General features: G+C 35.1%; 3 protein-coding genes and 1 long non-coding RNA gene across 6 annotated transcripts; 2 read left to right on the top strand and 2 right to left on the bottom strand.

The window, feature by feature from the left end:
- Positions 1-8,657: 8,657 nt before the first annotated feature.
- On the bottom strand, positions 8,658-10,777 carry LOC124458204 (methyltransferase-like protein 27). Its single transcript, XM_047008259.1, has 2 exons — positions 10,535-10,777; positions 8,658-9,724 (listed from the first exon to the last, which is right to left on the bottom strand). The coding sequence occupies exons 1-2, from the start codon at positions 10,658-10,660 to the stop codon at positions 9,176-9,178; spliced, it is 675 nt and encodes a 224-aa protein (XP_046864215.1). The 5' UTR covers positions 10,661-10,777; the 3' UTR covers positions 8,658-9,175.
- Positions 10,778-44,332: 33,555 nt separating this feature from the next.
- Positions 44,333-71,398, bottom strand: LOC124457703 (SMC5-SMC6 complex localization factor protein 2-like). Its single transcript, XM_047007902.1, has 15 exons — positions 71,024-71,398; positions 69,224-69,261; positions 66,018-66,983; positions 64,411-64,560; positions 63,775-63,939; positions 62,074-62,118; positions 59,754-59,881; positions 58,425-58,688; positions 57,916-58,064; positions 57,407-57,641; positions 55,788-56,009; positions 54,260-54,391; positions 53,423-53,509; positions 45,544-45,618; positions 44,333-44,765 (listed from the first exon to the last, which is right to left on the bottom strand). The coding sequence occupies exons 1-15, from the start codon at positions 71,059-71,061 to the stop codon at positions 44,574-44,576; spliced, it is 2,886 nt and encodes a 961-aa protein (XP_046863858.1). The 5' UTR covers positions 71,062-71,398; the 3' UTR covers positions 44,333-44,573.
- On the top strand, positions 48,636-50,300 carry LOC124457705. Of its 3 annotated transcripts, none has more exons than XR_006952741.1 (4): positions 48,636-48,938; positions 49,031-49,453; positions 49,733-49,866; positions 50,201-50,242. XR_006952741.1 is itself a non-coding variant. In XM_047007904.1 (2 exons), the coding sequence occupies exons 1-2, from the start codon at positions 48,718-48,720 to the stop codon at positions 49,446-49,448; spliced, it is 639 nt and encodes a 212-aa protein (XP_046863860.1). In that variant the 5' UTR covers positions 48,636-48,717; the 3' UTR covers positions 49,449-49,680. The 3 variants fall into 3 exon arrangements, 1 of the variants encoding a protein (XP_046863860.1); XR_006952742.1 differs by lacking the exons at positions 48,636-48,938; positions 50,201-50,242 and adding exons at positions 50,076-50,175; positions 50,252-50,300 and having other exon boundaries at positions 49,426-49,453; XM_047007904.1 differs by lacking the exons at positions 49,733-49,866; positions 50,201-50,242 and having other exon boundaries at positions 49,031-49,680.
- LOC124457706 lies at positions 51,052-51,564 on the top strand. Its single transcript, XR_006952743.1, has 2 exons — positions 51,052-51,098; positions 51,249-51,564. It is a non-coding gene; the product is annotated as an uncharacterized LOC124457706 (long non-coding RNA).
- Positions 71,399-72,089: the final 691 nt, after the last annotated feature.

The raw sequence follows: 72,089 nt of genomic DNA, 5'->3' as shown, positions 1-72,089 counted from the left end.
TATGTACATGTCCAGACCAGGTAAAGATCATTGGCAAGCAGTGAAAAGAGTGTTTTCTAATATCAAAGGAATGATAGACAATGGTATTTTGTTTATTGTAATTGGAAAAGATTCTAATTTGTATGGTTTTTCAGACGCCGATGATGTAGAGGCAAAACGTTCTACATCAGGGTATTTTTTCATATTCAAAACAACACAATAAGCTGGTGCAGTCAAAGACAAACATCTGTATCGTGATCTACAACAGAAGCCGAATATATTGCTTTGGATTCAGCTTCACAAGAATCCGTCTGGCTAAGAAGACTTCTGAATGATATTGAATTGTTGAAACCTGTCCCTGCAATTATTTATGAAGATAATCACAGCGCTATTCAACTGTGCAAGGATTCTAAATTTCATAATTGCAGAAAACACGTCGACAATAACTATTACTTTAGTAGAGAGCAAGTTAACAGGAACACAATATGCGTAAAGTCTTTTTCTACAGAATCAATGATTGCTGGCATTATGACTAACCCATTAAGAAAACCTGCTTATGAACGTTTTAGAGATCTCTTTGGTGTAAAAAAATTTAACTGTAATTTAAGGCTCTTTTACACTCATCGCAAAACGTACTCGCAAGCTCGCTGCGAGTACCTACGACGTACTCCCAACTGGTTTACCATGACTTGCAGCATAGTTAAACTAATTGAACAAAATTTTTTAATCGCGCGAACAGACTCGCAAGCTCTCAGCGAGAAGCATTGTGCGATGATTGGAAAAGAGCTTTTAGTCGATCGTTAAGCGGGTGTTATATCACATATTGTATAACTCTCAACTACACTATTAATCACGTGACATTGTACTTATGATTATTCTGCTTGTTAAAGAGCACATGTTATGTTAAAATGTATTCTTGATTATTATGGGTTAAATTGTTTCATTATTTTTTTTCTATGTTCGATGAAACCTCTAAATCTAACATTTTCAACTTTGCGTGTTTGGGGTCATTATCATGTAGGAACACCCACAATCCATTACATCGTGCACACTTTCATTTCTCAAGATTGTGCGCGGACTAAGCTATAACAAAACAGTTTCTTTATCACCCTTCATCAAGTAATCTTATGATATCGTTAAGTAAAGATACTTTTTCTTTCCACCTATTGTAAGTGAGTAAGTCAGTCAACAACAGATATAAAATGTACAATATATTCAAACGTTAAAATTCATACTTGCATCCTTGCATGGCTTTCTTGGATCAACTGCTGCCTCCCATTGAAGATCGATTTCAGCTAAAAATCGGTCATACTTATTAAATTTATCAGACTTTCATAATCTGTTTCTTTGAAAATTACTCACATGCCTTACAGTTTACGTACCGTAAATATGCGAAGAGTAAACTAAAACTTGAATTATACAGAACGTTGACAATGACATAATCGATGAGTATCTTGCTTTGGGAGCTGTGTTTTTTCATTCACTTTTTCGAATTTTAAAAAGTCTAAAGAACGAGTCAGAAATTGTTTAAGAAAATTTTTTTTCTCATATAGATAGGATTTGTTTCAATAAACTGTCAAAAATCTAAAACTTGACAATATTTTTCAAAAAGGCCTTAAGTTTGTATTTGAGTGGTAAGCTTCCACTTGTTTCTGCTTTCGGATAGGAATTTTCCCAATGTATGACAAAAAATGTTTGTTAAAAATGTTTCAGCGCACATGTTTTAGCATTCAGTTGTGTTTGGTTACACATGTAATAAATTACACAGCTCTTTATTAGTGACGAAGTGAAATAAATTGCATGGGCCATGGAATAAATTGCAAAGAAAAGTGGTCTGTCTATTTTGTAAAAAAATGACTACACAATAGTTTTATAATTCTGACCACTGATTCTGACTCGTTGACGATCTTCATAAATGTATCTCACGAGTAAATTTTTGTATTGGAATTGGCAAACTTTTAATGATCTGAAACAATCACTTTGTATTTTATGCCACAATTGTGCAAAGAAACAAAGATTCATGTTTGTTGGTGTTAGTATATGCATATTGAAAGGTCATCATCCGCATTCCAGCGATTACTGCGAATATAGTAAATATAACGTAGCAATCGTGGTCTTCACTTTTGTGCTACTTAGGCCTTTGTTTCAAACGTTGAACTCAAAATGCACCAAACGCATTAAAAACAAAAGAAAATGAGATGAACTTCCTCGTTATCTTTTGTTTTGAATGTGTACGACTCATGTTAAAGTTTTTACAATTTCAGTTTTGAAATGTTATGATGCCGAAGTCCAATCAAAGGTCATTTTTTTATTATTTTCATTTCATGTTTATCATGTTTCATTAACAGACCAGAATTAATATCACATGTTTTTTCACTGAAAAGGTCGTTTTAGAAAACCCTATGCTTTTGTATTGAGCTTATAATAGAAGCCAACCTTGTGCTAAAATAGGCAGCATAACAAAGTTAATATTTTTAGCGAAAGCAAGCTTTTAATCATATATTGTTCTGGAAATTCGTGCTGATTTCATGCATGCATGTCTACAGCCAAATCATTTCAATGCTACACTTTTCAATTATTCAAAATTCTTCAGTGGAACCAACATCTACTATATGTTTAAGAAAAAATATTTTGGCAGCAATATAAAATATAGTATATTAAGTAGACTACTACAGACTATAAATTTTGAATGTAAGAGCAAATATATAATAGCCCACATTTTTGCGTCTTATAGTCTCTTGTTATAAAGAGCTTTCACCACCAATACTCCATAGTAGAAAACATAAACCTGTTTGTCTAAGTTCGCTTGGCAATATGATTGCTTTAAACAAACTTTTACTCCTAGCAATGCTCTCTTACACATAAAATATTTAGTCAAATCCATGCATTTATTTAAATATTCCTAACACTTTGATCAACAAACTTAAATTTTTGGGAAATTTATTAACTTCACTTGACTTTATTAATTCATTTTAAATGCAATATTATTTAACATTTGATTAATTGACCAACGTTCTTGATGCAATTTTTTAGCATTTTGTATATTATTTAACAATTAATTGATTGCAAATGCAATAATATTTAACTATTCGACGACAGGTTTTACAAGCATGGTGCAAAATCTGCCTTCCCCCGAGGTCAAAATGCTTTGTAAAACAAAACACTATCGTTTATGTTTCGATTTGATTAACGTACCACAAAAGTACTTATACATTTGATGATATGTTAGGGCATTCGGCTAATTTTTGAAAAACATTATGTTTTACAAGACTTGATGAAAAAGCAATAGAAACGTCTCACATAAGAAAATTAAAAGTCATTACTAGGGTATGTGTTAATTCGGAGAAATTATGAGCTGTGCACAACTAAAACGAAAAATACTTACCTGAAATATCCTTAGATTCAAAGCCAGGAAATTGAAGGGTTGCAGATCTTTCTAATATTTTTTTGTAATTTTTTTCTTTTTATGATCAATTTATATCGTAGTTCAACGAACACTAGTTATACGTGTTAACACTTTAATATCGTTGTCGTATAGTTAAATACGTTTAGAAAGTACGTCATTCTATTTTACAAATTTCCTTAAAAAAAGAAAGATAATAGCTTGTGCATATTTGCACATAAAGAAGTTCTGTTTTGATAAGAAGTTTGCTGGCATAAGAACGGAAAAATGCTTCGTAACAGGAATATATATATCAAATGTTTATCACTTTAATATTGTTGTCGTATAGTAAAATACGTTTAGAAAGTACGTCATTCTATTTTACAAATTTCATTAAAAAAAGAAAGATAATAGCTTGTGCATATTTGCACATAAAGAAGTTTTGTTTTGATTAGAAGTTTGTTGGCATAAGAGCGAAAAAATGCTTCGTAACAGGAATATATATATCAAATGTTTATCACTTTAATATTGTTGTCGTATAGTAAAATACGTTTAGAAAGTACGTCATTCTATTTTACAAATTTCATTAAAAATGAAAGATAATAGCTTGTGCATATTTGCACATAAAGAAGTTTTGTTTTGATTAGAAGTTTGTTGGCATAAGAGCGAAAAAATGCTTCGTAACAGGAATATATATATCAAATGTTTATCACTTTAATATTGTTGTCGTATAGTAAAATACGTTTAGAAAGTACGTCATTCTATTTTACAAATTTCATTAAAAAAAGAAAGATAATAGCTTGTGCATATTTGCACATAAAGAAGTTTTGTTTTGATAAGAAGTTTGTTGGCATAAGAGCGAAAAAATGCTTCGTAACAGGAATATTTATATCAAATGTTTATCTATTAAACAGAGACCATTTTTCGGGGCGACAAGTTTAAAAATTGTTTTAAAAAGAACAAATACCATGGTGAATGATCTAAACAATATTGTAACAGTCGTTAAAAGAATTCTTTTTAAACAGAATGCTAAACGAAATATAAATGAACTGTTTTGTCGTCATAAAAGAACAGTTAGATGGAACAGCTCCTGATAGAAGCTGGTATATTTAAACCAAAAGCACGACGACAATTAAAACGTGATTGTAGTAGTGACAATTTGATGTCATATGACTCAGCGATTGGGAAACATCTTTAAGAAACACTCATTGGGCCAATTCACATTCTGACAATAATTTTAAAGTTATTAAAAAGTTTCACTCTTATTTCCGTTAAGACCTAATTCCACAGGGAAAATATTTCAGCGAAATGCGAAATTTTCCGCGTAAAATAAATGTACGCATGCGTGAGGACGGCAAATGCCAATTCGCGAGAAAAAATACTCTTCGCCAGTGAAGAACCGTTTCCCCTTAAGAAAATTTTCCTTGGAAAGTAAAGTTTCCGTAAGCAACGAAGCCCATTTCCGATATCTTTTTTCAGCAATGAGTTAGATTTTCCAGTCATGCTAGCGTAGAAATAAATATGACGGGCCTTAAATAGACGCATATTGCTTCTTATACTAATACAAACGATAAATACAAGAAAAGAATATGGGCTAGAAAAATACTTTCTGAAAGAACGACAATAGGTGAATTTTCCACTCTTATTGCTGAAATGCTACTTGTGGACCATGAATATTTTTTTAAACAATTTTCCATGACGCCTACTCTATTTCTACTGTGGGACCAGCCATTACCAAATACTCTTTGTGCCGTGAAACAATATCACCTTCTGAGAGATTATGCCTGACAATAAAATACCTTGTGACGGGTGATGCACAGATTTCTTGGGTCAGTAGTTACAGAACTAGACCACGTTCTCTATACACAATTGTTGCTAAAACCTGCAAGCATTGTGGAGAACACTTTGTAAAAATGGTTATTTTAATTGCCCATCAAACTTGGAGCAGTAGGAAAGTGTAGAAATTGGATTTGAGCACTTATGTTGAAGCCATATCCTAAAGATCAGCCTGATAAACAAAACGAATCTTTAACTACAGACGATCTCCAGCAAGAAGAGTTATTGAGAACTGTTTTGGGATTTGTGCATCGACATTCAGTTTATTTTGGAGACCAATTGTTCGTAAAGTAAATACATTGATAGAAATAACCAAGGCAGTAGTTGCACTACATAATTACCTGATGACAGGGGGCGGATTTAGGGGTAGTCAGATTCGTCACGCGACTAACATTTAAAGAGTCTACATCAAAATATATGCTGTTAAAGTTTTAAATTATTTGAGCGGTTGAATTACAATGATGTATTCATTAGGAATGCAATTGATTCACGCTCCAGTCGCTGACTCAAACGTCAATCAGATATTGCACATAGCGCCCGAGATGAAATAGTCAAAAAGCAGTGGTTTTCCCCATTTTCCCTAATTTAAGGCTTATAAGAAGGTCTCTCATTGGTCAATGAATATTTTGACTAATTCTAAGCTTATAAAAAGCTCTCTTGTTGGTCAATTAATATTTTTACTAACGGTTGTGGGTTTTTTTACTAATATTCGTTAAATTTCGTAAAATTCAAGACTTTGACGAAGTTTTGTAATAGGTTCCTTGACGGAGAAGTTTAAAGAGCGGACTCATTGATTTGCTGTATGTAAACACAACACAATATCTAAATTTCTCTAAAAGATAAACGTTAACACTAACACGATTTCTTTGCGCTGTTAGTAAAGCTATAATGCATTTACTCAGAGGCAACAATTGGCTATGATATAATATTTTCATTCCAAATGAATGATTTTAGTGAAGTTCGTTCTTTATTACGAAATGACGGTCGCGAGGAGATATTGTCTTGAAATATGGTGTAGGACTACGGTAGGATGCTTGATGTGGCCAAAGTTTTGACTCTGAAGATGACTACCGCTTAGGTTGTCGAAACGTCAGTCAACAACGAGAAAAACAGTCCTTCTCAGGACTATACCAACCTGCACGATCTACATTTACAAACAAGTAGTCAAAAATCGTGGGTACAGCGTCTTTATTAAGGCGAAGCCGTCATGCTGTCAATCCAACTGATTGCATCGCCTCAAAACTTTGCACGAAGCACGAACTATCGAAATGTTGCCAGCACAACTTTGAGCTCTTTGTCGGCTTCTGTTTTTTCGTCGATTTTTTAAATCCAAATATCCCGCATGCGCTTATTTACGGGAAACGAAAACAGAAACCTTTTGCCTCGTTGGGTGGTTCTTAGAAGAAAAGTTTTTACAATAAATGCGGCATAATAAACCATATTTTCTACTCTAAATTGTCGTGTTGTTAATGCATGCAAAGGAGTTACTAATATATTTTAAAGGAAGCGCATGGTTTACCGTATTCTGCTAATAGTGAGCTTTAGCAAAGACTACGAGTACGACCATAGAGATTATAAATAAAATTAGAGGTGGCATCGTAATTTTATCTATAGTTCAAAATATGATACGCGTTTTTTTTTTGGGGGGGGGGCAAAATTCATTCCCGGATGTTAAGCTATAGTTCAAAACTATGATTTTTTTACTTTTTTCTACATACTATGCGTAAATACGATATTGAAAACTAATAAAATCTAATTCTTGAACAATTCTTGCCTTTTTATTGTAATTTTAGATGGTTTAATTGCAAAACATGTTTGTGCTACTTTTTGTACTTGCTAAAAACAATTAATAACACTTTAAAACGTTGAAGGACAACATAGAGTGTAACCATAAAAAACTTGTTCTTCTTATAAATATAGCTTGCTTATAAATAGCAAATTATCGCATGTTCTACCTAATCTCTTTTATTAACATAAAATACATGGGCAACTCTTAACATTTAAGTATGGTGCAGGTATTAACAGTCAAATATAAAATATAACTGAAAATCATTGTCACGGCTTCATCGTAATTGTCATCTCCTAGTAGTAGTTTCGTAAGGTAGTCCCACCTCCATGTGTGTCTCATCAAGCCAGCTTGTGTCTTATGAAGCCAGCAGAGTTTGGAGGTGTGGCTCCGAGAGTTTGACATCTAGGTTCGGAGACCGGGTTTGGATCATTCTTAGTTTTCCTTCAGTGAAGTACTTAAGCCCCTGCACGACTACAACGTGATGATCCAGGCGCAGGGATGTCATCTCCTAACACTGCATTATGGCAATTACAAGAGAAAGACAAATAGGTGCAATTGAATTCAGCCTTTTTGCATGATCCAGCATTTAGTCTTACACTTACAATGGAGATACAGATTCACTGATGGAAGAGCGGATGTGGAAATGTCATCTAAATTAATAGCAGTCATCCATCAGCAAATTTCCATCCATGACCAGTCGGTGAGAAAACATTTATTCGTTCATATCAAGAAAATGCCTTATGTACATGTTGGACTAGCCTATCGCATGTTGGAGGCAATACATCATCCAAATATTGTTCGATATAAAAAGGGCATACCTTGAGTCATTGTTTCTTTGAATTTGGGTGTTGTGTGCAAGTGTAGGACTAGATGCCCAACCTTGCGTTGCTCTTGCAAAAAGGTTGACTGAAAATGTACCTATTAAATAATGCAGTGCTTATAGATAACAATGTGACGGGCTGCAGAAACTTGATGATGATAATGATAATGAACTTCGTGGATTAGATCAGCATCTTGGAAAGGACAAAGACTATAATTGTTAAGCTTATTGTTACATAGAATGGATTGACGCCATCGCTAATCACGAAAGCTAAGTTCAATATTCTATATTTCACAGATTATATCTTCTCTAAGTGGCATGCTGGCAGGGAGGCAGGTGGCCATAGCGTCCTACTTGTTGTACTTTAGGGGTTAATAAAACTTATTTCAAATGACACAGTTAGTTCTAGTATTATTTCATTTGCCAAAGTGAACGAAATGACATTTTACTTTTTCTTAATTGTAATTTTTTCTGGCAAGTATTCTTTAAGACCACCCTATTACGACTCGAGCCTACCATGTTTTGCTCAAACGCTTGGCCCTCATTACTAAACTGTTATGTTTGTGGGGTAGTGGAATTTTCAGTGGAAAGTGCTTCCCCAAGAGAAACATTTCTTCTCAGAACGCTACTGCCTACACAATGAAGTCATCGATTGTATAAATCATTCAACTCATTCCACTATTGTGGTTATTGCAAGGTTCAAAGGTTATGTTATCTAGTAAAGTTTGCTTGAATTTACTTTAGTGTTTCAATTTTATTGTATAGCTAAGTTGCATAAAACGAGCAGATATAAATCTACTTAATCATCCTATCATGGAATAAAATTCATATTAGCATACAGTAGATCAGAATACTTTACTAAAAATATATTTCCATTTTTAAAGAGCTTATCGTATTTGGAGTATTTTAACCTTAAATTTACTTTAAAAATTTCCAACCAGCAGTACTGTGATTAAAGTATTTTGAATTAATAACAATTGGAACACACCATTGAAGTGAAATGAAACGTACTAATTTCAATTGTTCTCTAGTAGGACTTGATCACATATACTGTATTTGAATGATCTAGCGAAACATTTTTATCCATGGATAAACTAGTTGAAGACTTCTATGAGGATCAAGAGGAAAACTTGGAAATGACTTAAGATAAATTAGCCAATCTTTGTAAAGATAATTAAGAGTTTATAATTGTAATATTTCACATAGGGTATCATTCAAATCAGAACTTCATTTTTCTTCAATATTTATTTCTTCTCATTTTTTGTTCAAAACTATTGTCTCTGTTTTTAATACTGTCAGTGACACAAAATTTCGCTTTGAATATTTCCTAGTAACATCAAAAAATCAATGTCAGATGAAATCAATTACTTCATAGTATTTGACAGACAAAATACCAGGCACCATCTCCTTCCAAATAGTTTTCTTGGTGATGCTTGTCAATCAATTTCCACTTTCCGTCCTTACAATTTTGCTCTATGCTTTCAGGAAAATTACATTTCTTGGTGTTGTAATGCATATCTCTTATACTGAAACATACCAGACCACCAGGTTTAACCACATGAATAAGATCATTTAAGCCTTCACTCTCCACATGTGCAAGCGCTAACACTCCAGTACATATAGCAGCATCATACTCATTTGGATTGATTCCCAAATCTTTGCAATTTGGAGATCCCATTGCTCCTGTCTGCAATGATTTGTAGATGCCCTTTTTTCTTGCAAGCTCTAGCATTTGAAAATTTAGATCAACTCCATCGAGGTTTGTGTAGCCATGTTTGCTCAGCTGCTCGCCAGCCATACCTGTACCACAACCCATGTCAATTATGCGAACATTGTTAGTAAATTCAAACTCTTTCAATTTTTGTGTCAATTTACTAACAGCCACAATATGTCCAGAATAATCATTGTTCTTCATTCCCTAAAAAAAGAAGTGTGTGTTTGAAAAGTTGTTTTTACATAAATTAGTGAGATATAGCAAACACGACGTATCGCCTAAGACGCCGTTAAAATGGCGTAGATATGGCGTAGACCAAATCATATATAGGAATATCACGTCATTTTAACGCCATTTTCACAACGTCTTACACGATACGTCGTGTTTTCTAAATCTCTCGAATATTTATGTATGGTTCTGTTATGCAACTATGTCAGTATTTTGTAGGTTTATTGACCATTCCAATAAAAAACGATTTTATCGGTGAGCAAAAACAAGCACAAAATTGGCAATTACAAAACAAGTGGTTGTCGAAAAATAGATTTTGTCATGCATCGTGGACTTTGGCCGCAAAGGGATGGAGGGGTTAGCTCAGAATCTACAATTATAGACAAAATGGAACGAAAACTGATTTAATAAACATCATTATTGAGAAAAATTAGGAAAATTTCACAATATTTTATACTCATAACAACATTATAGCAAAAGAAACAAGTATCTCATGTCGGTTTGAGCAGTACCTATCCACAATTACAAAATGCTTTTTTGTGATCTATAAATACATTTTTTCCGTTGAGGGTTCACACAGTCGCGGACAAAGTCTGCGACACACGACGAAATTTATTTGTCAACAACTTCTAAGTAAAGAACCGATTTCGATCTTATTTACATTTTAATTGAATATATTTTTTGAATTTGCAATTTTGTACAGTCAACCTAATTTGCATAAACTGCACGGAAGTGAAATTGCTTAAAATGGGTTAGCTTTTTCAGTCAGACTTGAACACAACCTACCGTCTCGTATATTGCGCTGTGAGTCGCATATGCATCATTGATATCGTCTAAAGTGACATCTGCGGTTTTTGCCTTTTTCATTAATTTGTCAACAGCGAAATACCCTTTGTTCTTGTCTTCTGTCATAATGAATAGAATTTTTGATGAAAATTCTGCAGATGATTACTGTTTTGTAACTTCTCTTTGCACGCCCTCGCTGCAGTACACTTGTACTTTGGTAAGATATACGTGTTTTTACACGTATACATTTCAACAAAGTAACTTGAGCATTTTCATGTGACGGTGATTAGGAGGATTCCCACTGAGCGAACAAAATATCACCTCGCCTTCATATGAGAAACTCGATGCGAAAATATTGATAAATAATTAAACATTGATAGTCACTATTGATACTAATTTTGTAGCAAAGGTGCCAAAGCAAGTTCATAAACAGGTAGGCGAGATTTCTCGCTAAACCGCGATCACATGAACAGCCCCTTATCCGGCTTGTTTGAACTGGTCTTGTTTATCAGGTATTCATGCCAGTCATGTGCCAGTGATCACTAATCAGAATCATATGATTAGGATCGTGGCCAGCATTGGTTAGCGCACTGGGTTAGCGTTGTTTCTCTTCCTGCCTAGCAGAACTAAAAATTCCGTCTAAACAAGCATTTTAAATCTAATAATTTCAAGTATACATCTATTTAAGTTGCTTCGCACAAGCTGGTTGAGTCTACAACACAATTGCACATTACATTCATTTTAAAATATAATTACCAAAAATTTTCTCCTCATGTATTTAAAGCACTTCTTTCCTTGCACGAGTGTTTCACGGAAAAGTTCTTTTATTGTTTTCTATAGAAACCCTAAATTTTTATTATAAAACCAACCTACGATGGATTCAAATCCCTCTACTACTTTGGCCCACAATTACGAAAATAAATAGAATTACACGAATACAAATATAAGTATACGAACCAAATAGAAGTTCACGAACACAAGTAGAAGTACACGAACACAAACCGAAGCACACGAACACAAACAGAAATACACGATAACAAATAGAAGCACATGACGAACACAAATAGAAGTTCACGAACACAAATAGAAGTATACTAATGCCAGTCTATATTCTGCTTACTTTAATAATAAAGAAATAACAAGTATAAAGTTTACATCACAATTGCTAGCAGTTTAATACTCATAGCTTACATTCTCAAGATCGAAGAAGCAATACGATATAACTTAAGTACGAATTATCAAACAACACAAGTTGCAATACTGTCAAGGAAGTGATGAGAAAATCCTACATGGTTGTTGCCAAAAAAACCCTAACTAAATGCTAACTACAACTGGTATTTATAGTTTTTACATAATACAATTAATAAATCAATCAGCTGGTGAAATAATTCTTTCAACTGTATATTATGGATTTCGTCACAAACAAAAATACAATAGTAGAATGTCGTATATTATTTAGATGTGAAGATATGACTTTACCGTCCCCACTACACAACATATCGAACGTCCATGAACTTTCTCGCGAAGAATGGATGAAAACTCTTCAACTAATTTATTGTGGCACAGATAGGTGCTTGGAACTGCAAGTTAAGGACCACAAGTATGCGCAACACGCCGATCGGCTAAACCAATTAAGTGGATGAATCTATTTTTCAAGTGCATTTTCGGCCGAACAACACTGACTCAGGTATAGAACTGAAAAAAGGCAATGACGTTACTTCCAAGAGATTTTATCATTTAGTGACTTCGATTTGTGTAGACTTTTTTTAACACAAAACAAGAGAATGTTTGAGACATTCTAGAATTTTTACCTTTGATCTTCAACAATTGTAGTATTGGATTCTAACTGTTGCAGTTATTTGGTAGTATCGGATTCCAGGGTTAGGAAACTACTCAATCATATAACACTGCAGAGCATTTTTTAATCTTGAAAAAGTCTTACGTAAATAATATTAAATATGTAATTTTATTATAACTATGTTGATTAAATCTCTTTCACTCAGTAGCTATATGCTTGAAGGCTACCAACACATACGCATTGCGTATCTGCATTTTTAAAATGTATGCCGTTGTATTTAATAAGCGCAGTGTTTTGGGAGATATACCGAAAGGCCATGAAATGAAAAAGAAACGTAAATATTCATGATAGCTACGATAAATAATGTCATGACAAATGACATCGCTTGGCCCCAAATGTCGACGCTGCTTTTCCCCCAAAACAAAATGAAATGGGAGGGAAAACTGGTGGATCCAGTAAAAAATCCGTACCATAAAAGAGAATATGAAAAATTCAGAAAAATTTCATTTATTTTTTGTAGTTATAAATGTTTCATATATTTGTGCTTTTCAATGATCCTGATGATGCAATGATCTACTTTAACATGCAGCGTTGTCAGATCGTGCGTTACTGTCGTATACAAATTTAAAAAAAAAAGCGACAAAAAGCGGGTGACAAAAAGCGGGTGACAAAAAGCGAGTGACAAAAAGAGGGTGACTTCCCCATTGACATAGCAAATATTTTCTGCTCGAGAAAAAGAAATGCAAACTTAGGTAGAGAACAATAAATGAAAGAGCGCAAAGTGGTAACAAAAATTTAAAAAAATAGTTGAAAAATGAAAACTAATAGCAGCCATAAATAAATCATGTGAAAAAATTATTCTGTACGGGAGACCTAACCATTCACCTGCCAATAACAATGAAAAATGAAATAACCAAAGTGACGTCATGATTTCCATAAAAATCCTTTTTGATGTTTACTGGACTTCATTCGATTCAAAATTTCCATGTTGCTTCATTAAGACCTTAAGTAATAGCTGGCTTGCAATGTGTGTTTTTTCAGAAAATTTAACAACTGTGAAAATTTAGTTTACGGAAATTTTTAACGGCTGAATTTGAAAATGCGTTATACTGATAGACACTATGCGAAACAAAAGTCAGAAGAGTGAATCTTTCAATAAAGACGCTTGTTTCTTGGTGCTTCTGTTTTTCGTTCATTTATTTTCCAGTTAGTACGTCCACAGTCGTGGGTATAGCTATTCTATAAAAAAACACGTTATAAACGTCAACAGAAATTAAATATTTTGAAAAAAACAAAACTTTAATACCTGATTTCCAAGCATTGGTCTTGGGCAGTCTGGTCTAGGTGACGTAGTAGATCTTTTTTTTCATCGGACAGTTTATACGTGTATATCATAGAAATTTATTGTAACATTTTATATTTTAGAAACTCAATGAACCCTACTTTCAGCATTGCAATTTTTTTTATAAACGTTAAATAAGATAAGTAAAAAGTGGCAGGTGATCTCATGCAGTTACTCATACAACACCTATCCACTGAACTTACCAACCACAAGACATGAACCGTGTTTTTTTAACTCGCTTGTCTTCCATCTTCGTAGAGTAAATTCCGTTTTTATATACCAATAGTTCAATTTTAATGTTCATACGTACATATGCCATTATGCCATGTCCATTCAATAGATTTACACCATTCCATACGTTTTCAACATTATTAACCAATAAAGTAGCTACTGATATCACGAATTGCCGTTTCGATAGATTACAATTTACAATGCACTCTTATGGTAAATTTAAGCGAAGGAAAAGGTATCACTTCAATACCCCAGTTATATCATCACTCAAAGAATGCTTAGTGCAGAGTTGATCAGCTGACCACCTTCAGGTGGGCTCATAGAACATTGGAGCATTATCATTATATGAACAAACAACTGACATTTAGAAAGAATCCAAACTACAAACGAACAATCTTGGCCATGAAACACCATAACACATGAGTAATGACAAACTAGTAAGAGTAATTGAAGTGAATGACAGAGGTGGTAAAGCGACTTTCACAACTCCATCCGAGTGCGATCTACAATATAAGAAAATATGAAACACATTTACGAGATTTCATGATGAGTGACTCTGCATAGGACGTTAGTTTAGGTTTTTAAATTCTTAATCAGATTTATTAAGAATGGGAAAATTACAATATGTTTTTTTTGACTGTCTAAATGGTAGATTATTCACCTATGTTGAATAAAGAGCTTTAGTCAGTTGAGTTTGAACGATGCAACAAGTTTCAAACAATGAAAGTCTTAACATCGTGATCAGAGCATTTTACAGGGAAAGCTTTCGTAATATGCGGCCTACTCTACCCTAAGACAAGTTGATTATTGCATGTAACTCATACTTTGTTACTTCAGCAGTACTCATTAAAAACGATTTTTATTAAAAAGACCATATGGTATTTAACACTCAGGGAAAACATATTACAGTCTACATACATACTCTACATATCGACCCTAGTTACAACCATTAAACATACACCACTAATCGACTGTATATCTCTATTAAATTAAATTTTTTACTGAGTCATTGACAACCGAATCTAGCGCCTTGAACAACTTTTTCCATTGTGAGGCGTGTTCTCACTTATCTCTTGAAATATTGTAGGCAATTCACAACAGTGGAATGGGCAAATTGGACTGAGACACGTTCGTTCCACGCCTCAAATTTGCTGACACTGATGGGATACCTCACTAGAGGTCAAGAGCGCCGCGTAGCAAACAATGCCAAGTAATAGTGTCTTTCGTTGAAGGTTATGATCAGCGGGTCCAAGCGATTACATAGCTTAAGGATGTACATCCATTTGGCGTGAAATGCTGGACAATGTACTAACGCATGTTTGAGTGCTTCATCGGGCTCCGAGCACCGCACACAGCGAGAACAGAACTGCAAACGGAATTGGGGTGGACGCTACGCCAATCGAAGTCGCGAAGGACCGGGTCATTTAGGTTTTGCGAAACTGACGTCCAGATGTCGAGCCATTTTAAACCGGGACCTTACCCGTCGTTTCAATAAGTAGTACTACGGGAAAAATTGGGGGAGATTTTTTTCTTAACAAAGCGCTGATAGTAGGTACGAGTCAGTTTGTACTGCTTGACATCTACGGAAAAGTCACACAGTACTCGGCGGTTGTCATCATAACAAAAATGACGATCATAATAGTCCCTAATCATCGTCCTCAAGCTCGTCTGTTCGTCCAGATCCAGGAAGACGAAAACGTGACGTATGAGCAGGGCTTTGCAATTTTACTGCCAGATCACGACCAGCCATTCACCCTGTGAGCACGCAGCCGTGCAGGTGTCTCGTCGAACAAGCTCCGGTTTATTCTCCCCCTCATAAAGCGCCACATAGCCGACTGAAGAGTAAAAAGATGATCACATGTCGGAAGATAAATTCGAGCTACATGCTAGATAGTTGAGGCGACTAAACTGTTTAACACGGTGACTTTTCCACGAAGAGTGAGGGATGCGATCTCCAAGTAGAGATTACACAGAGAAAGTCCTCCGAGAATGCATACCAGGAACCGCAAGGGGGCATTTCGTTCCCAAAAAAGTAAGCCAGCAACTTTCAAACTGTTGCAAAGCCACAGAATCTCACCCGGGGTGTCAGTGCGGATAGTCTATCTACCGAGCCACAGTCCCTTTGTTTTACCTTTATTAAGGCGAGCATTGCAGGTCCGGCCATACTACTCATTAAAAATTTTGAACACCAAAAGTGGTTGTCACAATATAGGTATTGTAATCCGAGTATTGGGAGATTTATAGTGGCCACACCTGGTAAGTGGAAGCACGAACGAGCTGCCACACCGAAGACTTCCGCCACAATGACAAACAGTAAGGACGAGAGTGAGCATCATTGATAAACGCCTCGTTGAACAGGGAATGAGTCAGAGAGGTATCTGTTTACTAAAGAATGAGCTGGAAATACGATAAAACTGGCAACTGATGCACCCCCGAAATGCATCGCAGAAATTCATGGCCGCCAAGACCTCTATAAATTCCCATTGACCGAATTGAAGTCCTTTTCTTCATCTTGAGAAATTAAGGCACAGGCCATGATAGGGTGAACTATCCCTCAGGATAGTGGCATTATCAACACTAGAACGTCCCGGGACAGCACAACATTGATCAAGATGAATGATAGTCTTCATTTCTGTCTGTAAAGGCTGAAACACACTAAGCAGTCGCTTTAGTCTTGCGTCTAAAACTACCGCTTTGCGTAGTTGCGTCAGCTAGTCGCTTAGAAAGTTCAACATGTTGAGCTTTTGACATTGGTCGCTTTAGTCGCTTTACACTGATTATCCAATTGATACTTTTTAACTTTCTAAACGGATATCATATTCCCTTTCATAAGCATTATACGGAATTTATAGATTATACCTTGGAAAACGAGGGCAAAATAAATGAATTCTCACTGGAATCATTCAATTTTTATATGACTTATCAAATATGGACAATATGAGCTACAAACTGAAACCCATTAACCTAAATGCACAGAATAAGACTGTCCACGATATACGCGTAATGGGCTATGTTCATATTGTTTGTTTTAACTGGCTTGTTCTCTTTTGTGCACATAGTAGTTTGTACTGAATAAATATTCATGTATTAGTAGATATAATACAGGCCGAAACAAAAAGTTTAAGTGATCTCTGTGTCTGTAACAAACAGAAATCTCCGCCATGTTCAATAGACGCCACGTTAAAAGTCGCAATGGTCGCTCACATGTGTGTTTCTGGTGCTCTGACGCGTGTGCATCATTGAGTTCTATAATAACTGGAGGGGAAACGTCAACAAAATTTGTATAAATTATTAGCGCGCGGCCGCGTGGTCAAAAACATGGCGGATTTTGGTGGTCAAAGTCAGCGGAGAGACGCGGGCTCATGAAATAAAATTTTTGTCGCCCACCCTGATTTGACCACCACGATTGCGAGTATAGAAAATATCAAAACTATTTATTTTCCTAACATAAACACTTTTTTAAAATTTTATTTATTAAACCGTCAACTTCTGTGGTTTGCGGATGCTGAAATAGCGACAGAAAAGGGAACATTTCTTGACTCCGGTAAGTAGCACAGTATTAGTTTTACTATTGTGTTTTTAACACGATACTTGAAGAGTGTTTCTACTACTAAGTTTTAATTTAAAGTTATTTTGGTCCAGTCTTGTTTGTTCTTCACTTAATCGCTCGCCAGACGTGGCGAAGCTGTCAATTTTTATCGAGTTTTGCATCCATCTTATATCATGATCAAGGCATCAAGCTAAACTCTCCTGATTTGAATTGAGTTTACCTCCCAAAAATGGGGCATAATTTGTTCATGTTTTTTTTTTTTGAAAAGATGAAGGGAAAGTTTACAACAGAGTTGTGTTGAAATTGAATGCAGTGCCATGCAAAATTAATGAGAACTATGGTATATGTTGTATAATAAAAATAACTGTTAAACTGTTTGCCTGCTCAATTTGACTGACTGTATGGTGTAGACAATTATAATGAGATTGGAAAGTTGGATTTATGCTAACAATTTTAAAGTACTACTTAGCGTTTCTGTAAATGAAGTATTTATTGTTATAGTAAACAGGTTAATACTTCAAAACCAAGATGAAAGTAGTGTGTTGAACAATGTGCTAAGATTTGTTTCTACCTTGAAATTGTTTCTAACAGTAGCTTATGATTATATCATTAATATGCATGAAAAATTAAACATATCATTGTCTCATCTCATTAAATCCATAATTGGTATGATTCCAGGTGATCCACAAATTCACATCGGATGCATTGGTTACAATGAAGTTGAATGTAGAGGAACCAAAAATAGATGGCAAAGAAATTCTTTGTGTCTTATGAAGAATTAGTAGAAATCAATAAAAAGAATTCTTTAAACAAATTGTAAACAAATTTAAATTTGCTCATGGTCAAGCAACCTAGTCAAAGAAGCAAAGTCTGTCTTCAACATGCGACCTTTCCAATTATTTAGTTTCTTTGTACAAAATACTATTTTCGAGAAACTTGATTTGTAAGTCTTTCATTAATATTTTTTTACCAAGAGATAAAAGGAACTAATTCAAAGGCTTGATGTAAAATACAAAGATTTAACAAGTTGTTTATCATTTAATTCCCAAATGTTAGTTTGTACATATAAATAATTAGTATTGGTAGCTGTAAGTTGTTTAAGCAAAACAGAAGAGTAGTAGTGCTCGAAGGGGTTAGCATTTTTGAAAAATTATATCTTGTTCTTGACATATATTACACATTTCCAAAAAACTGTAAGTAATGCACAATAATATCTATAGAACTTGATAAATTTCTTCACCTACACTGTCAAATAACTATTTTGCCTTCATGCAGCAATAGATAGTGTTTTTGTCAGAGAAACCAATGCACTTTAGTTTCCAAGTTTGTAATTTCAATGGAAAATTAATGTAGTTCTGTTCAGTAAAAGATCCAAGATTCTGCCAAGTTGTTTACAAAATACAAATTACCAAGCAACAGTGTCATGGTGTTTTGAATTTTTTCTTTTTTGTAGCTCTTCTAGTTCAACATACTTTCTTTATGAGTTTTCAGTAGATTTATCAGGTAATGACAATACACTTATGATATTTATCCATGGTAAACTTTCTGTTGACTTATGTCGTAGGACTGAAGCAAACATTTTCTCGCTTCCTTAGGAGCATTTTTACACAGATTTATCCATTTGAAGCAAGAAAAATAGGTGCACCAAACTGTTTACAAACAGTCAAACACACAAAAGCATGAAATAATGTATAAGTTTGACGGGATTGACAGGTCTAGTAAAGAATGCCGTTTGATTTTCACTTTTAAAAGGCTAAAATGTCATAAATGTTACATCCAAAATATGCGCTTCTCTACCGTCGATTTTCTTTATTTTGATGTGTGTCTGTACTGTGTTTTTCACGCAATGCTAAAGCATTATTTTCACATGATATGCTGTCGATATCGTAATTGTTTTTTTTCTCACTTGTTTTCGTTCATACAAACAGTATTAGAAATCAGGAGGGAGTGAATATTGAAAAAAATTTTTAAAGTGGAAGTTTTGACCACCAAAATCCGCCATTACCGCCATGTTTTTGACCACGAGGCCCAGGCCCCTTTGCCCCTCCAGGTCTTATAGAGCTCAATGGTGTGCATCGATTCGCTTTGGACGCGCGACAGAAGCGACTGCCTAGTGTGTTTCAGTCTTAAACAGTGAAGCAAGAGTTTGGCAATAATCTTATAATCGCTGTTCAAGAGTACGATGGGTCGTCAGTTTGTGATATCTTCAGGATCATCTTTCTTATAAAGAAGGATGATGACGGCTTCCCGCAGTGATGGGGACAAAATTCCATTGGCAAAAGACGCAGACATCATTTCCAAGAAATCATCTTTCGAGATCTACCAGAAACTCACAGAAAGTTCCTTATGTAGGCCGTATAGTCCGAGAGATTTATGATTTGCCAGCGACATAAGGGCTCGGCGACATTCACCGTCAGTAAAAGGTCGGTCGAAGTGATCCCCATCTGCCTCTGCAAAACGTTGATCAAATACCGAGAGAAAACACCGTTGTGATTCAGAGTCTGTATGTACTTGAGAGTACAGTGATGCGTAAATAGAAACTTGTGCTTGTGCAATGTCACTTGCTGCGTGACCTTCCTGCCGTTGGCGGTGTGAAGTGCTGTGCATGTTTTTCGAGCAGCACGCTGACGAGCATGGTGAAAAAAAAAGCATGAGGGTCGTTCGTTTCCTTCTAGTATACGAGCTCGACAACGAATCTTGACACGACTTTGCGCTGAAGATCTGCCTCTTCCAGTTTATCCCTAATTTCGTCCAATTCCGTCCCTTCCCCTGACGATAGATTACTTTTGAAAATAAGGCAGCGGTAATGAGAAGAGAAGCACGTCCGTTCTTCTCGACGTTGATCTGCGCGACGATGACCCCATTTTATGAAGAAAGACTTAATTCTTTCTTTGCCTCAGTACAACCATTGTCATTTCATTGTCAACTGACAGCAGGTCGTGTGCATGCGTACGATCACGCCACGACATTGAGAATGTTGGGTGCGCCATATATGTCCATAAAGATATAATTCGTAAGGATAGAACAGAGATGTAATGCAGCAGTTTAACAATGCGTAGCATTCACTTACTCTTATCGAGGGAGAGGTTGACCATGCAGTTGTAGTCACCTCTCATGGAGATACATCGACGACAGGTGAGATACGGATGCAGAGATCCGAAAAAACGAATGCGTCGACTGCCATTGGTTGGAGCGTAAATACTGATAAAACGCAAGTCTTGTTGGCAAAATACACAATCTATTATGGCGATACGACCATCATAACCGTAGCTCGGAGCGCAATATGTAAATTGTGGGAGATCACGTAAGAGAATAAAGCCCCCTTTTTGAACGACACTTAGGCGGTTCACTAAACATGCAACAGCGGCTGTGTCGAGATCATCGGAGACTGCAGAGGCGGCGTCACTGGCAATTTCGACTTCAGGGACCATTGTGGGATCGGATGGAAAAGGACCTACCTGGTTAGGGCATAGAGTGCTGCCAACCATTGTCATCGAACATGCTTGTTGTTCCAAATAAGGCTGTGTCGCTTTGGAAAGATTATCAGTAGAGCAGAAATAAGAGAATCCGATGGACGGTGGGGACATTTTTGCCGTACATGGCAAAACTCTTCACACTGAAAACATTAAAAACACTCTCGCTACGTAGACTTGAGTAGCAAAAGAACCAACAACGGAGCCAGGGCCATGACCTGGGGCAGCGACGGAACCAGTACCATGACCAAGACCTGAGACGAAGCCAGGACCAGCGGCGGAGGAAGAACCAGAGATAGAGCCAGGACCAAATACGGATCCAGGACCAGAGACAAAACCAGCACAAGAAATTTGGGCCAGCACAGAGCCAGGTCCGACTGCAGCATGTCCTAAAACTTTACAATTACAGCATGAAACATCAACATTAACACTAACTTTTTCGATTTCCTGGTATTTCCTCATAAAAATATTTTGTGAAAGGCAAAACAAATTTAAGCGTTTGAAGGAAAACCAGAGTTTATTCATTAAAAAGACAGAATTTACCTTTCTTTCTTCTATGTTAAAGTTACTAATTTTGAGAAGAAGTGGTTGAAGTGAAAACACACGAATTTAAATACGTTAACATTTATTTAAAGTGCTAAAGCAGCGAATTTTTCGTTCACTTTTTTATTTGCTTAATAAAATATTCAGTCCTTTAGAAGCAATTTTATATTAAAATGACTATCATAAGTCAAAGAGAAATGGATTAATTTTTCCTCTAAAGTTTGTTGCCGCATGCGAACTTTATACGCTAATATTATAACGCGTTCGCTTTTGTCTTGAATTCTTCTGCTTTTAAAACGATTATTTTTAAACAAAACTAACTCTACATCGAAGAGAATAGTAGCGTCGAAGCAATGTCATTAAAATAGTCGGCTAGCAGCAGAAATACGTCCGATAATCGTCCATCATCAAGGGACGCTTCTGATAGCTTCGTAGGGATAGCACTTCGCTTTGTCGCCACTTGATAAAACAATAACATGGTATGGTTTAGCGTATAAAGATGCGGACCCGGGTGAAAATACAGTTGCAATAAATTCAGACGCGGAAGGAATAATGCAACAGACGTTAAAGCAAAAAATGACGAAACAATGCCATTAAATTAGCGGTAAGTATTTATAATTGGGTACATGGCCTTGTATTGTAACACATGACACTGACATCTATCAAAATAAAATACCTTTATGAATAACTAATTTACTGCACTTTGCTTATTGTTTGTAATGCAATAATTATTAATCTACTAAATTTATAGTTTTTACAACATGAGCTGTGTAATGCACAAACAACACAATGTATTTTTATATTTTTGTCAGAGACTCGCCTTCTTTTAGATGAGTAGTTGTGACAAACAATTGAGCGCACCAATAGTTAGCAAGGAAAAAGGTGTGATATGCAAATCGCAATAGAAGGGAAAAACGTGTGAGATTATCGCGTGGTTTTTTGTGACTGTAAGAAAAAACATATCTTCATCAAAACCTGGTGTTGAAAATTTGTGAAGTGTTGGGAGAAACTTGGGAGGCGATCCCCAACATTTTAATGAAACTCTTAGGTGCACTTGTAAAAGTTGCCATATGGAGTTACTTAATGGTGCAATGGAGAATTTTTTCGGTAAAGAAATGACACCAGTGATAGGAATGATGACTTTTGAAGGCAGCATTGAACTCATGAATGCGACGACACGCAATCCTAAATAAAATGAAATATCAATAGACGAAGTCAACAATTATATCATACTAAAATCACTATGTGCTTGCGCGCTCGTCTATAACTCGAGTCAAATAATACATACCTGTCTTCGTTTTCTCTTTATGGTTAACTCTTCAGCCGCTGGAACAATTCCTTCCAATTTAGTAGTAGGAACAACATTGTCTTTCCACGTTTCCTTAGTTTGGAATGACTTAGTCAGCGAAGAAATCATGTTATAGTATGAATTTTCAAAGTTGGTTGATCAAATATTCGATGTAGCTTGAAAATTTGGTCGATGTTTTCTTCCCACTTTGTCTGCCGTTTCGGATCTTTTTCTTTTTTAGTAACAAGATACAAGGATATTCTTTCAATAAATTGTGTATTGGTAGGACTTTCTTACTTTGGACCAGCAACACAACTTCTACTGCTGCCAAGGCGTTTATCACTATTAGTTCTATACGACATGTTTAGGAGTGATCATCGTTGTGACGTCACACGACAAAGAAAATGTTTGCACATATGTGGCGAAGATAGCAACTTTACAAAGCTATAAAATCTGTTAGAAGTGACCAATCTTAATTCTGTTTTTGGCTAACGTGTCAGTAAAGCGCATATTTTGGTCGAAAAATTAGTGGCTGTAGCACTTTAATTGACGTCATGACTATAATTTTTTATTGTGGCTGGCCATTGACCCTTTAGGAACATATTACTTTTCACAAAGATAACACTGATCAACAAAAAGAAACTTTTTAAAAGGTGTCTGATGTTTTTTGACTGATTTACTATATTTTTGCTATGCTAAATCTGGAAATTTTGCTCTCGGAGGTCAAATTTTTTTGAAAATTTGAATTTAAATTATGCGACTTTAGTTATATTTTTTTCAAACAATGTTTTCAAGATTTACTAATGATGTTTCAAAACAAAATGTCAGTTTTTATGATAAAGTTGCCGTATTCTAACAAAGAATCATGTACACTTCATGTACAGTACATCTAACTAAAAATGAAGACTTAATGTTTGCATTATTACGGTCTAAATTTTCTTTTTTTTTGATTGTCGCGAATATTTTGGTGCTTGCACATCTCTTTTTAAATTCCAACAGTAGTCCGCCATCATCACCATGTCTCTCCTTCCCTGGTAGCGTGATTCCATTTCCCTTAAGTCCTGGTGAAAGCGCTCTCCTTGCTCATCGCTTAAAGAGCCAAGATTTTCGGGAAAGTGGTCCATGTGCGAGTACAGGTAGTGCATTTTTATGCTCATATTGCAGCCAAGGTTCGTAAAGGCCACTAACATGTTTGCTACTAGATCTTTATAGTTCTCTGCTTTTGTGTTGCCTAGGAAATTCATCACGACCTAATAAAGCAATTCCACGCTTGTTGCTCAACAGGATTCATGGTCTCCTCAAACGCGGGAGAGTTTTTTATCAGCTGCCTAATTTGAGGACCATCAAAAATACTAGCTTTTAATTTTCAGTTGACAAATTGGGGAAGGTTTCACACAGAAACTGAAAACACCGTCCATCTTTATCCAAAGCTTTTTTGAATTGCTTTATCAAACCGAGCTTTATGTGCAGTGGAGTAAATAAAATACGTACCCTGACAACTAGAGGCTTGTTTATCACAATTTTCGCTCTACAAATTGCAAGCTCTTCACGTACTGGCCATTCTTTTTTCACGTAATGATGAGTATGATCCCTACTATCCCAGAGGCATAAAAAGCATGGGTATTTGGTAAATCCACACTGTTGACCAAACAAGAAGTTGACCATTTTTAAGTCAACGCAAATCAGACATTTATGTTGGCCATAAGAAATTTTTTCTAGGACGTACTTAATTGCTTCATGCTGTTCTCTTAATGTTGTCGAATGTGCCAATGGCACAGACACAAATTGATTTCCATTGTGTAACAACACACATTTCAAAGACATCTTGCTGCTGTCGATAAAAAGTTGCCAGTCCTCTGATTTGTATTCAGGTACGCCGAGATGTTTCAGTAGCTCTACTATGTCTAATAGACTAATTCTTTTTCTTGAGCAAAATATCTTAAAAATTCCTGGTGCCTTGTACGGAAAAAACTTACCTTAACTTTACCATTTAGCATGTTCTTGTCCTTTAAACGAGATGCAAGAAGTTCGGCAGAGTCTTTTGGCAAATTTAAATCGCGAACAAGATCGTTTAGTTCGTTTTGGGAAAACAATTTTGGCTGCTCATCATTGTCATCGGGAAAGGATGCATCATCAGTAGTGGCAATGCTTTGAGTTTCATCCTGGCTACTACTGCTTTCTTCAATACTTGTATCTTCAAATACAGATGCGGGAATTTCTTCACTATGAGGAGTAGGGCGCATAGCTGACGGCAGATTTGGATACTCCAGTGTTGTGTGATTTTTTTTGTTAATTCCCATGACATTGATAGAACAAAAGTAGCAATCGGTTGCATGATCATGGGCATGCCAAAGTTCATGGACTTTTGCGTGCCTTTGCTCCATTGACGGAGATGCTCTGTGCATCTTTTGCAAACCATGTGAGGTGTCCAACTTTTGTCTTGATCGCCGAGCTTCATGCCAAAATATGCATAGTAAACGCGCTTGATAAAGGTGGTGACAGTATTGCGATTTGGTGCAAGTGTGTATTCACCACAAACATAGCAAAAAACATCTGGCTTATTTACACACATTCTTTCAGTCGCCATTGTATACCTGAAAAAAATAAAAATTAATTTGTGTACGTTGTCTCTATGAAATTTAAAGTCTGTATCAAAACAATTCGGCACAATTATATGTATGTCCTGCGAACAGTTTTAATTGCACAGTAATGAAATAATTTGACTTTAAAATCACAGATCAGAAATTTCCCATCTACATTTCATCACAGAACATCTGGACAGATGGATACCTAACCAATACGTAAGACTTACCTTTTGCGACTTCTCGTCTGCTTTTAATAACATGAAATAATTATCACTTTGTTTTTAGTATTTATTACTTACATTAATATGTTGGTGTGTTTTAACAACAAATTTTACCATTGAATTCCAGTATGGGCTAAATAAAGCCTTATTTTATCATTAAATATCGCATAATAATCGTAAAACGTAGACTCCCTAATTAAAATTCAATCAAAAATTGTTTATTCAAATGCTTTCTTCTTTGTATTGCTAGTGCTAAAAAATTTAAATTTGTTCAGGTAATAGAACTTTAAACGGTAAATGGTTAATACTTCTGTTGTACCTTTCTCGGGTATTTAAAAGTTAAAAATTGGAAAATTAACGATAGCTTAAAATGTCGACCTGACCCAGCAAAACAGTGTTATTTTTGGATTCAGCACATCAAAATTGTCCAAAATCAGTTTACAAAACTGAGACACCAAATTGGCTGTTGACCAGTGCAATTAATCCTTCAATGCGTTTAAATAAAAGAAATCATAAGAATGTACACATTTTTTTGAGTTTTAATGTCGTTATGCAAAACAAAGATGCATGTTGTAGGTTAAGATTCATGAGACCATAATAAAACTTCCGGATTAGGCGCATCATTACCATTGATTCCCATTAAACTCTCTAGTATACATGTCGAGTGATCACTACATTTGCGAGATTTTTGAACATGTCTGAGAATTCTGCCATCATGAGAATAGACAATGGAATATACTTCTTACTACGGTATTATTTAATGTAAAACAGACTCCGCGTATCATTAATTATATATTATTCAAGAATGCGACGATTTTTGCCAAAATTGATTTGGAGGGTGATTTCGGCAATGTAAATTGGAGCTCAAATTAACATTGCTCATTTTTTTCAAATTTAATGTAACTAACCTCATTGTATTTCTTAAGTTGTATAAACTAAATGTGTTTTTAACTTCGTAATTCACTAAATTTTACAGCTCCGTCGTTTATTAATTTAACCATATCGTTTAGGTATTTAAGTTCGATAATCAAGTTAATACAAAGTATTAGTCGTTAGGCACCAAGGGTTTCTATTTTCTGTATGTACCATATTTGAAAAATATTGTGGGACCTTTTATACAGATTCTTCTAAGGTTTTCGAAACATCAGACAACATCAGCTGTTGATAATGGTGACCTGGCCTGGCTTACCAGTTAAAAAAAACACTTTAATATTTATAATTTTTGCAGAAGATTTGATCTAGAGAAAAAGGATGCCATAAATCTGACTAGATGAGTACGAAATTGTTGCAGTTAGAATGGCACAAACCTGATCACCCCTGTTCATGGTAAAAAAAAATAGAAATAAGAATCATAGACAATGCTCTCCTGGATTTTAAGGAATGGTACATGAAATGTCTAAGTAATGTTTCAAATAGCTCATTTTCTTTTCAGCCAAGGAGTACGTACACTTCTTCCTTATATGATTTAATTTATTATATTTTTCTTTCTATGATTTTTATTATTTTGCAAAATATAGAACCCTCGTCGTGTGACAAAATAGTCGAGCCCAGAAATAATTGTAGTGATTGCCACAATATACAGTGTGGACGTCACTTCCTCTTCATAATTACTTCTTTTTGTATGTGTATATATGAAGAGCATCTACATAGAGAACTTGACCTAATAAAAACTCTACATGGTGGCAGCGATGGGATGTCGAAAATGGTAAAGACCAGAGGAAAAAAGACTCTTCAATTACTTGTAATTTGCATTTCTCATGCTTCTCTTCTTTTTCAAGCTTCTCTTCAAATACTTCAATCTTTTCATTTTTTATATCAGCTGCTCTTCCCACTCGTTTACCTGGACACCTCTTGCATTTTTGTTTTGGCAAAGCAGATTGTGACCTACACTTTGAAATTTGTTTCTTTTTTGGAGATAAAGACTTGTTTTTCAATGAGATTCCATTTTCCTTAGGATGATTTTTTCTTGTGTATTGTATTACCTCTTGTAACATCTCCAGGGTTTTGTCCAAAACTTTCTCATCATCCAAAATCTAAAGCTCATCCTGAATTTGTTTGACTTTTTGAACACACTTATTTCTAACATTTTCGATTGAGTTGGAGCAATAATCCGTTGTGGTAAGAAAACAGTCAGAAGAATGAGCTTTTTGATAATTAGGACATTGCGCAAATTTTCCTGGCAGTGACTTGTGTTTCACATCTGTCTGAGTTGGGCTTATATTGGCTTTTGGTTGAATTATATCAGGATCTAAAGTAAATAGGGGATGATTGGAAAACTTCACTCCAATTGATGCCCACCCAACATTTGGTTGTTGAACAACAGCACAGATGTGTTTACAAGGCATCTTCCGACTCCTGTAACCAAGACATTGGCAGGAAGGCATTTGGTCGTTTGATCCAGAAAAACTTGATATGTGCATGATGAGCTTGTGACAATGAAAACGTTTCCATCTTGATGTTTTTACTTGGAATGTCAGATTCCATCCGTTGAATAATATGAGAAACAACATACTTTGGTCTTAATAAAGTAAATGGTTTGAATCCGGGACATGTTTGTAAATGTAGATCGTCCAGGTTAGTATAGTCCTGAGAAGGACTGTTTTTGTTGTTGTTGACTGACGTTTCGTCTACCTTAGCAGTAGTCATCTTCCGAGTCAAATGAGGAGTAAACGTTAGGTTAGCCGTATTTTTTATCTGGTTCTTACGTCATTGTATTGTGTGTACATGAAATGTGTGGGTGTCAATTGTTTATTGTCATTGTGAATTAGTGAGAAGTGTAATGTTTTTATTTGATAGTTTGTATTAGGAATAAGTCGTTTGTAAGGTGCCGGTAATAGTTGATTCGTCTGTGACAGTCGTTAATCCGTACTCGTATCAGTCGTCTGCTGGTGCATTTGACAATCTGAATAGCCTCTTGTGTGTTCCCAGGTTCAAATCATTTACTTTATTACGATCATTTGTACGACAGAGCAAGCACCTTGCTAACGACTACATACGTTTTGCAAGCAACGTCAGACGCATACGCCAACAACTCTGGTTCAACCACTGCTGCAAGATTTTGGTCTCGTTCCGGCAGGACTTAGAATTAAGTCCCCGTTGAACACACAAGAGGCTATTCAAATTGTCAAATCCACCAGCAGACGACTGATACGAGCACGGATTTCAGAAATTTTAGTAATGGTATTGGTAGGCAAAAAGTGTTAATAGCACTTTGCCTCGCCGTGTGTTACATGAAACATGAGACTGTTTACTCCAGGAGGTTTCAGCAGAAAGAGATCCATTAAATTGACTTTCTTGCCAGCTGACAGATCATTTTAAAATAGAACTTGCCGTTCTCATTTTTCTGTCTGGCTTTTTTCCATCGCCACTTACTTCAACCTGGAATTGTTACAAAAATGGAAAAAATGACCTACTTATCTGCAAGAGCATTTGTTTTAGAACTATACACCGCGTTACAATGCATATAACAATGCCTTCTTACCGCATATTCGGGAAATTTCAGAATTCTTAGAACTACGACTTTGCTGGGACATCCTAGTTTTTTTGATGACTGTAATAGCTTACGATGTTTCCGAAAGATGTGATCATGATTCTGAGAATATTTTTTTATTTTACGTAAACAGAATTATCATCATATTACACTAATATATGCATTAACTTTATACCTCTTTCATTGCTATAGCTCTCTGTCTATTTAGCTTTGTCTGTTCATCAATATCTTCACCTTGGTGACACTGATAATGCATTCCACCGGCAGATATGAATGGCATTCCGTAGAAAGATAAGGAAACCCCGCAAGTTTTTGCAGTTGTGCTCCATCGAATTCTTTCAAATGAACCTTTCTCAGCGAGTATTTCGTCTATAGTCTTGTCTATTAAACACTTACATCAGTTCATTCAGGTCATCATTAAGTATTCGGTTCATATATGTCATCAATAAGTACTTGGTTCATACATGTCATCATGCTTTAATATGTAAAATTTAAACAAAAGTTCTACTTTAATATTTATATAAAATTTTGTGAAATTTCTTTCTTCACCACTGCACAATAACCAAAAAGTAGTATATCTCTGGACAAGCGTATGCTTTCTGCATTGAAATTATTATATAATATACACCTTTCAACTTATTTCTGTTGTAACAGCGCCACCCATTGCGAGTTCTTATTTTATAATCACTGAATACTTCCAGCATTTCTTCTTTGGAATTATATATTACAATACCTTCGTCTAAAATGCTGTTGTTTTTTGCTTCACTCGCCGCATACTTCATTGGAAACTCCATTTTCGAACTAGCATTTGGCAACAATTCCATGATGATTTCCCGCGCTTTTTATGTTTAGATTCTCATAGAATATACGTATTGCAAGTTGCAATTTTACAATGTAGGAAAATATGAATTTTTTGTTGCTCGAAAAACATTTAGCCAAATGCATTGTATCTTCTCATATGACCATAAAATCAAGAAATGGTGCATTCAATGCTGTTAGGGAGGTGGGTGCATGGAAATCGAGCATTCTTCATGAAATTATGGATGGTCATTGCAGAGCACAGAGCACCCCAACCTGACAAAGTCGATTGTTAGGTTACAAAATTGATAAACAAACTTGTTTATATTAAGTGGTAGTATTATTTGCAAACACTATGACATCATACAATGACTTTTTAAAATTACATTTCACTATTTGAGAGAGTTGCATCTAAGGCAAGTTATGTTCTACAGCACTGGGTCTATGCCACAAGCATAAAAAAAGCAGGTGGGAGCCTTTTAAACTGTTCGAAAAATCCTTTGACAATGGAAGGAATCATATGCTCAAAGGTTTTTCTGAACAATCTGTTTTTCCATAAAAGAATTTATTTTGGTATTCAGAGACTCAATGTGAAAATTTTCGCCAGAGATGAATGTAGAGAATACCCAGTGTTACATGTAAAGATATATTATTACCATTCCTTGTAGTAAAGTATTTTCAGGAACATATATGAATTAGCTACTGTGATTGATACCACAACTCAACATTCAATCTGGCTGCACCTGTACTATGATCACTTATCAATGTTTCGTGATAAATCAATACGCTCAATTTACAACCATCCATTTCATTTAATGAGCACTTAAGTTAGATTGTGGTTCACTGTGTGGATGGCACTGCTGGAGACAATGATTTTTCAAAATTTCTTGACAGTAACTTTAACAAAGTTAAAAAAGTTACCACACCTGTGCATTAACTCAAATCAGAAAATTGCAAGCAAGTATGGACAAATAGTCAAACACATTAAACTTACAAACATTATATCATTATGCAGGAAGTTTGGAAAAAATTTGAAGATACGAATCTAGATGAGTGTGTTTATCATGTATGTTGTATCTAAAATAATTTCTATTAGTACTAAAAATAACAGAAAAATATTTAATATCATATCTATTATACAAATAGAGTCCATTTCTACTTTATAGCATTACTTTTTTCTCCTTAGGTCCAGTGAATCTGCAGTTTTTGAAGTACGGTTATTATATTGTAAAGTACTATCAATCCATTACTTCTGCAAGGCAAACATTTCAAAGAAAGTATATCTGACCAAAAATGAATTAAAATCTTTGTAATCCTTTCTCGCTTTCTCTATTGCCAATTTGCCTTATTGCTATACGCAAACGCAATATATAGTGCGGTAAAAATCATTCGTATATGGAAACATGAATATTCATCAATTGGTACTTACCGCTGACAGAATAAGAACAATATGTGGGCGCGTACGTTAGTTGACCATGATCTAGTGCTGACCGGAAACTTGTTAATTTGGAACAATAAAGGCGAGTTAATATATACGAGACAGAAATGTCGTCGGTATACAAAATGCAAACCTTTCACAAAGGGCGACGCAAGATGATAAATTAACATTGGAGGAAACTGTTAAAAAAGTGAAATCATCAGAGCTTGTCAAACACCACCACGACATTTTAAAGGCGACAGCAAAAAACGGGCTGTTTTTTCAAGTAAAACAAACAGACGAAATGATATTGATACGACACAAATACCGAATTCAAAATGAAATCAGATAGGAGTCCCGATCAACATTAGAGCAAAAAAACCGTCAATGTTCGCGATGTGGAAGGTTAACAATATACAAAAGAGAGGATTGTCCAGCGATTAATAAAACTTGTTTAAAGTGTAATAAACAGGGACATTTTGCAGTTGTATGCAGAAGTAACTGAAGCGCAAAAATTCAATAAGCTGATGACAAAAGCTCGGAATCCTCAGGAGATTTTTTTCTTGGTGCAATTGACGATGAAGAAAATAAGAAGAAATGAACAATTGACTTACTACCAGGAAAGGCCACTGTAAAATTTAAGACTGATACGGGCGCTGATGTGACAGTGATTCCAGTACCAGTGTTTATGCGAACAGGTATAGCACAGCTGCAATCAACAAATAAAGAATTGTTCGGACCAAATTAAACAATGCTGTCTGTAACGGGAAAAATTCGAGCAACGTTAAGAACTGCTACATCAAAGAAAACAGAGCAAGATGCTTATATTGTAGAAAATTTGAAAGAGCCATTGCTGTGACGACCAGCCACCGATGCCCTTAAATCGTTGCAAGCAATTCGAAGCAATTCAGTTAAATGAAGCAAGTGATATGGAAGAAGAAATAAAGGCTACTTATCCAAAGTTGTTTAAAGGTCTGCGAATTAGAAGGAAAATATGACATCAAACTTAAAGCTGATGCTGTTCCATTTGCTTTAACTACACCTAGAACAAGACATTTGACAATGACAAAGAAAGTTCATGATGAATTGGAGCGCATGGAAAAATTTGGTGTTACATCAAAGGTTATTACTCCTACCGATCAGTGTGCGGGTATGGTGGTAGTTCAAAAGCAGATGGTAAAATAAGAATTTGTGTAGATTTAACAAAGTTCAATGAGTGGGTAATGCGAGAGATTTAACCCCTTCCAAAGAGTGAAAGTCTTTTGGCAGAAATAAGAGGATCAAAATATGTTTCGAAGCTAAATTTTAATTCTAGATTCTTGCAAGAGAAATTAGAACAAAACTCTCGTTTGTTAACTACATTAATCACTCCATTCCGAAGATTCTGTTTCAACAGAATGCCCTTTGGTATTAAATATGCACCTGAGCAATTTCAGAAAAAGATGAAGCAAATATTGGGGAACCATGATGGTCAATTAAGCATAATTGACGACGTACTTGTCCAAGGAAAGACGATGTAGACATAAAGCTGTTTTGAAGAAATTCGACAATGCGGGAGTAACGTTGAACCCGGAGAAGTGTAAGTTTGCTAAGAACACGGTAACGTTTGCTGGTGACATATTGAGTAAAGAAGGAGTTCAGGTAGACCCACGAATGACTGAAGCAGTACAAAATATGGAAGTGCAACAAAATGTAAGTGATTTACGAAGATTTTTAGGAATGGTGAATCAATTGGGAAAGGTCATTCCAAATTTGTCAGAGAAAACGAAGCCTTTTAGAGACCTATTGAGTACGAAAAATAAATTTCAGTGGAGTTGTGCTCAACAAAAAGCTTTTGAAGAGATGAAAACAGAATTAAGTTCTGTACCAGTTTTATCCTATTATGACCCTGCGAAAAAACTGTTTTGACAGCCGATGCATCGTCGTACGGTATATAAGAGCAGTGCTTTGGCAAGTAAATAAGAAGGGATAAAAGGAAACAGTCGCTTATGCGTCAAGATAAAGGACAACTACCAAAGAACAATATGCTAAGATTGAAAGGATGCCTTGGAAACGACATGGGCGTGCGAGAAGTTTAACGATTATATTTTAGGAATTGATTTTGTAATAAAAACTAATCATAAACCCTTGATTCAGCTGATTGCTTCGAAGGTATTAGGTCAACTTCCTCCAAGAATACAGAGATTCAAGATTAAATATTCATTTACTATTCGACACATACCCGGAAAAGAGTTGGTTGTAGCTGATGCATTGTCCCTAGCTCCTATCATGAAACAACCTACGAAACCTGATAACGATTTATCTCATGATTTGAACATTTATGTTGCACAGATTGTTTAGGACATACCAGCTAGGAAGAGAAGGTTAGAATAAATTCGGCAACATCAACAAGAACATTCGGTGTGCAGGAAACTTGTCAAATTTTGCTCGGAAGGTTAGCCAGATCGAAATCGAATGAGTAGTACATTGCTACCTTATCATTTTGAAAGAGCAACAATTACAGTGCAAAAAGAATGATGGTGAAATACTTGCGCTTGATAATTCCATCATCGCTACCTTAGGATATTCTAGAAAAGAGTCATGCTGGCCATCAAGGCACTCGTAAGTGTCGTGAAAGAGCACGAGATTATGTTTGGTGGAAGGGATTAAGTAAACACATTGAAAACATGGTTACTGATTGTTCCACGTGCTGTAAATACAGAGAGAATTATGCAGAGCCCTTACTAACGACATGTTTTCCTCAAAGACCGTGGCAGAAAGTAGCTACAGACCTGTTTGAACATAGTAGATCTACGTGCTTGTTGTAGATTATTATTCTATATATTTTGAAATTGCTCTTTTGAAAAAGAGCATGACTTCAGAAGATAATATGAAATCAATATTCTTTCGTCATGGTATATCAGAAACTGTTGTTTCGGACAATGGCCCACAGTATGCTTCAGCTGCTTTATCCAAATTTGCTGAAGATTGGGGATTTACACGTTTAGCAAGTAGTCCTCGTTATCCTCAAAACAATAGAGAGGCATGCAGAAAGAGCTGTAAAAACTGCAAAGAATTTAATCGTAAAATCAGAAGATCTTTATTCAGCTTTACTTGCATACAGGTCATCGCCATTGCAGAATGGGTACTTACCACCAGAACTATTAGTGGAAAGGAAATTACGTTCAAATTTACCATTAATATCTGAGAAATTGACTCCAAAGCTCGCTGATACGGAAAAGTTGAGAGTTACAAGCAACGTCAAGCGGAAAATTATAATTATCGTCACAGACCTTCAGTCCTTCCCAACTTCATTTCTGGTGAAAAACTTTGGATGTAAGATACGAGAGCATACATCGTCAAGACGGAACAATCTGTTTTGAGACGAAATAGGAGACATCTTGTGCTTGATCCTAAGAATCACACGGATAACTACCAGTCTAATGAACGAAGGAAATTAAGTTCCAGTGATAACAACGAAGTTAATGAATCCTTAAGTACTTTCAATGACCATGATTCAATGTTGGTTCGAACTCCTTCAGGAAGAATTAGTAAGCTCACGAGTAGGTTTAATGTAGAAAACTTTTGAAAAAATACTTTTCAGTTAATATAACATTTATTTATTTAATGTCTAATGGCAAAAAAATTTAGGAAGAAATATATTTTTTTGTATTATTATTTATAATGCTCTTTATGTTGTTTAGAAAGGGAAGATGTGTGGACGTCACTACCTATTCATAATTACTTCCGCTTATAAGTGTATATATAGAGAGCATCTACATAGAGAACTTGACTTGATAAAAACTCTATATATACCTAGGCAGATAAACAGATTAATTTAATCGTCTTCATCCAGTGATTGTATGAACAAAGCTTGTCAACTTACTGCAATGCAGTTAAACAAGAATTTTCAGTGAAGTTGAACGCAGGTGCAGCTAGTGACAATAAAATGAACCCTAATTACAAAACTGTATTTACCTAAACAAAAGTGAAAGAGTTTTATCTGTAATTCCTATGTACTCAGTCTGGCTCAGATCTTACTTTTTCAAACGTTGATGGTGTCCCTTGAACTGTAGAAAGTTGAAAGTAAAAAGGCAAGAAGCCTTTCGCTTAAAATTGATAATTATCGAGTTAACATTGATTTGAAACTAACTTTTCAAACTGATAATATAAATACTGTTTGTGGCAAAGAAATCAATAGAAAGCAAGAGATGCAATTATTAATGCAATATCTCTGCCAAGAATAACAACAGCTAATGAAGCAGGAAAAACATCGTAGTTATCGATGTGTTCACTCTAGCAAGGAAAAACATGTCATAAGAAAACCTGACAAAGGATAAGTAATACAAAATGAAACAGCCAATACTCCATCAAGAATCTTATCTGCAATAGGATCAAGGACTCTTCCAAAATAGGACATTTGATGAGGGAATTTTTAAGCAATAAAGCCATCAAGCTAGAATCAAGACAATCGTTTAATAGCTAAAGTAGTTTAACCTTTTCAGTTAAACCTGCTGCAACAAAAAGAAGTAATGCATGAAGATATTGTTCCATGATAACTAAATACCCAAGAAATTGTGAAACAAGGACTCTTTCAAAACATAAGATATTTGGCACAGTGAATATTTTGTCCTTCCTTATATTGCAATAAAGGTGATATGCTTAATTAAATACGTATGATCCTACAACCATTGAATGTTGAAAAGAATGGCCTTATAAACTTGTACTAAAAGACAATAAATTTCAATGCTGTCTTCAACTCTCCTCGTAAAGCTCATAAACTTCTCCCCTGCGATGCCAGTGTGATAATGTTAACCACTCATGAGTCCAAAAGGTTGCAATATTTTAATTTTGAACTTTGATTAGTATTGGACACATACCCATTGACCAAAATTCTTTTAAGTATACTTTCTACAAGTTGTTTTATTGCTTGTGTAAAGCTTTAAGCTTTAACAAATATGCATGGATAAGGTGGCATAAGACTTGCTTTCCTTTCGTTTTTTGGAACATTTAAATGGATAGGACAAAATTGGCGATAATCTTGCAAATTTAATATAAATGAAATAGGAACAAGATTTACGATTTTGTTTGATACTTATCTTCTAATGTATAGGTGGTAAAGAATTCCTGAGCAAGGAGAACACCAACCCAACATTTTGACCGAGAAGATGTGCTGATTGAGCTAAGTCACCATTTGCTGCTCACCATTCACAAAAAAGTACAATATGTGATATGGGATAAGCGTATGGTTTATGTTGATATGCTGTTATCTTGTACTTTTGCTTGTTTTTATGCTACAGAATCATCGGTGGACAACTATGAACACTGATGTTACATCTTATGATGTTTTGCAAGTTCGATTAAGTGGAGATGAGAGAACTTATGTGATTAGCTTGCAACCACCAGGTTTAAATACAGATGATATGTACCAGGCTTTTGTTTACACTTGAGGTGATCTCTTTTGGAAGGAAATCATAGTAAGTTGATTATGATGTATTGTTATAATAGCCGAGGGCTTTAGGAAATTTGCTCTAAGGGTGTGTGATAGCTAATTTTTTCGAAAAATGCAGAGAAAATATTTCCAAATCAACTCTTCTCTCTCTCATTCAATTCTAGTAACTAGCTAATCTATACTTGCAGATCCCATTCACAAAGTTTCTTTTCACAATTGCTTGTTATTTGCAAGATAGACGGCCAAAATTCCATTGTTTTGAAAAAGTAAGTATATATTCATTATTGAATTAATGGACCAGTTTGTCTAAAGCTTTTTTATATAAAGCTTAGAAAAAAATTTTATCAAGCAAAATATTTTATTGAACATGCTAAATGGGAATTAGTTTATTGATATACCTTAGCTATATTTGTATTTGATATGAGAAAAAAATTTGTCTTTTGTTCTTCAAATACAACTTTTGACTTTTGTCACACAAAGCCTGGATAAAGTTAGCAATTGTTTTCAATGCTTCGAAAATCTAACACAACCACTGTTATGTATAACAATCTATTGAAATATAACCACTTTTGTTATATCTTTGAAAATGACTATTCTATGGACATTGATATACCATCTTTTTGGTGAACTTTTTAGTGCTTTATAAAAGTTCAAAATATGTGTTTTGTGCATACACAATAGAAACCCATGATATTCCTAATGAAGGTCTTCTGTTTTTGTCAATTGAAGGGGAACGAATTATAATGGCTTTCCATTTTGAATGAATTCAAATGCGTTTGTGTTCCGTTCAATTCATATTTTGTTTTAACGTATCTTCAAAGTTACCTACTTTACTTTCTTGCACTTCTTGTATTAAACTCTAATAGAGACATGGTGGAAGGCTGGCTACAAACTATGAGCGAAACTGTTGAAAGTCTTAGGACTAACTTAGATTGAAATATAAGTAAAATCAACTCTTTGGGCTTGAGTGTTCATCTACAGAACGATAAGTCCATTTTGTTTCTTTCAAATTCTTAAGAACTGCTGATCTTGCATAGTGACGAAGCCTTAAAATATTTCAATAGAACCTGATAAAGTCTTAATTTTCGTAGAAGAATCTTTTTTGTCAATCAGAGTACCTTCGCGTTAGAAGCGAATATTTTCAAGCATTTCTCGCTGGAGTTTATCAAGAAACGGTGATGAATTTAATCAACATATAGAGCTGCATGCCAGCTAGCTTAAGTAACGTTGAAATGCTTTTGAAGTACTTTTACATGGGTGAAGCTAGTGAAAAGTTATTGTATGGTATTGAAATATTTAGAACTATAGAAAACGGAAATTATTTGCGTCCTCATGACCTGGTATCCTTAGCTGTTGAAGCCTTTGCCATTGGTTGGAAGTGTCTTGTGCTATTAATAATGTTTAGACGCAGTAAAGTAGGTGTGCATGAGGTTTGTTCACGCTCCTGTTGAGATACGGTAGTAAGAAAAATTTGATGTTTGTAACATGTTTGTAAATGTAGATCGTCCAGGTTGGTATAGTCCTGAGAAGGACTGTTTTTGTTGTTGTTAACTAACGTTTCGACAACCTTAGCGGTAGTCATCTTCAGAGTCAAAAAAGAAGTCAGAAAAGTTTGATTGAAAATAAAAATAAACTGAAAATTATCGTGCATTGGAGTGTGAAAAGTGACTGCGAAAAGTGACTGCGAAAAGTGACTCGAACATTCAGAAGCTCGTTCACTCGTCCTCGAACGAATCAAAGTGTTTGGACACGGCGTCTTTGGCTGATGTACACTGGTCCATTGAACATAAACCCAGATCTTCATACTGATTTGCGTTTCGCTAATTTTATTGACGTTTTACTGACGCAGTAGAGCTCTCGCCTTTTAGCTTGCTTAGATAGCTCAACGGACTTTCTCTATTTTGTTTTCTGAGCAGCCAAGCAGTTGTCAGATAGTTTTTTCCTTGGTCGCTTTTTCACTTGAGTAATTCCTCTAAAACTATTATCGGCACTAGATTAAGGGATAGCCATTCCCCTTTTAAGTATAACATGGTTCCGACTTCATTAAATCAATAGAAAAACTCAACAAAAAGCACAAACGTGTACGGCGAGCTGATGACGAACTGATGTAAAGTTGCTAGGTGATTATACTATGACTTTGTAATTTAGAAGTTAGCCTTCACCAGCTGTGTTTTGCGAGTTATGAGGAATAAAGCATTGTTATATCGAAACTTCTGTGTTTGATATATAATCATCATGTTGTGGCTAGTTATCCTCAAAGTTGTTCAACAATAAAGTAAATCGCAAGAAAACACATACTGACCGACTACTAGACCAATCATCTTACAACCCTACATCACACAAAGCCACCACAATCATAACATTAACAAGACGTACACAAATCATATGTGATTCACCGGACGCTGTACACAATGAAATCAACTATTTCAAACGTGTTTTTGACAAAACAACTACAACTCTGACTTTATCAAACTCAATACTTACAAACCCAACGAACCCAACGAAACGAACAGCTCATTGACAACAGCAAGGATACCTTACATCAAAGGTACGTCTGAGACTATCTCGCGTATCTTACGACCATACAACATACGTGTTGCACATAAACCAATCACAACACTACGACAAGTACTAACGAACATAAAGGATAAAGAACAACCTGACGAACGACAAGGTGCAGCTTACAAAATAAACTGCTCTGATTGCCACGCCTCCTATATCGGGGAAACTGGCAGGAACTTAAACATAAGGCTTACTGAACACAAACGAGCTACTACGAAACAAGACAAAACTAATCGCATTGCCGAACATAACCGAATCACAAAGCACAACATTGGCTGGGACTCGGCAAAATGCATTACATACAGTACTGACTATAGACAACGGCTTACATTAGAAAGTTGGTATACCAACTTGGAACCAACCCCCGTGAACATATCACAGCAGTTACCGACACCTTACAAACGACTTATTTACAATACAAACAAACGATCAATTAAAAACATGTTTGTGCTTGTTTCAATATTGATACTGAGATTGATGATGACTTACTGCGACTGCACAATTTTTGTACAACTAAATTGTAAAATCATGTCACATCTTTATTGAATTATTTTAATAGAATGGTGTTTGAATGTTACTTATATAAAATGCATGCCATATTGAAGCATTAAAGATTCAGTGATGAAAACTTCAATGCTATATATTTCTTCTTAATTTCAGTTTTTGCAGAAAAAATATTTTGAGCTCATTTACCTAATAAATTACAGAATGGACATTTGCCATTTGCTTTATTTTCTCCTTTAATAATCCAGGGAAATGTTTTGACTTTTCAAAGTTTTTCTTCAATTTTTTCCTTCTTAATTCATTTCATAATATGAATGAATACAGGTAGTGCAGTTTAATAACTCTATAATTGCTGAAAAGCTGTTATGCTTCTAGCATTAAAGAACACAAAATGTGTTTAATTCATCTAGTTTTATTGCCTTATTTTTACTTGAGTACATGCACTTCATCATTGCTGTATAAACAACACCAGATGTTGCATACTTAGAGGGAAAAATCCCATAGCAACTGGTATTAAACATGGGTATAAAATTTATTATTGAGGTGAAAGCTGTATTAGTCAATCAAATTCTGAACTCAAATGGCTAATAGGAAACTTATAAAATAAGAGAAAAGGAAGAGAAGCATTAAATACACAATTGTGTATTCATGTATTCAAGTATTATAAACACTATTGTAGTTTAAGTGTTTTAACTATTTGCTTTTCGCCATTTCACAATCATTACAACGAAATCAAATATGCTACAACTTGGCAAGTATTTAATGCAGTTTTTGTTCAGAAGACCACAAAAATCTCAAAGATTCTCGACTTATTGCGATTTGTATACAATATTTTTTTCATTATTCATTTGCGAAACGCGAGATGCATGCACAAAAACAAATCCTAGAATTGTTGCGAAAAAGGTCGTCACATGAAAGTCAGCAAAAAACTAATGAGAATAAATGAGCTAACATTTCACTCGTGATACGTTGAGATAAAATATGATATATTTTGTTTCGTGCAGACTACAAACTGTAATCGAGCAAATCATTAAACGACAGTTACGACGCGCACATCTGCATTCATATGTGGCCAACAAATCGCTCGTTCGTCAATAGTTAAAGAAAGGCATCCGTCGTAGAAGCCGACAACTGGGAACCACACTAGACTCGCTTTTATGAAATTTATGTTTTCACAGTGATTTTCATGATAAAATTGCTTGCTAAATATGCGAAAAACACATACACTTTTTCCTCACTTTTTCTCAGGGGGGGAGAGAGAAATTGTGAGATGTATAGATCATTGAGTGTGAGATGTATAGATCATTGAGTTCTATAATAACTGGAGCGGCTATCTCAAGCGCGGCTTTAGAGATCTGATGACGCCAAGAAAAAGGCGGATTTCGTCCGTTGCCGCTGAGATTTAAAGAAATTGACGGCTTTTCCGAAAATTTCACAATTTCCCACTCCCTCCTGAGGAAAGAGTGAGGAAAATGTATGTATGTATTTGGGATTCGGCAAGCAATTTTTTGATGAAAATCAAGGTAAAAACCTTAAATTCATAACAGCGAGTCAACTGTGGTTGTCAGTTATCTGCTCCTACGAGGATGCATTTATAACTATCGACGAAAGAGCTATATGTCGGCTACACATGTCTGAATGCAGATGTGTGTCGTTTTTTTGCCAGCGTCAAACTTGTTTGATCGATTAAACTCTTTAGTCTATACAAAAAAGTATATCATAGTTCATCTCCACGGTTCACAAGAGAGAAGTTAGCTTATTTGCTTCTTTTCATGCAATGGGCAATGGCTTTTTTCGCCACATTTGTAGGATTTTTACTTGTTTCTTTAAAAAAGTAAATATTAAATCTCTGGATATTTACGGATTTTCTATAATTGAGTTTCATATGAAATTTCAAAAAGACTCAAGTCTGCATAGGTTTGGTAAATGAAAACAAACAATATTGTATAGAAATTACTTTAAGTAACCTTTTTGTGATGTTCTGAAGTGCAACTGCATCAAATACTTGTAAAGTTGTAGCACATTTTGATTTTGCTGTATTGATATATGAATTGGTCAAAATGCAAATAATCATCAAAACACTTATCCTTCCAATGGTGTTTATAATTCATTTGTAGTTTTAATACTTCTACCCTTCTTTTTCACTTTGTTTTGTTTTTCCTATATTTGCAATATAAGTGCACAATTTCAATTATTAACACAGTTTTCACCTCAATAATAAATTTCATAAGCTGTTGGTAGTGTATTTTGTTCTCTGAGTATCCACACCTGGTGTTTTGTTCATACAAGAATGATGAAGTGCAAGTAGATATGTCATAGCAAGGCAATATAACCAAATGAATTTCATACCTATAGTGTACTTTTATGCTAGAAGCTTAGAAGCTTTTTAGAAATTATAAAGTTATTGGATTATATTAACCATATATCATCAATTTCATGAAAAGAAATAAAAAGCAAAAAATTTTTAGAAAAGCTTTGAAAAGTGAAAAACTTTTCTTTAGAAAAGCAGCAATAATGCATATGATAAATCTCCATTCTGTACTTTAATAGGTAAATAGGCTCAAACTGTTTCTTAAAGCAAAAACTGTAATAATGAAGAAATATACCGTACAGTAATTTTAAAGGTTTCATCACTGAATCTTTAATGCTTCAGTATAGTGCATTACATATTAGTAACATTTAAACAACACTCAACTAAAATATTTTGATAAAGATATGACAAGATTTAAACATTAAGTTATATAAAACCCAATGGCTTATACAGTTTGATTCATCCCATCTGCATCAAGTCATCATCAATCTCAGTACAAATGTTTACATAGACACAAACTTTATGGCTTTCCCATTTTATATGTTTGTGAATTGACATTTCATTAAGCATCAAAACACACACAACCTTCTTGCCATCTTTCTTTCGTTCATGAACTTTAACTCCAAAGCATTCAAGGCATCTTTAGTGAATCCACTGTCTCCATCCACAGAATTTGACAATGATCAAATTAAATAACTCGGGATAGGGCAGACAATAAATCAATCATCTTTACAGCATTATCATTTTTTTAAGACTCTGCCTGGTGAATAACATCTTCCAGTCATCTTTACTCCTTGGTCTTCCCTGCATGTTGTCAGGAAATAGAACATAACAAGCTCTGCTCCAAATAATGTGTAGCGTTGGGGCTGATCATTTCTTTTTGATACTTATTCAAAGAGCAAAATGTGTGCAGGGTCTTTTTTGATTTAGGGAAACTATTTTGCAAATAAATGGGCAAATTTACGATTTCATGCATCAACAAATGACAGAAAAGTATGCAGAATTTTATAAACAAAAACAAGAAAACATCAGTATATTTGGCGTTCAAGTCAGTCTTAAAAAATACGATCATTAATATGTATTTTATGGCTTTTCAAGTGCATGATGCATAATTGCTTTTCAATCGTTGACGGACTAACAAAACAAACAACTACCTCACCTGTGAGAAGCGATATGTTCCTTTTTTGTGGAAACTACGACATCCAACAATTGAGCGATTGAAGTGTTGCCTTATAAAAGAAATGCCAAAAAAGAATCGTCACAGAATATGGAACTAACGATATCCATATTCTGTGATATCGTGTTTGTTTTTGAAAAATTCTTTATAATTTACTATAGACACCAGGGGGAGGTCGAGAATATTATTTTTCTGCAAAGCGATCATTTCAGCGGAAATACGTCCTTTGGCCGCCATTTTTTTGGCGTCCTCGCCCCAGTAAAGTTAGCCGCTCCAGTTATTATAGAACTCAATGGTAAAGGCGCGAGATTTTAAAAAGCCTCACAGTTTCGCAGCAAAAATGGAATTGGTGAATATAAAATTGAAAATTATGATATGTGTATGTTTTTGAACAATAATGCTGCAAGTACAAGGCTTAGTAATACTGGTTTTGCGAGAATATAGTACTCTTTAGACTGAAAAATCTTCACTATTTTAAGTTTTATGTACGATATATTTGTACTATTTTATTGTTTGTTTACCTTTCACTTTGCGTACGAAATACATGAAAGTTTTGCAGGTCATATTTTCCTTTTTAATGTACATCTGCGCTCAAAAAAGGTTCTAAATTAAAGCCTGGATGCTCGAAAATAGTACTATAAAGTAATTTCTTACAGAATGAAGAAATATACCTACTTTCTTTGCTTAAAAAGACATCGTAGTTGCGATTACGAATTTTTTTGCAAAACATCGTATTCGGATTGATAAAGGCTACGTGTTTTTGTTTTCGCAACAATGTTTTCGCCAAAGTGACGTAAATCGTACTCACAGTCTTAAGCCTCATTTCCACCTATCGAAGGAATCAACTCGCAGCTCGCTGCGAGAGCTCGCAAACTCGCAACTAGTATTTTTTATGACCTCGCAGATGGTTCACATTTTTCAACTATTTTTTTCTCGCAGCTATTTCAATTAAAAATTCACCAATGAAAGAAAGGCTACTGATCACGTGGCATCGTTTTTTTAGCATTATGTCATTTTCCCCATTTTTTTCAAAAAACAAACTACAAAATGTAGAATAGACAAGAACGAAACGAAAGATGGAGTGATAAAAAGATCGAATTTTACTAAATACTTTTTCTTCTGCAGGCAGAAAATTACTCTTATACTTCAGGTACAAAATCAACCAAACGTCAATAATTCAAACCAATCAAGTTTCTTATTACATTATAAACAATGCGGCAGTATGCGCGATCGTCGTGAAGTAAATTATGTATCATTGCTTGATTCACACTCAATGCTTAACATTTTACACTAAAGAAGCGATATTTAAAGTAATTCTTCAGTCAGAGACCTGACGTTCATCATAGAAATATTCTCCAGTGTACGAGAGCGGATCAACAATGAAGGAAGACATTTGAGAAAGCTGAGACTGATGCTCGCCATTCTCGTCTTCCTCACAAAGCTCGGAATTCTCCAGGGTTTCGATTTTAAGACTGGAACTGCCTTCGACGAAGAACTTAGTGATGACTTCCTAAAAATAAACATTACAAGTAAACGGCTATAAAGTGTTCTTTCAGGTTGCCTTTCGAAAAAACTCTATACGTTGAAATAATTTTAAAAAATCTAAAGCATTGTCAATGTTGGGGATTTCAAATTGATCAACCAAGAGGCAGGTTATGACATCACACGTTATAGAATCGAAATTCTCCTTATGATACAGTTTTGCTGAAAAACTTCTAGATGCTGTACATGGGAAAGCAGAACGGGATGTTCGCCGAGAAAAGATGTTTCCATCCGGTATTTATATATGAGAGTTTTTTACACTACCACAAAGAGTACTGAGGAGGACAAATCAGCATAACACTTCTCCTAAGCCTTGAATTTCTATAGCTGTTTTCTTTAGCTGCATTATCATACAAATGTTAACATTGCAACGTGTTGACATCATCTTAACACAACAAATATTTCCATAGTTGGCAAACATATCACTTCGCTAGCAGCCCTCCGGTTAAGAGCGAGTGAGATTAAAACACAGATCTATGTTTTAGACAAAAAAATATTCTGCAATCTGTTTCCTAAATAATGATAAGAGTTTCACCACTGTCTGGCAATTATGCGGCAAAAGTTTACAGGATATCGTATATTGCCGAATGGGCTTATATTACCAGATATCGGATGCCGGTATCCGGATGTGGCAACGTCCATAGATGTAAGATCGACAAAGAGGACGTTTAAATGAATGGGAAATAGATGAGTTGTGAAGGGAACAAATATATGATCCAAAAATGACCTAGTTCATAATACATTACCTGGTTCTTTAATCCTTTCTTGCCTTGAGTCATGTAGGCAAATTTCCACATTGTTCGAATCAATAAATCCTTTACCTAGAAAATATAAACCTGTTACAGAAATCACGTCTTCTATACTGAAGTTGAAAAAACAGTACATGTTCAGAGGAAGAGTTCTTTTGAACTTGAAAGCCAAACATATGACAAATTAAAGAAGAATATATAATTAGTATTAAAGTAGATCACTCGAACACAGTCGAACACATGACTTAATTGTTGTGTTATACATAAATGTAGTTATGCCACATCAAAATCGAGCACATGAAGGAGAGACGTTTATCATCATGTACAAACTTTGTTATAAATTTGGAGTTGACATGGTGGTGGACAAACAAGATTTTCAAATATTTTTAGAAAGTTTTTCTATTGTTGGACGTTTTAAATACTCGCATGCACTAGCCTTCGCTCAATTTCAAAAAAAGTACAGCTCTGGATAACATTTGGGTATGATTTCTTGAAAAAATAATGCAAGCAGTATGTTTACTAGCAAAATAACATAGTGAACGTTCTTTTTGCCAGACAGAGCGCTGAGACAATACACAGATTCTCTCGGAAGTCATCATTATTATTAAACTAACAGTCATCACTCCAAAACTAACCTCGGTTACCAGTTGGCAATACTTATAACGCAACGAAGAGTTAAAGCGTGATTGTATCAGGGTAATCCTTTTCCAGCAGATAATTTCAAAAAATAAAGGAAAAAACACAATCCAAAAAACATCATCTTGTAAACTCAAAATTCCAGTTATAAAAGCACGAGACAAGATTCGAAGCAACCGGTCAATATACACGCATGGACAGTTTTGAACCTTGGTGTCGCAAAATTGCCTGGACCAAATCTCTTTTCTTCCGGGCTAATACAATTTGCAGTAATACAACCCTCCTCAACAAACAACTATCCAGTGCTGCCACTCGTAGGGGAAATCCCATACAGTAGAGGGATTTAGTGGTTTGTAGGTGGTAGGGGAAACCTACGGGGAAAACTGTAAAATGTAGGGGGTTGTAGGGAGAAAAGAAAATCGTTTAAAAATGAGCCTCATTTTTGCCCAAAATACTCTTTTCTTCCTATGTTCTCACCATTTAGCAAGTGATTGTAACAGAATCTTTCTTTTTGCACAATTTGCGACCATATATGGCAATAGAAGATCAGCAACTTTGCATAAACTCAGTGTGTCATTTGCGCCAGCTGCATGTCATTACTTCCTATGTCAAATTCTAACTTTGTCGTCTAGATGTTCTTAGTTTTCGATAAACCTTTTTAGTATGCATTTTTTAAAAACAGACTAAAAAATTCAATAGTCCGACCCAACGTAGGTATATAATAGGGGGATATGTTGTTGTGTAGGGGAAAAGTAGGGGAAAACAAGGAAAATCATAGTAGGGGGAAGTAGGGGGAAAATAAAGTTTTGGTAGGTGAAATGTGCATACACAGAGTGGCAGCACTGCAACTATCCAATATCACTAAATATATGTCTTGGAATGGCCTAATGCCATTCGTCGTTCTATTATGTGAAGGCTCCGAGAAAAACACGAAAGAAATACTTTCATCAATAATGATCCTCCAGTGTTAAGCAAACCCCAAGACTCACACTGCCGCAAAGTTTGGCTGAGGATTCCGTATTTAGGTAGGCAAGGGGAATCCTTAGTTAAAACACTAATAAGCAAATTACAACGTAATCCAAAAGAGCCAGTGAAATTTATAGTGATATACAAAACAAAGAAAGTATCATATTTCCTTCCCAAAAAAGACAAAATACCAACTATGGATCGCAGCAATTTAATTTATGAATTTACTTGTCCAGGCTGACAGTCATACATAGGTAGAACTAACAGAAGCCTTCTTACTAGACTAAATGAACACACAAAATCCGAACCCAACAAAAGCGCCATACATGACCATCTAACAAACTGCCATGACGCACAACACATATGATACAATTAATGACATAAATTCACCGCATTCTTTTTCCACCCATGATCTCATTCTTAATAACACTAACATTTTACACTGTCTTCATCATAACAATTCTAATGTTTTGCTTTTCCAAGAGGCGATTTATATACGTTTCAAAAAGCCTCAGCTAAATTCTGGACTAAAAGCTTATAAAGAACTATTTTTTCTTAATTTCATCGATGTAATTCTGGACAGTAACACCTCCTTTCATCGCCTTTCTTTCTTTTCATTGCTTACGTCATTTCCTTGTAGCACCTATTTAAGATCACGGATGCTTATAAATAATCACTTAGCTTGATAATGACTTTGAAATAAAGTCGAAATGTTGCTTTGAATCTTGTCTCTTGCTTTCATAACTCGAATCTTGAGTTTACAAGATGATGTTTTTTGGAGTGTGTTTATTACTGTATCTGGGTAAGGAACATAACTTGTAGTGATAGTTAGATTCATTAAAAAACACTTGTATTATATGTGATAAAACAAAATTTTTATTTTCATTGGTTTTTGTGGCCAAAAGATAGGTGACTCTGCACCGTTCGTCGCGTAAAAACAAGAATACATAGTTATTTTTAAACGTTTTCTTTGAATATTTGCTGAAATGTCGTCGTCAAAATATTCCTACACCATCTTAAATTTGTAGTGCAGTTTTTACGATTTGCTCAAAAAAACTTTATTCGGTATAATGAAAGCCATATCTTTAATGGTATGTTCTCTTTTTTACGTCACAAAAGTGCGAGAAGATTAACTATCAAGTAAAGGGTGTATATAAAAAAAACTAAACAGATAGGAAAGCGGCGTTAAAGTGTTAAGCGCTCAAGATCTGCAAAAACCTTTAATGGAATAGGTAGTTAGACTTCCAATGGATCATCTGACATTAAAGGGGAAGTCAGACCCCAAAAAAACTTTTTATCAAATGAAAGATTTTATTTTTACAAACCATATTCCAAAGTTTGAAAGCTCCAATCAAAATTATACCGGAGATATGAAACCACAAAATCATGAAATTTTGCTGTAAAAGCTGCAGCCATTGTATACATGCGAGCGAAGCCGCGATCGAGCAGCGGCTTCTGTTCTTGACGTCACTGCGCGGTAAGGAACTTTCAATCAACATCACATAACACATAATCATTTGTGAAAGCTCTCTGTATTTATCATTTTAAACTTGCTTAATAAATAACGTGATGGATACGAATGATTCATACGAATTTTCAAGTGATCACTCTGTTGTGAGTGATACATTTCCGGAAAATGAGCAAATAATGGCGTACGAAAACATGATTCAGCCTTACTCATATGAACCGGTTGAAACCGACTCGGGTAGCGACGCCGAAGACGATTCGCAAGGAACGAGTGCTGAGTCTTCAATTGAATCTGGCTCAAATAGACTTCAAGATAAGTACTGGTAATAGTTATCTACAAATATTTGATTTTTTTTTTCATTAAGTGTACGAAATATACGCCAAAGTCAAATCCGTAAATGACTCTTCTTTCAAGGTGTACATGCGGTCATTGTCAAATAATGGACAGACATGAAGAATGTATATGTTGCAAAGAGATTGCTGCTTGCAGGGATATTAATGAAGAGTCAGCTGAATTCGAGGGTATTGATGTTCCAGAATGTATCACTGACAACCCTGTATTCCAAAATTTATGTTTAAATTACTGGGTATTGAGATTGGCGTGGAGTCAATACAAGCAGCAGTATGGGAAAAGTGCTTTTGAAGGACCAGAGCATAAGAGGCAAAGGCATGTTGCTTACAGACAATTTGTAAGATGGTGTTGGGGAATTTTGGGAAAAGAAATAAGGAATACTTTGCCATCTTGTGCTGTTTGTTGTATTCGGGCATATTTCCCTCCACCTGGTCTAGAAGAAGATTTTGTATTTGAAGGTTTTGAATTTGCTGATGAGTGATGCAGGTATAGTTTCATTATTTTTTCTTGCCCATCCTTGACCTATGAGCATATATCACTTCCTCTTTACTTGGCTTGGGTACATTTACAATGTTTTTGGGAATGTTACTTAACCTTGCTGTTGGAATTTGATGGTCATATGAGGCAACATTTTCCATTAGGCTTTGCACAAAGGAAAATGATTTGTTCTCTGTTATTGGTTTGGCTATCCATTTATTACGGCCTTTTGGAAAAACTATTTTGTATCTGGAATTGCCATTTTCAACTGAGCTTGTTTTCTTTCAGTGTTTGAATTATGATCAATCACAGCCAATTGGGTTCTTGCAACCATGCCATTGTATGAAAAATGAAGGCGTTTTGGAACATATTTCAATAGTAATGAATGGTACACTTCCAGGTTGCCAGTGTGATGGAATTCTGTAAGTTTTGTTATGTCTTTCAACAATTTCTTGTTCAAAACAACATCTTCTAAGGCAATGTAGTCTGCAGACCCTGGTGTTAACCATTTCGTCTTTCTTTCTCTCCTCCTAGAAAGCTTCTCGTGTGAACACTTCCTAAAATACTTACCACTTTTCCATTGGTGTATGTTTATAACATGATTCAAAATAGACACCCACTTTTCACATAGAATATCAGCGTTTCCTTCACATGTTTGCGCACACCACCACAGATGGTTCGACACTGACTGAATCCACTTTTGAAGGGAAGCATGTTTTTTTGCTTTTTTGGTAAGCTTTTTTGTTATCCATTTAGATAAGTGCCATACATCATATTGGTGAATAATATGAGGATATTTTTCCGCAGCTCTGATGTTATTTGGATGTGGCGATCTGTGGTCAATGATCTAATTTGGATTTTTCACCCATGACATTATTCAAAGATCTCTGGCTACCTTCATTCTCCATTGCATTGGAAGAAGACACTTCAGATACCTGTATCAAAGAAAAATCAACAATTTTCCCACTGTTTTCTTCCATCAGCGTGTATGTGCCATACTTTGCATTGTGACCTGGACTATCACATCTTCCATCACCACATAAATCTATTGGTATGTCTGCCTTGGTATATTTTTCTATTATAGTTTTTTGCTGTTTTCTATAGGTGCTATTAATCACTGGAAAGACAATTTCATCCTGCATATTATAGAACTGGTCCTTGTTCACAAAACCTAAGTTCAAAGCATTTGCAAATTGCTTCAATGGCTCATATGTTGAACCAGTAAAGATTGTTGCTGCTGGTATCAAAACATTTCCAGCTGGTTTATTGTGCAACATAGGCTGTGACTTCCACTTGAAGATATGATTTTTATGGCAAATTGCCTTGTACATCACCATGCTACCCACTGTAGATTTTTCAATCTCACATATGGAAGAACAAAATTTGCATGATATGAACAACTCATCTAGCTTTCTTTCAAAAACAATGAATTTTCTCTCTGTGTTTTGCTTATCATCATCCGATTCATTGCTGGAACTTGGTGAAGAACACACATAATCTTCATCACTACCATCTGACAGATCACTTTCAGTTGAGCTTTTATCTATGGTATTCACAGTCTCCTCATGCTCTGAACAATTATCTTCCCCACATGATGCATTCTCAACCTGGGTGATGTCATGCATGATTGGTGGTATAACAACAGAAGCTAATGGTAGGTTTGACATTGAATGTGCACTATTGTTCATGGGACTAGAGGTTTTTGAAAAGTTACTGTATTTTATTTTTCTTCTTGGCTTTTTCCTCTGTGCCAGTGTCTGAACTCCAATACTGCGTGTTGAAATCTTTTCACACTGTGTTTCAGCATCAACACTACTTGGAGTATCACTATCACATAGTATTGCCACACTTCTTCCAGCTGAAGTATCTATTTCTGGCTCTATCTCAGTCATGGTCATGGACAATGTGAATGAAGAGTCTTCAGCATCACTGGGTTGTTCAAGCATACTGGCTAATTCCTGCACATTGTGGAATTTAGATTCATTTAATTAAAAATGTTTCAAGTGTAATGTTCAAAGAAAATTTTAATATAATGATCTCACTTATATATATCAATACATACTTATTCATGCTCAAGATAAATAATATCAAAATTATTCTGTAAAAATAACATTAATGGGCTACCTCTTGCATCGCTTTTCTTTTCTGCCTCTTACTTGAGGATTCCCGCTCTGGTTTACGCTTTAGAAAGGGGAATATTGAAGGGACACTGCCGGGTTTTAATGCTTTTTTTGCTTTCATTCCAAATAAATCTTTCAGGGAACCTTCAAAACAATCTGGCGTGAAATGCGCGCTGCACACATAGCATGAATTAGGTTTAGGCAAATTATCACGTCGAATTCGCTCTAGCCACATTTTACGAGTATATTGATCATTTGGCAAGCGATGGTAAGATATTTCACTTCCTTTGGTTTTTTTTGAACAATTAGTGCAACCGGGTACCATACAGTAAGGCATATTTATAAAGAAAGGAAAATAAATATCGAGAAAGAAATACGCATCGAAGACTTTGTGTTTGTTTTGTATATGAAATTTTGAGCGCTACCGCGCTCACCGCGCAGTGACGTCAAGAACGGAAACCGCTGCTCGATCGCGGCTTCACTCGCATGTATACAATGGCTGCAGCTTTTACAGCAAAATTTCATGATTTTGTGGTTTCATATCTCCGGTATAATTTTGATTGGAGCTTTCAAACTTTGGAATATGGTTTGTAAAAATAAAATCTTTCATTTGATAAAAAGTTTTTTTGGGGTCTGACTTCCCCTTTAAACTTTTAGCAAAAAATAACCATATTTAGAGTGAGAATTGTGTCAACAGGAAATACTTTTCAAATAGCTTGAGCACGAAAATGACAAAACTAAAAAGCAATTGGAACTCATAGGGTTAAAATATGGCACATGTTGTTCAAGCTTACAAACTTTCAGGAAATTTGACCAAACCGTGCACGAACGCTAAGCATCAAAATAGCACATTATTTTGCGGTTTCCCTTATTTATTGCCATTTTCTTTAAACCTTCATCAATTATTCATATTTGGATTAATTTAAAGCTTAAATTTATGTATAATTTATGAACATTAATAGAAGATGGCATTGAAAAACGAAATATTCAAAATAAGTTGCAATTTGAAAGTTAAGCGTTTGCGTATTAATCAATAAAATTTCCTAAAACCACTTGGCTTCCACAACATTTTAACCCTATGTGTTCTAAGTGCTTTTTAGCTGCATCAATTTCGTGCGCAAGCTATTTCAAAAGTGCTTCTCAGTAACACAATTTTTATTCTAAAAATTGTTGTTTTTGCAATAATTTTAATGTCAAACGAACCATTATAAGTTCCACTACCTCTTCCCAAAAAGATTTTTGCAAATCTTGCGCACTTATGACTTTGGCTACGCTTTCCAAAATGTTCAGTGTTTTTTGCTGTGTTTGTACAATGCAAATGTTCTTAAAATCCATTGACTATCTCAAGAAGTTATTTCACCAACCATAATATATGCACTTTGAGCTTCAGTACGAAAACATTTAGTTCTTTCTACGAAGTTTTTTTTAAAGAAAAATAGCGATAACAAATGTAACAAATTATTTATAACTACGCAATAAAGAATTTCACTTTACCCGCGTTATCTCAACGAAAACCTCGTAATTCAAAAAGTGCAACTAAATAAAAAGTGGTCTCACAATTTCTTTCTGTTCATAATAAGAAAAACATCCTGTAAAGACAATTAAAACTCGACCAAAGCTTCGTTTTGTTAATAAAACCCTAATGGTAAACAGACCTAAAACCATAATAGTAAGCAGAGTTTTGCAGAAGATTTCGTCACAAGATTTCGTCGAGATGAAAAACTTTTGTCAAAGAAGAATTTTCGTCGTGCTCATTAAAAATGTAAAGAAATGTGAAACATAAAATAATTAGCATTGACCAAAGCTTTGTGTATTCTTCAACGGTTAGTGTCAAAATAAGTAACAAATACGTGAATACCTTACTACGACTTATAAACATTGCTCTTGGATCTCTAATATCCTTGTGAAGGGATCTCAATTTCCCGCGAAGTCTCAAAACTATTTCCTATAAACAAACAATCCAAAAATAAATTTTTCCATGAACCGTGTACGCATACATCAAATAGTTTTATCGATTCTTGGTGTGTAAGATACGTCATGGATGCCATGTTGGATGATTTTTCTTTATTTATGCCATCCAACATGGCGAAAAGTCCACTGTTCAATCACTCAGATGGGAATGCTTGCACACCAAGGTTACAGCAACAAAACGCATTAAGTAAAGGCTAAGTTCAGACGCCACATAAACTTTATTTATACAAAGCTATGACGACAGACGATGTGTATAGTAGGTACGGGGAATATTTAATTTTAACTATGACAGGTCGTATTTAAAACTGGAATAAAGAAAAAACACACAAATAAAAAAACAAACTCTTCATAGGTATCTCATGATGATGTCAAAAAATGTCTATTTTCAAAAAACTCGTCGTTTACATTAAATGCGCATTAGCGATACTGCTTCAACGAAATTATTTTGGATGAGCTCGTCAACTCTCAACTGAAGTTCACGTATAAATTAGATAAGTATATCATTATTGTGGACGCAAACATGTAGCTATAAAGATGACATTTTTTATTTGCATAACATTTCTATTTAAGGGGGGAGGGTTGTACCTTTTGGAATAACGGTACTTCCGTCATTTATTCTTAACTATGCAAAATATCTTAACGTTCGATAAGGCCAAATGAGAACTGTTCAGAATTAACTTAATATTTCTATGACTTTATCACTCCCTAATTAAAAATTCAATACCTTTTCAGACAAAGTCAACTTCGACGCACCAACAACGATGTCCAAGAGCTCAACAAATGTGTATAACTCGTAGTAGTCAGTGTCTTCACTTACGACGATGTTCGACACAAGTGATTCTAGCGCTTTAAGCAACTGAAATTATTCGAAAACTACAAGTCTATATCGAAAACTTTATACAAAAAATGTCTATTTTAAAATTTCAAATGATCAGTAGTTACTCTATGTTTTACGATTTTTTATTTTTTTTTATTTAGCAGTCCAAAGCGATATTTTTTGATTTCCTGCCTGAGCGGGAATGATAGTTTTCGCAATGTATTTATCTACGAAGTGAATTGTAAATTATAAAATTGATTTGAAAGCGATGTAAATTGTTGAAAGAGTAAGCAAAGTGTATTCAGACGGTAGTTATCATAGCAAGAGTGAATTTTACTATATAGACGAAGCGAAGTTTGTAGAAAACAATCCAATTTTAGTCTCAATATCAAGTTGCATATGGCCATCGGCCATTCTACAACGCGAATTTCTTCATAATAAAAATAAAAAAAGTTAATATGCTATTCACCATTTAGGTCGATCCGTACTTAAAAAATGTTTTCCGTACGGACCTCCCAACCGGTAAATAACATGTATATATTTTGACATTTATTGTAAATAATTTTATTTTTGTAAGAGCTTATTAGTTTCATTATTTTAAAGACAAGGCAAACAACGACAGTTGAGGCTAAACACACAGCATTCGTCAGATTTCAGTTAATAAGTTTTTGTTATATCCTAATTTTCAAAGAGGAAACTAAAAACAACGTAAATAAACGAAATATTTACTTTCCCAAAAGAATATATAAATAAAAGAATGAAAAAATTGGAAAAAACTTTGGAAAAATCTCCGCGCTAGATAACACGCTGACCAAAGTCGAGCAAAGGTCGCATTTTAACGTAATGACGAACTTGTTTTTTGTATTGTCTATTGGTCAATAACTTAATAACTCATTCTTTTGAGCTACTTACGAGGAAACAGTTCAATTCCTTTACTCTCAAACGACGCACTCTCGACCAATGAAAAATGAACTTTGAAAATTGGTAAGAAACAATCGCTTTTGACGCATTAAAATGAAAAGATATTGTGCTCTAAAGAGCTGATCTTATATCCTGCTAGTCGAACTTCTTGGCCCAGGTCCGTAGCTACAACGTTAACTAGGAGTGGGGTGAGGTGGGGTCGGCTGATTTTTCGTACATTTAACTGACTTCGACTTATTTCATTTGAAAGCAAATTCGCAATGAAAAGAACTCAGTGGAGAAAAACTGAATATACAAATATACACCGCACCAAAAAATTACTTGATCAATTAGTATATCAGGAATGCAAAAAAATTCATGCCTTAAAACATTTTGCCATTTCCCATTCCATCTGCCCTCTTAGGTTCATGAGTGCAAAAGGTCCATAAAACGATTAACTATTCCAACCTCAATCGCCACTCGAGGCTTTAACAGAAATCAAGCTATTTCATTGACATTAAATCAAAATCATTACCTCTAAATAATTCGTTATGGAACCATCCTTGTTTGCCTCACAAAGAACGCAAACATTACTATCAACTACTTCGTCCTTCTTCAAAAGGGAAGACAACGTTTGTATTGCTGCATATCGCTTCACATCGCGTCCTCGCATTGAATAAGGTTGAAGTCTGATAATCCGCAGCTTTTTCTGATGATGTGCGTTGATATGGGTGATAAGAGAGGAAATTTTCAGCACCTAAGATAAGAAATAAAAAAACTTATTGTATGTGATTATTAGAATGAAAGAGTGAAAAGTGAAAATGAAGAGTGAAAATTACACGACGAACAATGCACACTGGAAATACAGATCGGTAGCTAATGAGCGATACACCGCAGAGAAATAACAGAACATGCGCTAGTTTTGAGTTTTTCAAGATTTGGATTGATTCTATGCATACGCTACTGGGAAAACAAAGTCTATGGAGAAAACAAAATTTACATTGCATAATTTTTACTATAACTTTCTATTTTCATCACATCTTTAGGATATGTATATTGATGGCCCAAAAATTTAAATGTTTGATTGACAGTTTATAACGCATTATTTCAAAGTGGATACTTGAGAAAGGAATCCTACATATTAATTCTTTAACTAAATTCAAAACAAGTTAAAATCATTACAGATGCAGTCTTGCAGACATCTGTGCTTTTCAACACGTAGCCTTGCCTATCTTTACTTTTCCGGGCAGGAAAATCTAAATTGCACAAAGCTCCGCCAACTTACAACAAAATGTGCTTGCTATTGTCGCAAATAATGTAGGTAATTCAAACTTAAGATTGGCTGTTATGCACAATGTTGTTCGAATCTTTTCTGCAAAATTTCTGACTTTCACGGTTCTGCTCGTACGCAGACATGAGCACGAGTGACTTCCGGTCGGAGATTTTGTAATTTCTTAAGCTGCAACAACATAACCAACACGTGAGAACGTAAATAAGATTTTTGATTATAAAATTTGTAAATCTTTAATTGATAATCTAATTTACAGCCCTTGTGATTTATCGACAATGCGTGAAGCGAATATTGGCAAGCAAATCGTCGAGAAAATACTAGTAGGTAGAACCAGTAGCGTAGCCTACATGCAGGTTTACTTCCGCTATGTAAATTTTAAACAATTACATACCATTACTAATTTCTTTAGAAATGTATTGTTCTCACGGGCAGTTAACGCAAAAATGTTTACAAATTGAGAGTAAAAAGTGGGGCTGGCAACGATAATGGGGAGAACAATGTTACAAAACGTTTCAGTTTGTGATTTGCACGAGGTGACAGCCGTACGTTGAACAGATATAATATTATTAAATAACACAATCAAAACTCGTGCTCTGATTGGTCGATGCCCGTGTTCCAATCAGGACTTCCACACACGGAAAAGAAAACTACAGTCGTGAGAACTTCAAACATACCTTAAAACAAAGACGAATTTTTGCTTAAATTGATTTAGAGTTAATTTACAAAAGCGGAGAAAATACCAAACGCAAACTAAATTTAAATGAAGGAATAAAAAATGGTTTTCAGAATCAGACAGTTTTCATCTCTTAATGTTTTGACATTACTTCCTAAGAATAATTTGTATTCTCGCACAAGGAGCTCACCTCGTCTGGCCATAGTTTAGATGAAATGGCGTCATACGAAGCCCGGAGACAAGTCTTGATGTCATGAATGGATAACTCCATTCGAGAGTCAAGAGCAAGAGAATACAATAGAGCAAATAAGTATTCAATATCTTGTGTTGAATATTCTTGTGGATAACGGTTCATACAGAGGGTGACAACTTGAACAAATCGAGTGAGGTTCGAGAGAGGAAAAAATGAAGATTCCAGACGTTCACTAAAAAATAACGAAAAACTAGACATTAACAAAATTAAAAAGAGACATACGAGGATATGTCTTGGGGGGGGGGGATGTTTCACATCGCAAAACATAAAAATATATTACAAAGAAAATGGCTTAGCACAAATACATACGATAATAGCTAGTAAATGTAATATAAATAGTAAGAAGTATAAAAAAACGGAGTGATTAACTGCAGTTTATGGTCTTACACAAAATCCGTTGAATTTAAAATAACATGCAACACGTTCGAATAATTATATCTACTTACTCAGAACGATTTTTTTCTGGGCTTGAATTCAAGTCGGACACCATTTCGAACTGAACAAATTCGTTATTCTCGAATAATGAATGGAAATCGAATCCATAATTTTGAAAAACCTTTACTATGTCCTGAATACTTGGTACCCAAGAAAGTTTCTGAAAGAGAAGAGTTACTTTTTTAAAAAACGACGAAATAACTGCTTATTAACATTGAACAAAAAGAAAACATAAATAAAGTACAAAGCAAAAGTTCGTCCCAGTCTAAGTGCCGAGACTGCAAATACTCTAGACTCATATGTTTACTTCAATTTGGCGAATAATACAACACTATCACCTAAGAATGTGCATTTCCCAATAATATCGCTAATCGTGCCTTCACTGGCGGATTGACGCCTCGCCCCAACAGAAATACCTTAAGAATGAAGAGAGTATCCGGGTTTTTCTTTTCATCAAGGAAGACCTTCATTGAGCTATGACCTAAAGAACTCAAACTGACATAGAGCACGAAAGCTGTACCTTGTTTTCCTTCACATGTAAAATAGACCACATCACATTGTAGCTTGCTCTGACAGTGTGAGAATCCAAATGATAGCACATGACATGAAGTATCCATTGTAAGGCAGCAGGGGGACAGGTTTTCGTCAAGAAGTAGTTAGTCAACCAATTTCCACACATCAGTTCATGGATTTCGACGTCACATTTATCATACAAAAACTCTGTGAACTTGTCCAATTTGGACGCGTTAACTTTGGGAAACGGTTGGCAACAACCATTTTTATACTAGGAATAGAATGAAAGCTCAACGACGTTAGAACAACCACAACAACCTCATTTTAAAGACCTTACTAACCGAGCGCAAGATCTTCACTGAGAAATATTAGACGAAGATGATTTTGTACTATTTGAGCCTTTAAGGAAGGGTGGGCAACTTCTCCAGTCGGCGGGCCAGATTTAGGAAAATGAAGTTATTGGTGGGCCGGATTATTACATGAATAATATTCAATATCTTAATCACAGATATAGGCGGATACAGTCGGCGGGCAAGTCAAAATCCCTACAGGGGCCGGACCCAGCCCGCGGGCCGTATGTTGCCCACCCCTACTTTAAGCGATGTTTGTACAGAAAAAAACAACAGTAGTCCGATATTTCTCGGTAAGGACCTAGTAAGCAAGGTTAATAAAATGGTTAATTACATGGCATCAATTGACCGGAAAGGAAACTTTTCTCTAGGAAACTTTTCTTTTGCAAAGGTCGACTTTTACTCGACCAGATTTCGTCAGTAAAAATAGATCGTCTAAAATTGTATCGTCTGGAAAATATAGCTCGCTTTGAAGTGTTTTTCATCGGACTCAAATTCGTACATGGTTTTTTCTTGCTTTTCGTGTCACACAAAACATTTGCCGTTGGCTTTACGACATTTGTTCACATTCATTTGTACAATCAATCTATTACGGGAAAGTAATTGAGAGCCAAAAATGTTTCTGAGCCAATCAAAGCGCGCTGTTCCACCGGGAATGATTTTAGATGTTCTTTTTATGTTTCCCAAACGACCTGCAGTTAACTCATCATGTACGAGCGCACACATTTGACCACAATCACAATGGTCAATTTATGATTAAGGCCCTTTTCAAACGTCGAACTTTACATGTGCCGCATGCATGGATTTTCATCACATTATCTTTTGTCTCTTATCATTATCATTATCTTTCGTCTTTAATGCATTCGGCACACGTAAAGCTCGACGTTTGAAACGGTTCTAAGCAACCATGTCCATTTTAATTTGCTTCGCTCAAAATCCAAAGAGACCTCACCAAGTAAAGAGCTACTTTTTAAAAAGTTGCTCACTTTAGTTAATCCAGAGACTCTTGGGAACATATCAAAATATTCGTCTGATTCGTTAGAAAATCCATTATCGATGGTCTGATATTGCTCAAGTTCTTTTTGATGTTTCGGCAACAGATCTTTATCATCATCTAAATCAAAAAGAAAGTACTCATGAATGCAAAGGTTAAATGATATGTATGACCATTACCAATGACTTCCAAAGTCCTTAAGTAGTACACATTCTCGAGAATTATGCAAAGAAGCCTGATACTTATACTAAACAATTATTGGATGACGTTTAGCATGATAACAAGATGTGTTCAGACGGAAGTATAAATGTTATCTACCGAAGCGAAGATTTGTTTTATTATTCACTTCGCCTAACTGAAATTTTGTTAAAACTGATCAAAGCAAAACATTTTCAAAACTTCGTTAATTTGTTCTTGTCAAAAAGTTTTTTTCAAGTTCCTCACGTTTAAATATGCGTAAATATGTTCAAAACCAGCTTCATCGCTTCTTTAGTGTTTTCGGCACCATCTTTACTCAAAAGCTTTCGCATATCGTTTTTAGAAACTGTGTCATAACTCGCTATTATTTGATTTTTTTCAAAACCTGCTTTTCATGGCGTCAACAATTGTGGAAATTATTATTTGTTCATAACACGTCACACTTACAGATATCAAGAATTATTTGCAGGTAGTTGGCCAATCAAAACCGACATTGTTTACATATGTTTGCTGATGAGGATCGTCCAGGTTAGTAGAGTCCTGAGAAGAACTGTTAGTGTTGATGTTGACTGATGTTTCGACAACCTTAGCGGTAGTCATCTTCGGAGTCAAGTGAGGAGTAAACGTCAGGTTATTTGTTATCTGTGTGTACAGGAAACGTGTGGGTGTGTGGGTTTCGATTGTGTATTGTTATCGTGGATTAGTCTAAAGTAATGTGCTAGTTGCTTGTTTGTTTGTATTGTGAACGAGTCGTTTGTAAGGTGCCGGTAATTGTTGTGATCTATCTAGGGAGTTTTGTTCTAAGTTGGTAAACCAGCTTTCCAATGTAAGCCATTGTCTATAGTCAGTACTGTAAATAATACATTTTGCCGAGCCTGAGTTAATGTTGTGCTTTGTGATTCGGTTATGTTCGGCAATGTGATTGGTTTATCTTGTTTCTTTGTAGCTCGTTTGTGTATGTTCAGTATGTCTTATGTTTCAGTTCCTGCCCGTCTCCCGGATATAGGAAGCGCGACAGTCGGAGCAGTTTATGTTTAAGTTCCTGCCCGTCTTCCGGATATAGGAAGCGCGACAGTCGGAGCAGTTTATTTTGTAAACTGCACCTTGTCGTTCGTTGGGTTGTTCTTTGTCCTTGATGTTCGTTACTTGTCGTAACGTTGTGATTGGTTTATGTGCGACACGTATGTTGTATTGTCGTAAGATACGCGAGATAGTCTCAGACGTACCTTTGATGTAAGGTATCGTTGCTGTTGTCACTGAGTTGTTCGTTTCGATTGTTTCATTGCAAGTTTGAGATATTTATTTTCGTTGTGCAGAGCGTCCGGACGCGTATCTCACTACGGGACTTAAGGCTAGCAAAGAATTACAACTCTTTTCTTAAATTATAACATTCATTCTACCAGTCGGGTCGGCAGTTTCAATTCAACCTTTTGAAATACTACACCTCTTCAACCTCTGCCTTTGGAAATATCACACAATTTAATTTCTATTGCTTACTTCCGTTTACTTATTTCATGCGTTGTAAATATATAAGTGTATGTATGGTTTTAAATATTATTCTGTCTGAGGATGACTTTGAAATAAAGTCGAAAATTTACAGTTTACTTCTCGTCTTGTTTTGATTCATATTTTGCAATCTCAATATGTCTTGCTTCTTCGGATTTTGTTTTATATTATTATTATTCAATATGTAAATAATGTCGATTTAGATTGGTCAACTACAAACAGCAGCTACAAGGTATCTGCTTTTACCAGTGTTCATATTTTTGTCCAGAAACGAGTTGCAAACGATGAGCTGTTGACTCAGTTCACAAAGGAAATCTATTAATACTTACGCCAGCCATTGTAATTGACTTGTTCATAATAACGTCACTTTTCCAGCTTTGAAATGTTTTATTTAATTTTGATTGGCTCTTATATTAATACTTTGTTTGACTTACCAGTCAGAAGCAATTTTAAAAAGAAATTTCTAAAGCTTTAAGGGCAAGGTCCGAGACACGATGAACAAGATCCGAAGTAATGATTTCATACAAAATGCAACAATTTAAAGAAAACGGAACCGAGAAGAAATAGACGAAAGAAGCAGAACAAAGCAGTATTGCTATAGCACTTACCGAGGTCGTCATTTAAGAAATCCTTCTCAAGGTTCACATTTTTACCTAAAACATACAAGATACGACATGTTGTTTAGGGCACTGAATAACAATAAGATACGACATGTTCTTAAGGTTACTGTACGATATATAAACACACAATGATATAGTATTTTAGCAAAATAAGCCGGGACACATTTGAGCAGGTTTCAATGAAATAATAAGATTAAATCCCTCCTCTATCTTTATATTTTGTTTTAAATGTATTCCGCTAGTGTAAAAATGCAATGTTGCAAGAGGCCTTAAAAAATGATCCATTAGATGTGGTAGGGTCGATCAGGTTTAATTAGAACATTCCTATATGGTTCGTGCTTCTGTAAGTTGTACCTTAAAAAGCTACACATTTCGATATCGAATAGGTGAATAGAAAACGGAAAGAAGCGCTTCCTAGAGGTCGTCATATGCAAATATTGCCAACAAAATTTCGAACCAACGCACATCAATCGTTAATTGTACATATGAAGCGTGGGGGACTAACTAACATTTATATAATACAGATAGAAAGGCCAACTTCATTAGCAATAGTTGATTTGCTTAAAGCCCTTTTAACACGACATAAACTAAACTGGATTCAACCCAGATTAAAATTATCCCGGGTTTAACCGAGGTTAATTTTTTGCGTGTAAACACCACTAACCCAGGTTTAATCTGGCTTAAATGTTAAACCTTGGGATCGTAGTGTTTACACGCAAAAAATAAACCTAGATTAAACCTGGGTTAAACACAGGTTAGTTTATGTTGTTTGAAAAGGGCTTAAGACCTGGGGCCAGTTGCACGAAACCTGGATAGCGCTATCCATTGGATAGCGAAAATTTTCAAACTTGTAGAAAAGGTGCTTATATTTTTCTCACGAAAAAGAAATTTTGTAATCATGAAACAATATTTTATTTCAGTGATTGCACAGTTCAAATCGTGCATTTTTCTCTTATAAGAGGTTTTATGAACGTCCGAAAAAATTTGCTATCCATTGGATAACGCTATCCAGTCTCCGTGCAACCAGCCCCTGCTTCACACGAGTGAAACATGCATAAGCACAGACTGAGACAAAAGATTAAACGAAGACAATCGACGAAGCATTTAACACAACCATTGACATAAGCGCAAACAATAGATGAGCAAACGATTTCAATAAAACTCTCGATTTCTTTGTCTTTGTAAACCTCTAAAGCAGCGTTTTGTTGTTCATGCTTATGATACAAGTTTGAACCAGGCCTAGGGGTTTGTTTATATGATCCCGGTCAAGCGGGACGAGATGCTCGTCGAGATTACCAAGTAAAAATGCTATTAGCTAGCTTAAGTCACGTGCTAGGATGTGATTGGCTAACAAAATACACAAGCAATGGCTGATTAATTTTGTTGAAATTATGTTATCGAAGACGTAGTACAAATAAACGTTTGAAAAACGGGTTTTTTCTTTTCCTTTTGCTTAAATACGTCAACTGCTTCAACTACGCCTTCCTACTTAATGTCTTCAACTGTCCATTCACGGACAATTTCGGGCAAATACGGAAATAATTTCTCCGTTCATTTGTAATTCAACAAGAAATTTCTTTGACGTCAATTCCGTGCGTATGTCCTCCTATAGATCATAGCTCTCGACCAATGAAATTGCTCAAATTTATATAGTTAGTATATAAAAATTTACACTTGTTTCAGACTTACACATTTCAATATGGTGTTGCATATCCAGCTGCATTTTGGCAATATCTTTTTGTTTCTGGGCTAACTTTGGTTTCTCCCGAAGTAGTTTATGGACTGAATACTTCGACGTCACCGCAACTTGTTTAGATAGGGCGATGTATGGACTGACTGGGGTGAGCGGACTACCTGGAAAAAGAAGCAAAGAGGTTTTAAGATTTTCTTCCGAATGGTATCCGAAAAAAAAACAGGTATTTCCACGCTATAGTGTTTTTTGACTTCTAACTTTTACAGTTTTGGATCGCTTGGAAAAATTTGGCTTTGATATTTTTGCGTGTTTAAATAAAGTACAATATTACGTTATGATAAGTGTTTAGATGGCCTGATTCAAACATTTGGGAATGTTGATCAAGTTAAGAAAGCGGAGCAAAACACTCGTCTTCAGCTCGTGTTTTATGCACTTTTCTAGACTCTCCCTTATTTCCCATGTGGGTGGATCAGTCCATTCAAATGCGGGAACCTTTACGGCATTATTTACTACCAAACGCTGATTACTCCTTTTGATATGTTGTAAAGATGTTGTCTCAAACCACGAAATCAGTTTGCTTCAGAAATATCAACACAATCTTGCAAATAAATAAATAGAAACGCACGATTTACCTGAAATTGGAGTGGTTGACTTTGCTGGAGTTTTCACGTCTGGCTCAAATTTTATATTGCGAAGAAAACTGGCCGGTTTTAAAAGTTCATCGTCACTTGAGCTGTCATCATCATTCCTGCATTCTTCCTTTCCGCTGTCCAATTCATAACCTAAATGTGTATGATAAAGTTGTAGAGAGGGGAGAGTGAGTCAACATGACAGCCCCAGATCATTTATAATGTGTAAGGTAATGTTGTAGAGAGGGAAGAGTGAGTTAACAAGTCATTTATATTTAATACAGTTGACATGCGCAGAGTTCACATAGAACATCCCAGATCATTTATAATGTGTATAGTAGAATGTATGAGTTAAACTATTTTTTCAATAATAGCTTGGAAGAAAACATTTTACAGCATTATTGTACCAATAACCTATTCAGGACATTTGATTTTTTTGCGTGTTGACATGTTTATTGTTAAAGAATGGGTGTCAACCAAGATGCACTGCGCGTTAATCACAACGTGGCGGCCATTTTAAGGGTCGAGAAAATAGCGGGTTTTGTTATTGTAGTACATGCAACTTGAACAAGCGATAATGTTTAATGTAAAATAGAGTTTTTAATCAATGTTTTTTGCGAAATTTTCAGATAAATTAGACGGCGTGTTGACGCAATTGAATTAAGTGTGCCGCAAGCTCAAAAAGTAACGATGTATACATTAACAAGAGCGCGAAATGCACCTTAGTTGACACATTATTAAGTACGCAATATGATAATGACGTCACACCAAAACATACAAGTGCAAGCTCCCTGAGCAGATCCAAACACTTTCGAAAATGTAAACACGCAAACAGACGGCGAGGATATGCGAGGAACGCTTAAAATAAATTGATATTTTCGCTTATGCAGTCATAGATCTTCACTTAGTAATATTATCATGAAGTGCACTGCTTAACATATATAGCCAGTACACGAAGGTGTATGTTGAGAATATAGCAACAGGCTTCGCGGCATTAATGTTACCATTTTGCTTGTGGATAATTGCTGGACTCTAAGTTATTTGATTGAATTAAAGATTCATGGAAATATATTACAGAAGCCCTCTTTGTATCCATAAAACTTACTTTGTGTGGTTTATATAAATTTTCCGTGTTTGGAACAATTCGCTTTGTTTATAGTAATAGTTGAACAGTTGCTAGAGTAATCAAAGTACACCATGTATCCTGGATGTCAATCATGCCCCGGTCAAAATTTTTCGAGCTCTTTTTTTCGTCGCCATTTGCTTTGTACCGAAAGGTAAATAAAATGAAGGTTTACACACACTGTCAGCGAAGAAAAAGTTACCAAAACAACACTTGAGTTCGTAATTAGAATCATCGAAACTACAATATTATCAACATAACAAAAAGTCCCACGAGAAGGTGAGTAAAATTCCCTTTGCCTACCGGACTAAAAAAATTACAAGAAAAACCCGAGAATGTCCACTGTTCCCAGAGAAAAAATAGTGAAATTATTTGATGTCTTCAGAGTGAATATTTCAAGATGATCATATAATTAGGAGGAAAAGAATTTCTTGATAAGTTTAACCAAATCAAATTCTTTAATTTTCAGAATAAGAATATTCGTTACCTTGCGTTACGTCTTCGACCACTTTATCTTCCTCTCCTTTCGAGCATTCCATCTTTATATGATTAATGTTACTTTTATTCGTTGGGTCAGTTGAATGGATGTTTTGATGAGAATTATCATCAGAGTCAGATGAGCTTGAATTTAAATTTCCACACAAATTTTGAGTGTCACGCTTGTTGTCGTTCTCCTTTTTATCGTTGTGTGTTTTTGTATCCTTGTCATTTCTAATTATCTTCTCCTTTTCATTATTGGAAGAACCAAATACATGATCATTATTAATTTCAGAAACATCCGATTCCACAGTATACATACTTTCGCTTAAAGATTGACTATCCACCTCCTTTCTAGTTATCTTTTTCTTTTCATTATTGGAAGAACCAGATACATGAGCAATATTAATTGCAGTAACACCCGATTCATCTGTATGTATATTTTCATTTAGAGATTGACCATCCTTATAATTCCTAGTTATTTTCTCCCTTTCATCATTAGAACAATCAGATACATGATCATTACTATTGTCAGTAGCATCCGATTCATCTGTATGTATAGTCTCATTTTGAGACTGACCATCTTCGGCAAAACTTTTCGATCTACATTTATCGTTCATGAAGAAGTTATTATTTTTTTCCGGACGAGAAATCGTCGACAAAGTCTTCCTTCTTTGAGTAATAATGTTTTCTAAATCGTCTTGAAAAGTATCTTCATTAGACTTATTTCCCTTCAAACATATCGTGTTTGTGCTTTCAGAATTTGACACATGAAATAAACGTTTTTTCACTTGATTTGATCTTCTTAAACTACTATGGATACTTGTATCGTTCTGATTGTCTTGTCCACTGGAAGCATGATAATTTCTGGGCATTTTTGTATCACTGTCCATACTTTTCTTTGGATGAACTGATTTCATGGGTAAATCAGAGTGAAAAATATCGGGAATTGAAACAACAGCATTCAATTCTTTTCCTTTGATTACAAAAAAAATTATAATAAATTTTTTATTCACTAAACAGAAAAGGGCGGGATCCTAACTTTTCCTGAGATCTAATTGGCTGTAGCAGCGCACGGAATTTTACGATATCTCACCACAGGCCGTAACCTTAAGCTGAGTACTTGAGCAAAGAGTTTCTTCTATTGTTTTCTTTTGTTTTGTTTTATATTGCTTTGTTCTGTTTTGTTTTGTTTGGCAATAGAAATTATCAGCGAACTTTTGATTGTACAATAATTTATTTTAAGAGAATTTCGAGTTTTTCAAAGCAAATCATTAGCAAAGTTTTTATTGTTTTCTTTGCCGCCATTGTTAATTTGACTGCACAATTTAGTAAAAGGCAATTATGTTTGTTACAGGCAAGTTACACAAAACGCAAAATTTACCGTTAGGCTCGGTCAGGATGGTAAATATTTCCCTCGATCTCAAAAACAAGCTTCTGTCTGGGGCCTCACGCTCTTTTTAAAACATCGGGAAAATATTTACCCATCCGGATGTCGTAGCCCGTAAACAGCACATACATATAATTTTACTCCGTTCAAACCTGTTCAAACCATTGCAATGAGCAACGTTCGAGCTCTAAACCTATAACAATACTTCATCTATCACAAAGACAGATTACATAAAAATGAAACGTCAAAATAAATTGTAAACATCGTTTATGCCTGTACATAAACAGAGACAGGCACTTGGCAAAATATAGGGCAGGGGGGAGGACCTGTTAAACGAGTAAAATGGTGGTGCTCAAAAATCGATGCTCCAATGATAATTTAACTGAAACCAATAAACTCAAAGCCGTAAATAAATATCTTGAATTATCAACTTAGTCGGAATTCTTACTAAAAGTACTGCCTTTTGCCTAGTCCCAGTCAATGTTGTGCTTTGTGATTCGGTGATGTTCAGCAATGTGATTAGTTTTGTCTTGTTTCTTAGTAGCTCGTTTGTGTTCAGTAAGTCTTATGTTTAAGCTCCTGACAGTTTCCCCAGGTAAGAGGCGTGGCAGTTTGAGCAGTTTATTTTGTAAACTGCACATTGTCTTTCGTTGGGTTGTTCTATGTCCTTTATGTTCGTTAGTACTTGTCGTAACGTTGTGATTGCTTTATTTGCGACACGTATGTTGTATGGTCGTAAGATACGCGAGATAGTCTCAGACGTACCTTTGATGTAAGGTATCGTTGTTGTTGTCACTGAGTTGTTCGCTTCGTTGGGTTCGTTGGGTTTGTAAGTGTTGCGTTTGATAAAGTCAGAGTTGTAGTTGTTTTTGTCAAAGACACGTTTGAGATAGTTGATTTCATTGTGAACAGCGTCCGGTGAATCACATATGATTTGTGTACGTCTTGTTAATGTTCTGATTGTGGTGGCTTTGTGTGATGTAGGGTTGTAAGATGATTGGTCTAGTAGTCGGTCAGTATGTGTTGGCTTGCGATAAACTGTTGTTCGTAGTTTTTGATTGTCATGTTTTACCAAACAGTCGAGAAAAGGAAGAGTTCCGTTTTCTTCGACATCTTTGGTAAATTGTATGTGGCTGTTCTGTTTGTTGATGTGAGTGTGAAAGTCATCAATCTCGTCTGCATGTAGTGCTGTGATTGTGTCATCTACGTAGCGGAACCAAAAAGGTAGTGCATGTTTGTAAGTCGTGAGCGCCCGTTCATCCATAGATTTTCAATTTCAGCAACTACAACAGAAACGGGTGAGCCCATTGCTGTTCCATGTAATTGTTTCTCGAGTAGCTCCATAATGTCTTCTGTCGGTAATGGCAGTACGTACGTGGTGTTTGTAATGAGGGCTTTAAGTGGAATACTGGTGAACAGTGATTTCACATCAAAAGACACTAGTATATAGTTGTCCGGTATTTGTATAGTGCTCAGTTTTTTAATGAAAGTTCCTGCTGCCTAAATTTTAGTTGTCCAATTTAGGTTGCGTCTACACTATACCGGATTCGCTCATCACGAAATCTTCATTTCCTTTAAAAGGGATAACCGTTTGGAGTAAAAGCTTATTGCATTCATAGATTTAGTCTCTATGATTGTGTTTCTGACGTTGAATAATTTCACTGCCTTTTAATAAAAAGAAAATTTTATCTGCAACATTGGAATTCGGTATAGTGTAAAAATGCTTTAGACTATACTGGACAGCAGATACAGAAAAAGGTTTCATGAGCAGGGTATGCAATAAACTATAGAAAAATTGTACACGAAAATTGTATACGAGGGATTACCTGGGTTTCTCCGAAAGAACTTGGTGATTGGAGGTGTCCTAAAATACAAAGCAAAAATTATTCAACATTCAGTTCAAAGTATGGAAAAATGGCCAAATCCATCAAATCCAGTGGCGGCGGAGCGTTGATAATTAAGGGGGGAGCTATATTCATATATTTATATGTTATATTCGTAAACACAATTGATTTCAATAGAAACTAATAAAGTAAAACATGCATACATGAATAATATACCCCCTCCCAATTATCAATGTTTCGCCACCCTAGCTCAAATCACACCTACACGTAACATAATTATGATGTTCACTAATAAAATAAATTAATAAACTTTAAATTAAACTGTACCCGTACAGGAGACTCATTAAACGTTCTTGTGAGTGCTGAGTTATATGATAGGTAGGAATCCTTAAATTAAAGTTGTGGAGATCAAAGTTTAGAAGTATTCCTTTAGTCATGCCCAGGTATCTCTCTAGAAATCTCATGCCTAGAGGATGATTCCCCACACACACAATATTTCATAAAGTGTCTGCCATTGTGTCCCGATTTCAAAAAATTATTTAAATGGTTGCTTTTTGTACTACAAACCGGCTTGTCTTTTACTGATTTTTTATAATTACGGAAGTGGATCACATAAATGATGAAAATCATAAGCTAATCAAATATTTACAACACTTAATTAATTACATAATTTCAATGAAAATAAAATGAAAATCGGATGGCAAAGTTTTAACACATGACTTTATTTATTGGTATTTTTGACAATACTGTTTGATTGGAGACTCTAACTCGTTAAGTGATAAGGTATAGAAAAGGATCTTAAATACAATAAATATTCATCTATCATAAGAGAAACTCTTTTTATAACAGTAATATAAAAAAATTACTTGGGATGAAAAAAAAGGAGGTAATGCAACTATAGAATATTAACTATGAAATAACAACAATAAAACACATGCGCTGAGCAGGGCAAATTTAAGCAGACTTTAGCTTTTATCTAGATTCAATTTACAATAAAGGCATCATGGAAACACTATACTTTAATGTGGAAATTAATTTTGAATCCGACAAAAGAATATCTGCAATCATTCTTGTAAAGCATCATTTTAAGGATGTAATTTACCAGAATTTTAAGTCATATAATAGAGAGATTAATTTATTGTCATTTCTATGTAAATTGACTAGGCATCTATTCTGATTGGTCTATTGCTATATTTCCTTTAGCCTGTGCAAACTGGTACAAGCTAAATCAATTATTTAATCACAGCTGATTTGCACGTGTAGTAAAATGCAAGTTTTTACCCATAACTGCTGTTTCATCTAAACAACATTACATCACAAATTATTTAACTTAACACAGTTGGAATATTCAGGATTGATGATTAAGAGCAATATTCATGTTAATATTCTGTTTACTTCAATAAATGACAGTTTTCTAGGTAGACAGACGGACATTAAACATTTATCAAGTATTATTTGATATTTGAATAATAATACAAATTTATTTTGAATAGCTTCCTTCAATTTTTACAATGGAAACTGCAAATTAAAGAGTAAACATAATTAGAAGACTTAAAGAAGCATTTTGAACTTAATAACAATATTCATTATGACACAGCAAGTTTAACTTTGTATAATATCATATTGCTATTTTGAAAAAGATAAAATTTACTCGATTTATCGATATCAAAGTTCCTTACAAGCAAAAGACATTCTACTCCTACTCTCACTCGCTCAGTGAACTTTCATCTCGACAGTGTCATGAGAAGATATATAGTATACGATTGGTAAAATTATACCTACCCTTTCAAAGATTTATGAAGTTTTGATTTCCTTTTCATAGTATTCAATCCCAAACCACGAGCCGTAAGTAGAATAAAGAAGGATTAAGATGACAATAATTCTTGTTCTTTCTCTTTCGTATTGCCAAATATTCCCTCCAATATTCCCGCCAGAATTCGACATAAACACAACACAACCCGGGCACCCCAAGTGACGCTAAGTACTGTCAGATAAATTACGAGCCCGAAAGTTAGTCATTTCGTTTAAAATGCACATGAATGATAATTTAGGGTAAAATATCGCACTTTCAAATAGAAGTTTCTCACAAACGATTCTGGCATGTATTGCCACCATTGAGTTCAATAAGACCTGGAAGGGAAAGGGGGCCTGGACCCCGTGGTCAAAAAACTACCGTGAAATTGGCACCACATTGGGCACCACATTGAACACAACATTCATCACAACAATCATCACCACATTCAACTAAAATTTATCATTCAAAATGATAAATCGAAAAATCGTCTTTAAAACACGTTTTCCATCAAATACAAAAGTAAAAAACAATTCTTAACTGTTTATTACTATTTTAAAGTCCTTAACCATCACAAAAAATGTATAAAAGTAAAGAAATTGAAGAAAACACTAAGATTTATATTACAGTGTGCTTTCCATTCCTCTTAATTAGCCTATCATTTAAAACTACACGGTAGAATTTTTTTAACTTGACCAGAATATAGATAATTATATTGTATAAAATATATCCAAAATCTGAAGGTGGCACAAAAAAATAAGTTGTAGAAAATCATCGACAAAGTCGGGTGACACTTAATATAATCTTATATAATTAACTTCCTATACCCATGTAATTTTTCAAACAAAGGCCTATAAATAAAAAACTACAAGGTAGAATTTTTTTAAAATTAGCTATATTGTAGATATTCTTATTCTCTATAACATATCCAAAATCTGGAGGTGGCACAAAAAAATAGGTTGTAGAAAATCATCGACAAAGTCGGATGACACGGATGCGCGTAATATAATCTTATATAATTAACTTCCTATATCCATGTAATTTTTCAAACAAAGG

This window comes from Xenia sp. Carnegie-2017, unplaced genomic scaffold (assembly GCF_021976095.1).
Source record: "Xenia sp. Carnegie-2017 unplaced genomic scaffold, XeniaSp_v1 HiC_scaffold_6, whole genome shotgun sequence".
Classification (NCBI taxonomy): Eukaryota; Metazoa; Cnidaria; class Anthozoa; order Malacalcyonacea; family Xeniidae; genus Xenia; species Xenia sp. Carnegie-2017.
The sequence above is the reverse complement of the archived record's forward strand: the minus strand, read 5'-3'. Positions and strand labels throughout refer to the sequence as shown.

What these genes read in the sequence shown, in the direction of transcription:
- LOC124458204 (XM_047008259.1), bottom strand. Translation starts at nt 10,660, where the DNA reads ATGACAGAAGACAAGAACAAAGGGTATTTCGCTGTTGACAAATTAATG. An exon ending in ACAGCGCAATATACGAGACG is followed by an intron (nt 9,725 to 10,534) that starts GTAGGTTGTGTT and finishes TTCTTTTTTTAG; the next exon opens with GGAATGAAGAACAATGATTA.
- LOC124457705 (XM_047007904.1), top strand. Translation starts at nt 48,718, where the DNA reads ATGGATACGAATGATTCATACGAATTTTCAAGTGATCACTCTGTTGTG. An exon ending in AGACTTCAAGATAAGTACTG is followed by an intron (nt 48,939 to 49,030) that starts GTAATAGTTATC and finishes TCTTCTTTCAAG; the next exon opens with GTGTACATGCGGTCATTGTC.
- LOC124457703 (XM_047007902.1), bottom strand. Translation starts at nt 71,061, where the DNA reads ATGAAAAGGAAATCAAAACTTCATAAATCTTTGAAAGG. An exon ending in GCAACACCATATTGAAATGT is followed by an intron (nt 62,119 to 63,774) that starts GTAAGTCTGAAA and finishes TGTATGTTTTAG; the next exon opens with GTAAAAATGTGAACCTTGAG. An exon ending in CCAGAAAAAAATCGTTCTGA is followed by an intron (nt 57,642 to 57,915) that starts GTAAGTAGATAT and finishes GTTATTTTTTAG; the next exon opens with TGAACGTCTGGAATCTTCAT.